Source organism: Helianthus annuus, chromosome 8, assembly GCF_002127325.2.
Source record: "Helianthus annuus cultivar XRQ/B chromosome 8, HanXRQr2.0-SUNRISE, whole genome shotgun sequence".
Classification (NCBI taxonomy): Eukaryota; Viridiplantae; Streptophyta; class Magnoliopsida; order Asterales; family Asteraceae; genus Helianthus; species Helianthus annuus.
Genome location: NC_035440.2, coordinates 7,030,422 through 7,102,510, shown reverse-complemented (window position 1 = coordinate 7,102,510; position 72,089 = coordinate 7,030,422). Strand labels below are relative to the sequence as shown.

General features: G+C 41.3%; 1 long non-coding RNA gene and 1 other non-coding gene across 2 annotated transcripts; one reads left to right on the top strand and one right to left on the bottom strand.

Annotated features, from left to right (window-relative positions):
- The first annotated feature begins 34,673 nt into the window (after positions 1–34,673).
- Positions 34,674–35,158, top strand: LOC110870784. Its single transcript, XR_002553233.2, has 2 exons — positions 34,674–34,732; positions 34,847–35,158. It is a non-coding gene; the product is annotated as an uncharacterized LOC110870784 (long non-coding RNA).
- A 16,598-nt stretch (positions 35,159–51,756) lies between these two features.
- Positions 51,757–51,863, bottom strand: LOC118481544. Its single transcript, XR_004865753.1, has one exon. It is a non-coding gene; the product is annotated as a small nucleolar RNA R71 (small nucleolar RNA).
- Positions 51,864–72,089: the final 20,226 nt, after the last annotated feature.

Genomic DNA, 72,089 nt, shown 5'->3' with positions numbered 1-72,089 from the left:
GATGATTAGGGTGTAAGGGGCACTCCCCTAAGAGGGGAGTCCCTCTCTTACACATAACCAATCAGGAAATAAGCCCAACAGTGGCTTACCTTGCCCACTAAGGCTCTCCCTTTACAAAACGAGCGGGAAACTAGAACCAGAGGGGACATGTCACATTTAATGCTCGATTGAAAAAGGATCTTTGTCTAGAAGTCGTACTTCCCAGCCGGAAACAATTAACGAAGCTGTCATCTTGCCGTTGGGGGTTAGACATGTGTCTGAGCCCCCCGAAGACTCCTAAGATCCGTTGGATTACCTTAAACAAAATATCTCACATGCAGGATAAGGTCATATGCTTATATAAGAAGAAGAAAACGGTAATGAGAGGCATCGGAGGTATCACATTAAAGACTATCTCATTTATTTCTACTTCATTTATTCCAACCAATATTCTATCACATTAAACACACACATATATCTATTGGATTCACACCTTAGAGGAAACATTCCGGTGATCACACTCATCCGAATAGGCTCCTCTCACTCTCGAGCAAGTTTATTTATTCTCACGCCGGAGCTTGGTCACGGATCCCCCTCCCGAGGTCCTCCGTGGCGAGGCTAACGGGTTATTCTTTTGTAGCAACAAGGGCAGGGGTATCTTGACGTCAGCGAAGATCCATTGAACGTCTGCCGAGATTTGGGTATTCAACATTGGCGCCATCCGTGGGACATCAGTCTGACCGGTGTCTCCACACTAAACCCCGACGTTAAAGATAGCCCGTTTCACAATCAGCAGGGGTAGAAGTTATATACGAGCATTGTTTCCTCAGATTTGATAGGGACGTAAGAGATCGGCTTGAGGAAGATTCTATCCCCCTAGTAGGATTCAACAACTGTGTGTCACACCCCTTGGGAAAAATCAGACTCCCATTCACAGTTGGGGTAGGGGATCGCGTTCGAACTATAAACCTAACTTTCACAGTGGTCCGAGCACCCTCAAAATACAATGCAATCCTGGGAAGACCTGGAATTGGGGATTTGCAAGCACAAGCATCCACCCCACACGAAACATTAGTGTTCCAGACGCCAAAGGGCTTGGCTTGGGTAAAATCCGCATATGAAGTAATTTCTTCCGTGTCTGTGGGGGAAGCATCCGAGAAGCCCCGGAAGGAGGGGGTCGAAGAATGGGTCCTTTGTGACAGGTTCCCAGAGCAGACGATTAAAGTAGGGAGTCACCTGTGTGACAAGTGCAAGAGTGCCCTTAAGGAATTTCTCCTTCTCAACATAGATGTATTCGCGTTCCAGCACGGTGATATGACAGGAATCCCAAGGAGCTTAACTGAACATCGGCTTAATACGTACACCTGGGCAAAGCCAGTAAACAGAAAAACGAAGCGTGGGTCCCAGTAAGAGGAGGGCCGCCTGTGAAGAGACCAGGAATCTGCTTAGAGCTGGGATAGTAAGGGAAGTGAAGTACCCATCCTGGGTTGCTAACCCAGTTATGGTCCAGAAGAAAGACGGAGGGTGGAGGATGTGCATTGACTTTCAGGACTTGAACAAAGCATGTCCCAAGGACTGCTACCCCCTCCCAGAGATAAACGTCCAAGTGGACTCTTTATCCCAGTATCCCCTAAAGTGCTTTTTGGATGCCTATAAAGGATACCATCAGATTCAGATGTCAATGGAAGACGAGGAAAATACCGCCTTCATCACAAACGAAGGGACATTTTGCTATACCAAAATGCCCTTCGGACTAAAGAACACTGGTGCAACCTATCAAAGGTTCATGAATGCCCTTTTCAGGGAACAGCGGGGACGAAACCTGGAGGTATATGTGTCACACCCTGTCTTTGCCTCATATTCAACTCCTTCTGGTTGAATATATGCTGTAGGCTCTTGTGATCTGTGAAGATCGTACATTTCGTACCATAAAGGTAGTGCCTCCAGATCTTTAAAGCAAAAACCACTGCGCCAAGCTCCAAATCGTGAGTGGTATAGTTCTTTTCGTGCACTTTTAACTGACGCGATGCGTAAGCAATAACCTTTTGGCGTTGCATCAACACACAACCCAATCCTTGACGCGAAGTGTCGCAGTATACCATAAAATCATCTGTACCTTCCGGTAGGGCTAAGATTGGCGCGTTGCAAAGCTTATCTTTCAATATCTGAAACGCTTCTTCCTGTTTGATTCCCCAATCAAACTTCTTGTCCTTCTGAGTGAGGAGCGTCAATGGTTGAGCGATCTTTGAAAAATTCTCAATGAATCTTCGGTAATAGCCAGCCAAACCCAAGAATTGTCGAATCTCGGTTGGTGTCTTTGGCGTTTCCCAATCCTTGATCGCCTCGATCTTGGTTGGATCCACGTGGATTCCATCTCCATTTACCACGTGCCCAAGGAATTGCACTTCTCGTAGCCAAAACTCGCACTTAGAGAACTTGGCGTACAACTGTTCCTTCTTTAGCAGTTCCAAAATGGCTCTTAGATGCTGTTCGTGCTCGGCCTTCGTCTTTGAATAAATCAAGATATCATCGATGAACACTATCATGAACTTATCCAAGTACGGCTTACAAACTCGATTCATTAGATCCATGAACACTGCAGGTGCGTTTGTCAACCCAAACGGCATAACCAGAAACTCGTAGTGCCCATAACGAGTTCTGAAGGCTGTCTTTGGGATACTCTCCTCCTGTATCCTTAACTGATGGTAACCAGATCGCAAATCGATCTTCGAATAGAAGCTTGAACCTTGAAGTTGGTCGAACAGATCATCAATCCTTGGCAGAGGATACCTATTCTTGATCGTCAGCTTATTCAACTCCCGGTAGTCGATGCACATCCGAAAACTACCGTCCTTCTTCTTGACAAACAAAACTGGAGCTCCCCAAGGCGAGAAGCTCGGTCGGATGAATCCCTTGTCTAACAACTCTTGAAGTTGTGTCGACAGTTCCTGCATCTCAGACGGTGCTAGTCTGTACGGTGCCTTAGCCACAGGCGCGGCGCCTGGAACTAAGTCAATGCGGAACTCCACTTGCCTTTGAGGCGGCAAGCCAGGCAAATCTTCTGGGAAGACTTCTGGGTACTCCCTCACGACAGGGATGTCTTCGATCTTCGGTTCTTCAGCTTTCTTATCCACAATGTGTGCCAGAAAAGCAACACATCCTTTCTGCAAACACTTTCTTGCTTTTAGGCAGCTAATAATCCTTAACGGTGTATCACGCTTCTCTCCGTGAACCACAATGGTCTCACCATCATCGGTTGGGATACGAACAACCTTTTCATGACAAACTATCTCGGCCTTGTTACTCGATAACCAATCCATCCCTACTACCACGTCGAAGCTTCCCAACTGGACTGGTAGTAGATCTAGAGCAAACTCACGCTCTCCCAATTCGATTACGCAGCCTCGAATCACTTCATTAGCTTCTACCAACTTCCCATTCGCCAATTCGATTGAGTACGGAACATCTAATTTACTAGCGGCTAAACCAAGCATATTCTTAAACTCTAATGATACGAAGCTATAATCGGCGCCAGTATCAAATAAAACGGATGCATAGTGTTGGTTTACAGGGAACGTACCAGTGACAACATTGGGATCCTAGCGCGCTTCCCTTGCTTCTATGTTGAAAACCCTTCCGCAGGCTTGGTTTAATTCCGGGCAATTCCTCTTGTAATGCCCAAGATCACCACAGTTGAAACATCCGGGTATTTGCCCATTTCCACCAGCTTGGTTATTCCTCTGATTACGGTTTACAGCGCCCGCTTGGTTAGCATTGTTGACTCGGTTTCCATCACCTCCATTGTTTCCTTGGGGGCGATTTCCATTTCCGCCCCGGTTGGTGCTTCTGTTTCCAAATCCTCTCTGGCCTCCCTGGCCAGCAGTGGCCCAACAAGATTCCTTCAGGTGGCCAGTCTTTCCACATGCTTCACAAACCTTCAACCCACAACGGCCAGAATGATGGCGCTGACAGTTACTACACTTGGGCTGGGTGCCCATGTATCCCTTTCCTTTCTTCCCATTACCAGTTGTAACCTGAGCTGGAATACTTGATTCCCCTTTCTTAACCACCACCCCGGTGCCTTCATTGAAGTTCGAAAACTTCCGCTTGTTTCCTCCTGATGACTCCACATGAGTCTCTTTCTTCTTTGGCTCAGCTTCATCAAACTTGTTCAAACGAATTGCCTCCTCTGTGAGAGCCACGCTCAAATCAATGGCTTCAGTGATAGTCGCAGGTTTGGAGGAGGTCACCATGCTTATGATTTGAGGAGCTAATCCCCAAATGAAACGTTCAATTCTCTTGAACTCAGGAGTGACCATGTAGGGTACCACATGCGACAAGTCGTGGAACCTTTGAACATACTCTGCTATCTTTGGACCTTCCATTTTCAAATGCCAGAACTCGGTCTCCAATCTCTGGATTTCAGCGCGGGAACAGTACTTTTTGCGCATGAGTTCCTTCAGTTCGGTCCAGGTAAGCGCGTAGGCAGCAGCTTCGCCAAGTGTCTGTACTTGCAAATTCCACCAGGATAGGGCTCCATCCAAAAATAGCCCAGATATATAGGTGACTTGCTGATCCAGTGCGCATTTGCTCATGCGAAGAACAGATTCAGTTTTCTCAGCCCAGCGGACAAAAGCGACAGCACCTCCTGTGCCATCAAAGTTTACGGGCTTGCAGTCTAAAAACTGCTTGTAGGTGCACCTTGCACATACATTATAACATATGATTGGCATTAGCATTCTTGCTAAGGAAATCCATTTAGGTCATGGTATGTCTTAATGACTTAGGGTTACCATGAGGTGGATTGTTGTTGTTGCCGGTGTTGCCAGAGTTGCTTCCACTCATTCCTCCTTGAGAGGCAACATATTGAGCAATGGCAGCAACAATGACTTGCTGTAGTTCGGCCTGTGTGGTAGGCATTTGCTGTTGTTGACGTCTTGGCGGCATCTTCTAAAGATGTGTTTACGTCGGTCAGGCCATAGTAAAGTGTATGTATATAGCAATAGTAATAGCACATAACATCTCATGTTATCAATACTTAACAAATACTAATCACGCAACATCCAATGTCACAAATATTATACACACAACATCCCATGTCATAAAAATATAAATAAGCAATCAAGCGAATCAAATATGATGAGAATACTGCGATTGCCATATATCGAGACCACATAGTAAGTGTATCAGTACATCACTGTGTCATACAATCATCAATCAACTAGGGGCTACATCGCCCCTGTCCAAAAACTATATCAAGTTAGTATCAAATACATCAAATATATGTCAACAAAAGTCAGAATCATCATGTAGTCTCCAAAAATGCTGTGCAGTCAAAAGCAATCGCGGTCCTCTCACCAACGTCTACCCAAACAGCACTGATGAGCTCTATACAGATGGCGGTGGAGGAGGGGGAAAGTGAGTGTAAAACAAACGACGTAACTGGAGCCAGTCCTCCTCCATGGCTCTCTGAGTACGGATGAAAGAAGCAACCTGCTGCTCTAAAGCAAAAAGGCGTGCAGCATAATCTGGGGGTACAGGTCGAGAGGGCTGCAAGGGAGAGTGTGTCTGACCGTGACACGAACATGGTGGCAGCTGAGCTCTCTCCAGCTCCTGGATGCGCTGCGTGTGTGACTCGTGCTGAAAAACGAAAGACATCAACACGTCCTCAATAGTGTGCCCCACATGAAAGGGATGGTAGGGGTCAGTCGGTGGCATAACCGGTGGTGACGACCAAAGGAATGGCGCACTGGTGGGATCAAAAGGTGCCACATGAAAAGGAGAAACAGGGGGTACAACAGGTGGAAACTGTGGCATAACAAGAACAGACATCGGCACATGCCCAAAGGGATGGGCCGAAGAACCCTCTCCAGGTCTCGCTGGAGGTACAAACTGAGGAACCTGAAAAGAGAAATCAACATGTCGTGTATCAGTGTGGTGTGGGGGAATAGGTGGAACATCCTCATCAGCAGGAATCCACCCGTGCTGTGCGTGCTCATCTGGTGGATCCATGTGGTCCGCGAAGAGTGCATGCTCGGGCTCTAGTGGAACGGGATCAGGTGGGGGAGCAACAAAAGGGTGAACGGGTGCAATGTGATCGACAGGATGGTCAACAGGTATATCAACAGGTGGGGGAACAACAGGGTCGGCAGCAATGACATGATCACCCTCCAGCAATGGAGCATCCAAAAGGTGATCATCGATAGGTGGGTCAGCTATAACAGGCTCAATAGGGATGCCAACATGTACGGGGTCATGCTCAAACATAGGGTCTAAAGCAGCTGCCTGCTCAGGAGCCAAGGCAGGCTCAGGGTCATCAAAAGCCATCTCGAAATCAAACTCGGGGTCGATAGGATCGACTGGGTCAGCTGGATCCTCCATGGCCTGATCCATCGATATGAACTCTATATCATGATCCGGGTCGAATCCCGAGGGAAAGATAGGATCAGAATCCTCCACGTCATCATGGTCAAACGCAAAACTGGGAATAGGAGCAACAGAGGATGCCTGGTCAGGATCTGAACCATGCGAAAAGTGCTGTGCGCTCAAAGTGTGGGAAGGTGCGGATGCCACAGACTCAAAGGAGTCTGGGACCGGAGAGTGCGCAGGCGAATCCTCGGCGGGAGCATCAGCGATCATCAGAAGATCGCCAGCAGGAAGAAGGGCCTCGCCCTGGATCTCATCCTTAATAGGCTCGTTATCATACAGATCAATATCGCCGTCAGCCTCGGCGTCAAGAAGTAAATCATACGCAGGATAAACGGCTAAGGGTATAGGAGCCGGAATCTCTACTAATGGTAGGTACTCAACGGGAGGGCCATCTGCAAGCTCATCAGCACCATCAGGTAGTGCGAAGGGCTGAAAATCGTCCTCGTCAGTGCTGGTATAGTTAGAAGTGTGCACCTCGTGCTCTGAGGATGTGAGATCATCAGATACTACGGGTATGGGTCCAGTGGTGTCCGAATCGCCTGTATCGGGCGAGTCCATGAGTCTGTAACATAAACACAAATATGCACAAATAATCAGTCATACAATCAAGTAATCACATAAGTCGCCAAGTAAGAAACCACATAATTCTCCTAGTCCCACTAGCCTCCCAGTCTCCTAGACTGACATTCCTAGTCCCACTAGCCAAATTCCTCCCAGTCTCTAAGACTGACATTCCTAGTCCCACTAGCCAAATTCCTCCGAGTCTCTAAGACTGCTCTATCACCCACCTCGACCTCCTAGATCGAGCCTCGGCCTCCATGACCGAGCCTCAGCCTCCAAGACTGAGCCTACTCTTCCTAGTCTCACTAGCCATCTACCTCGATCTCTAAGATCGAGCCTCGGCCTCCAAGACCGAGCCTCAGCCTCCAAGACTGAGCCTAAAATAATAAACATCTACCTCGATCTCTAAGATCGAGCCTCGGCCTCCAAGACCGAGCCTCAGCCTCTAAGACTGAGCCTAATAATAAATAAATAAAATGTGCTCAACATTTGTTTGTAAAAACATTTTGGATCTGGACTTAAGTAGTATGCAGTAAAATGTTTTCGTGAGAGCCTTAGTGATCATAGTCTAGACTCGAGGAAGAATCCTAGTTCGCTATGATCAGAGCTCTGATACCAAGCTGTCACACCCTGGCTTTGCGGAAGCGTGGTTAATTTGGTGTGACTTCTTAATACCATAGCTTAATCATAACAAAGCTATATGAATTTAAAACATGCAAGATCATCCATTAAGTATTAAAAACCGAATACAATACCATTGTCTTAACGGGAAATACCCTAACAACCATAACATTGTTCAACAATACAAACAAAACATAAACATGGTTTAAGGACTGTGACTTGTCCAGGAAAGAGTCACATTCCCTAAACCCCGGATGACCTCGTACTAGTGCAGTGGAAAAACGTGCCATACCGTGCCAGATCTTTTAATTCCCTGAAATACATGTAAGTTGAAAAATCAACAATAATGTTGAGCGAGTTCATGTGTAAGTGAGTAAATAAACCTTTGTAGTTATCAAAATCCTGGTATGTAGCAAATAAGGAAAAAGAGATCACCAATGGTTTGCAAGGCCATTGATATGTGTGAAATGCAAGTAGGAAGGCTCAAACCTAGCAGATTTATGCGTCGGGTACAAAGTCATCCCGAGGTCCGTTATGCTGGGCCTGGGACTGGGCTCGCTACACCCAAATAGATCTATCGCTCCTGCCCCTCGGTCCTACCCTGAGGATTAATGACCTCAAGTTTCCGCCTACCCATTCACATGATCTAAGTAGTAACCCTCCTTACGCTAACCATACCATGTATAAAGTGATCATAATCAAAGTAACATGTATTTCACCCCTCGGTGCGTCTCTACCAAGTACTCCAAATCAGGCAGCTGTGCAACGACCTACATGTGCTAACTCTATTAGACGGGCGGTCGTGCCTTAGCTTTATAGTTTAAGTTTTTGGGAAATAGTTAGACAACTATTTCGGGTTTACTTTTCGTATATACTTGGTAGTTAATCTCCTTCCCAAGGATGGGGGATTTAATACATGTGCGTTCGAATTATATCATTAAGTCTCACTTAATATATATTTATTTCTAATTCCAAAATATAAATATTTTTCTCAAAAATGTTATATTTTCATTTCACATAATTTTTCCCCAAAAATAATACGTTGATAAAATACGCATTCGTAAATATTTCCGTATAATGCGTAAGTTACGTTTTATCATTCGAGTGGTAATAAATATTACCAGTGTAACTTATATAGTTATCGTAGAGGCGTTCGTATTATTTTGGATCTGTTAACGTTCGTAAATATTATTTTTACTCTAAAAATAATATTTGTATATTTTTCACAAAATAATCATAAACAATGTTGTGAAAATATATATTTACCAAATATATATTTATCGCGTTTAATTTTGTGAAAATCCCACCTCCGAATATTTGTAAATAAAGTCGTGGCGAATAATATTTTGAAAACATGTCGAAAAGATATTTCTAACACTTATGGTGAAAATAATTCTAAGTGTTAGGTTTTTAGAAAAATTTCGCCAGAGTTTCCTCTGTAACTGGAGGTGGTCACGCTTTCAAGCGTATCATTTTCTTTTACAAAATCAATTTCAACAACTTCCTTATTCAATCAAACAATTTCCGACACATCAAACTAGTCGACAAGTATGTAAATCGCATAAATCACATGAACTTGTAGTTTTTCCGAAACTATAGTGTAAATCCATTATATTTTGTGGATCTTTATATAAAGTAATTTGATCTCGTAAAAACCTCGTTTTTAGAGTAAATCCATCTTTACAACTTCTCGTCATCTTTTACAAAGATTGTTATTTTGTCAAAACTTTTCATTTCACAAGTGTTTACACACTTGTGGTTTATAAAAATCAGGCTTGTTAGTGTAAGATCTATTTTTAGAAAACGTGATTTCTTTGACGATCGGTCTTTTGAAAATACCACTTGCAGATACGTCGATCTGCTAGTTTTAAACTCTATTCCACAGTTAAAACACTTTTACACAAGTTCATGATTTTAATGTGGTAGAGTTTCACCTTTTAACCCTTGTTCTATTCATAACAACCTTATGCCATGATTCGTGATCATGACCAAACCGGGTTAAACGATGATCCGAGCTACCACAACATAGATCGGGTCTAAATAATCACAAATTTCAATTACTACAACATTTACACAACTAGTGAGCTTTTAACCATCATTTTTCATGTTTTTAGTAGACTTTAATGCACCATTTTGTAAGATTCCGAGTTTTAACCGTTACACCACATATTAACCGCTTTAGATTAGTTCAAGATAGTGTTTTAAGCATCATACCTCTAGCTCGAGGCTAGGGAAGAATCTACGCGCAAAAGAGGCGGATAAAAGCTAGAGAAAGAGGTCCTTCGAGCTCCGAGTGCACCAAGCTTCCTAATACGTGACCGTTGATGTTTGTGTATGCTTGGAATATGAAGATCAATCTCGAAAATGGATGGAGGGCCAAGGGGGTGTTCGGCCGTAAGTTGTAGAGAGGGGAAGAGAGAGTGTTTGGATGGTGAAGTGTGTTGTGAATGATCTTATGTGCACTAACTTGTTCTTATAGACAATGGTGAAATCAAAGACCAATGGATCATGTGTCCTCTTGATATGAGACACAATGAAATATTATAATAAAAAATGGTACAAGACTTGGTCACATAGTGACCGTATTCGGCCCAAGGGGGGGGGGGTCTTGGTTGAATTCTAACCATTAGTTAGGTTACTTAGTTAAGTTAATAGGTTAGTTAAGCACTTAACTCGGTTAGTGGTGTGTTATGTTTTATGGCGGGTGTTAGGGTGTTCAGGGACCCTAACTGGCTCAGAAAAAGATAAATAATGTTATTGTCAATATTTTTATGTTCCGGGTATAGTCCGGTTGTTCGGTTGGATAGTAATCCGTTAAAGCGCTTAACAAAGCTTTTAAGTGTCGTTAATACCATTTTTAGTGACACAACTTATTCCTGACACTTTGGAAAGTGTCTAGTAATATTTTTCTCATGTTTTGGCACTTTATTAGCTAGCTAGAAGCTGAATTGTTCATTAAAGTGTTGTGTTTTGTGCTTAGAGTACGTTTTAGGCACATCCGATCACTGTATCTTATTCCTAGAGACGCAGTTCTACAACCCTTGTATCCCTACACTCACTATGGGTGTAGTAAAATATTTCTGGCTCATACAGGCCTTAGAGGCAATATCTGCCTGATGCTGGCTTTATCAGCATGTTCAATAGGTTATCCGTTCATGGTGCTACTGTGCTTTTGTGCATCATGTTTGTCACTAGGGTTCAACATGTAAATAATGTAGTGACGGTATGTAAAGTATGATGCAGATATGTACGTGTATCAGAAATCAAGTAGCAGTTCATCAGTAATTTCAGTTAAGCACAGTAATCAAGCAGTAATTAATTATTAATTAAATCGTACGGATACCTGGTTTAGTGAGGGTTGTCACAATATGTGGATGACATTATTATCAAAAGCTTGACTGAAATTTCTATGATAGATGACATAGCCGAGACCATCCGAACCATGCAAGATGTGAATATGAAGTTGAACCCTGGGAAGTGTTGATTTGGGGTAGAAGAAGGGAAATTCCTAGGGGTTGTGGTTACCAAAGGCGGAATCAAAGCTAACCCGGAGAAGACCCAAGCCGTGGCCGGAATGAGATCTCCCAAGTCCCTGAAAGACATCCAGCAGCTAAACGGAAGGCTAATCGTGTTAAACCGTTTTTTTTATCAAAATGGCTGACAGGACCCTTCCCTTCATGAAGGTGCTGAAGGACTGCCTTCAAACGGACAGGTTTAAATGGACCTCTGAGGCGGAAGTCGCTTTTCAAGAAATGAAGGCCTACATCTGTAAGCTCCCAACCCTGGCCACCCCAGTACCCGGGGAACATCTGCTCCTGTATCTATCCGCCTCGAAAACAACTATAAGCGCGGTTATGATGGTGGAACACTCAAAGGCCCCGAAGAACGTTACATGCCCCTGGAAAAATTAGCGTTGGCCTTTGTTTTTGCATCCCGAAGACTTAGGAGATATTTCCAGGGACACAAGATCACCTTGATGACAGATCAACCCCTCCAAAAGGTACTCAGGAAGCCGGAGCTGTCGGGACGATTGGCTAAATGGGTCGTGGAACTGGGAGAACACTCCTTGGAGTTCAAACCCAGGACAGCCATGAAAGGACAAATATTGGCCGATTTCTTAGCAGAAGTCCCTGAGGATGAAGAAAGAGAACTTCTAAAATGGGAAGCCTTGGAAAGAGAAGAAAAAGAGAAGGAAGACGAGGCTGTGTGGAAATTACTCACATACAGAGCCTCCAGTGAAGAGGGGAGCGGAGCAGGCGTTACTTTAATAAGCCCTAAAGGAGTTGAGTTAACCTATGCCATAAGACTGGACTTCGAAAACACCAACAACACCGCAGAATACGAAGCCCTTTTAGCAGGAATAAGACTGGCAAGAAAGATGAAAGCAAAGCACGTGGAAGCTAGCACTGACTCACAACTGGTGGTCAAGCAGTATCAAGGAGAGTATGAGGCCAAAGACAACACCATGGCTCAATACGTGGCAAAGGTAAAGGAAGTGGCCAAAATGTTCAAAACTTTCAAGCTGGAATATATCCCCCGCGGGAGAAATAGAAAGTCTGACGCCCTCAGTAAGCTGGCCTCAGTAGCATTTGATCACCTAGCAAGAGAAGTCAAAGTGGAAGTCCTGACCTCTTCCTCCCTCGGCACAGAGGAGGTAGCTACAGTTGAAAACGCACAAGAAACGTAGATGACACCAATTGTAAAGTTCCTCAGAGACGGAACTCTACCCGAGGGAGATTGGGCAGCCAGGAAGGTGAGGGTAAAGGCCTTGCAATATGAGTTGGTTGATGGGGAACTGTATCGAAGATCATACATGGGCCCATCCCTGAAGTGTGTTGACATGGAAGAAGCTGAGTATGTGATCAGAGAGATACATGAGGGGATTTGTAGAATGCATTCGGGGCTAAGGACGGTAGTAGCAAAGGCAATGATGCGGGATTCTATTGGCCTCAAATGTATGAGACAACATCCGAAGAGATTAAGAAATGTGACAATTTCCAGGTACATGCACATATGACTCATCGACACAAACACCCGATGATACCCGTCTCAACGTCCTGGCCTTTCCAAAAATGGGCCATCGACATAATAGGGCCATTCCCGGAAGGCCCAGGAGGGATCAAGTATGTGGTGGTCGCCATCGATTATTTTACCAAGTGGATAGAAGCAAGACCCTTGGCAAATATAACTGGGGAACAGATGAGGCGATTTGTACTAGACAACATCATCTGTAGATACGGGGTTCCAAAGGAGCTGGTAAGTGACAACGACGTCCAATTTGCTAGAAGGCCCTTCAGACCCTGGTGCGAACAGATGCACATACAGTAGGTGTTTACTTCCGTCACTCACGCCCAAAGCAACGGACTGGTGGAAAGAGCTAATCAAAGCGTTATTAAGGGAATGAAAGGGAGACTCGGGAGGAAACAAAAAGGATGGTTGGAAGAGCTACCGTTTTACTGTGGGCATACAGGACCACCCCCGAGGACTGCAACGGGGAAACTCCTTTCAGCTTAACTTACGGGACGGAGGCAGTCATCCCGGTCGAAATAGGATCCCCGACTGCAAGGATGAAGCTCAGGGAGGCGGAAAACGAGCAAGACCTTCGGATGAACCTGAACCTGCTGGAGGAAAGGAGAGAGGTGGCAGCAGTCAGGGAAGCCAAGTACAAGAAACAGCTGGAAAGCTATTACAATGCCAAGATGAAAAAATTAGCCTCATCCCAGGGGATTTAGTCCTAAGAGCAAACGAAGCCAGCCTACAGGAGAACTCTTAGAGCCAGAAAAAGATAGGTTTACTCTTTATTCACTTGAATTCAAATCCCCATCCGAACTCAAACGCGGATTTCTATTTTGTTGGAAAAATCCCACCGGAAAACTAGGTCCCAATTGGGAAGGGCCCTACCGAGTCATATGGGCAAACGGCAAAGGAAGCTGCAAATTGGAAACGCTCCAAGGTAAGGAGGTCCCCAGGACGTGGAACCTCATGCAACTTAGAAAGTACCACACATGAGGGGTGAACCCCCAAGAAAAACGGCCAAGGAGCCACTTTTGTAATATTTAACTGTTAGTCTGGGGTTCGCTCCCAAGGACAGATCTTTTGTAACAACTTATGCTGGGAAGTTTAATCCCCAAGAAATGAATGGCAAATGGACAACTAACTTGTCCTCTTTTGACAAAATAACAGGAATTATATCTAGGCAGACGTGCCCAGAAACACTATAAGCCTAACCAATAAGTAAACACACGTGTACAAGGTATATCAAACATACCAAAAGCCCGGCCGTGGGGCAAAATAGGGTCTGGCTAACCCAAAGAAAGCGGACAAAAGAAACCAAAAACATAATCTCACATTATAAACTTGTCCAACGACTGGCCTCGAACAGACAATCCTGGTTACCAAACAAACCATAAGTACAACACACTTTTGTAAACAAACCACAAAAAGAAATCTTTCTTTATTTATTTGCAAAACAAATGTACAAGGAAAAGCCTTAAAAACTTTAGCAAAAGCAGCTAGCATACAAGGAAACAAACACAACAAGCTTGGCAAACAAGACCAAAGCACAGCTTCCTGAAAAACAACCCCAAAGCCTTCAGAAAAGTGTCAACGTGCTCCTTGGCAAAGGCCCCTGCAACATAAAAAAGCGAAAAAAAAAAAAAAACAAGACAGCAACACACAGTCATAAGCTACATGATTAACTACTTAGGAGAACCCCTACACGAAGGTTCCCCTTACAAACACCAAAAGAGTTTAAAGTATCCTAGGGCAAGTAATTATCCGGATTACAACCATATCGAAAGAGGTTCATGTTTAGAAATCACTGGGGACCACCCCCAGACAAAGACAGTGGAGATGAAGGACCAACAGAGGAAAACAGGGCTTTCAATTCATCTATTGAAATCATGGGATGCTCTAGGATCTTCTTGAAGATGGCTGGGGTCTTACTCCCAAACTCTTCATCCAGCTTGGATAGTGTCTTCTTAGCTTTAGAGTTGTAAAGTGGAGTTTCTTTTCTACCCAGACCCTGAGCAGAGTAAAGATAGCCATCCTTCAACCCAGCCTGATAGCCAACATCCCGGTACGCCCTATACACCTCCTCCAAGCCACTTTTAAACTCCTCTGTCTGAGAAACGGCAGAAAGGAAGGCTCCAAAACCCTCAGTGATCTACCAATGTTTCTCCTTAGCCAACCGCTGGTTATCATCAGAAGATATCCCATAATCTGCATACATAGTATTCAACTGCTCCTGGGAAACGGAGCCAACTTCCTTCAGATGCTTTAACTCAGCGGCCAACTCTTCCTTCTCTTCCACCAGCACCGCCATCTCTCTTTCCCAGGCCCGTTCCTTCCACTCCAACATGGCTCCAGCCCCCTGGGCAGGAAACATCATAAAAAATCCAAAAAAAAAAAAAAAAAACGGTTTGGAAAATAAAAAAGGGGGGGAGAAAGGCTATGTACCTTCTTCTCTTGCAACTTTCTCTCGGCCTCGACCACTTGACATCTAAGGTCGGCAGCAACAAACTGGGAGGTCTTAAGCTCACCCTTGAGTCCTTCATTCGCCCTCCTCAAATCATCAATCCGCTGCAGCATGCCAGCACCCCTGAAAAAACTCTCACAAAGAAACATGCTATACTGATCTTCAAAAAGATCATCTCTCAAAGCAGAATTCACAAATCTATGGGAGGGAGGAACAGCATGACTCAAGAAATCCCTAGCAGCCTCAGGGGTCCCTATCACTGAAGAGTGAGTTATTTTCCATCTAGGGACATAGGAAGAGGGAACAGCGTCAGCAAACAGAGGAGCTAAAGGAGATCGATGAGCAAAACCCCCAAGTTGAGTAGGTTTACTGGTCCCAGTAGCATGATGAGGAGAGAGTTCAAAAGCAGAGGTAAAATGAGCCATGCTTACTTCCGGAGTCTTGTCCCGAACACGGGAAGAGGAGGGGCCAGTAGGGATCTCTGTTGGATCATGAGAACTCCCCTACACAAGAAGAAAAAGGAAAAAAGAACATCAAAAATTTCCTAGAACGTGACAAATACAAGCCAAACAGGTAAAAGGAAAAATGAACTCACCAACAAAGGTGCACTCACAAGGCTAGAAGACCTCAGGTGTTTGGACAAGGAACCCTTAACCCCAACAGGGGGAAGTTCGGAAGCAGCCTTCGATGAAGGAGGGGGCTTCTGTCCATTAGCACTCCGGAGCCTTTGCCGGATATCACGAGGAGAAGGGGTTGGCCTGGGACTTGCAGCTTTCCTCTTACGAACTAAACGGACTTCCAGAGCTTCATCATCACTTTGATCAGAATGCTTAACAGGGACGGGATCAGGGGAACTCTCCTCCCCATCAGTAAAGGTCTCCTCACCCCCTTCCACAGCAACGGAGCCCCCAGCCTGGGCAGACCCCCCGGTGACATGCATCCCTACATTCCGGTTCAAACCCGGATCAACCTCATCACCAACTACAAACTTGACATTCTTAGAATCTCCTTGAAGCAGTCTCCAAAAAGTCAACTCTGCATAATAAAAACACTAAAGATGACTGCGCAAATACCAAGAAACAGGAACAAATGACGGCAAATCTAGGGCAAAAAGATACCTTTTGACGAAAAAAGCATTGGGACGGACTGAGTAGGAAGGGCTCAATCCCCCCATGGCCAAGATTCTCTCAGGAAAAGTAGAAGCCCTCGTCGGGTTCTCATACATGCGTTTCCACTAAACGGTTTCGTTAGCAGACAAGGTAGGAACAGAATCCTCAATGACGGCCTCAACATCTCTTGGCAGTGGGGACTCTGGTATCATGGCAGCAGAAACAAAAATGAACCTACTCTTCCAATCCTTCAGGTAAGTGGAAGTTGGCATGTAGGTGTAACAGGGTTTCGACACGCTGTTCTGTTGCTTGGCGAAAGTAAACCAGTCTCCATCAGAGATCAGTTTATAGAACATACAGAACAAGGGGATAGACGGCTCCCTAGAAACGGCCGCACAAGACAACTCAAAATGCACCACTCTCATAAGCCCTAGGGGATGCAACTGAGAGAAATGAACCCCGAAGTGGCAAAGCAAAGCAATTTTGAAAGGTGAAAGAGGATACCGGACCCCACAAGAAGAAAATGCCAATGTATAAAGGGGAATTCTGTCCGGTGTGCAGTCAGCCGACTCGTCAGGGCCCGACAAGGTAGGAGAAAACCGCTCAGGAATGTTATATGTCTCAACAAAAGACTTTAAATCCTTCGTTGTCAAGACCGGTTTGATTGCAAGGCGACCGGAACGACTCATATTCAGAAAAAGGACGGTGATCGGAATAGTATGATGAAAAGGGGGAGAGAATTAGAAGGGATAAAGTGGGAATCTAAAAGGCAATTGGGGTATTTAAAGAGAGCAACTGACATACAGGAAACCGTCTTGTCATCCGTCCCTTCAAAATTCAAAAAGATGCACGTGTCTCTAGGGGATTAACTCCCGCCGTTACTATTCGGCGAAATGATGGGTTTTGTGAAAAGAAAAAATGATTAATAACTAATCAGAAACGGGCCCACATTCGAAGCCTAAAAAAAGTTAACCTCCTTTTTGAGCAATTATGATTCAGCCCCGGATCATGAGTCTCGGGTCTCAAAACCAGGGACTAAAGATGACTTGACGACGGGCCAATGGGTAATCCCATTTTACCCGCTTTGGGCTACCTTCATGCGGGCCCAACAGGAAATAAGCCCAACAGTGGCTTACCTTGCCCACTAAGGCTCTCCCTTTACAAAACGAGCGAGACATTAGAACCAGAGGGGACAGGCCACATTTAATGCTCGATTGAAAAAGGATCTTTGGCTGGAAGTCGTACTTCCCAGCCGGAAACAATTAATGAAGCTGTCATCTTGCCGTTGGGGGTCAGACACGTGTCTGAGCCCCCCGAAGACTCCTAAGATACGTTGGATTACCTTAAACAAAATATCTCACATGCAGGATAAGGTCATATGCTTATATAAGAAGAAGAAAACGGTAATGAGAGGCATCGGAGGTATCACATTAAAGACTATCTCATTTATTTCTACTTCATTTATTCCGACCAATATTCTATCACATTAAACACACATATATCTATTGGATTCACACCTTAGAGGAAACATTCCGGTGATCACACTCATCGGAATAGGCTCTTCTCACTCTCCGGCAAGTTTACTTATTCTCACGCCGGAGGTTGGTCACAGATCCCCCTCCCGGGGTCCTCCGTGGCGAGGCTAACGGTTTATTCTTTTGTAGCAACAAAAGCTTGGGTATCTTGACGTCAGCGAAGATCCATTGAACGTCTGCCGGGATTTGGGTATTCGACAATATTATTGGCTAGACGATAACTCAAACACCCTAAAGTGATTGAATGATACCCTCCACCCTTATCTATATAAGAATAATATAATGAGCTTAAATACAAGATTAACTCACACTTTCACATCACCCAAGATTAATTTTTGTTTATGATTCCTTAATTCTTTTTGTTTTTTTTTAACCATTTAAGAATATTTTAAATGAAAAATATTTCGCAGCAATTTAGTAAATAAGCTTAAAATTAAAACCATACAACTATTATGTTTCTTGTTTCCTTAAAATCAAAACCATACGACTATTATGTTTCTTGTTTCCATGAAGTTCAAGTTTCAAATAAAAAAAAAAAAAAAAAGTTTCTTGTTTCCTATATTAACTCAAAAGCCAATCTATGTTGAAATAGTTAAATTAGTAAATATTTTAAAAAATAAATAATAAATGAAATTAGTGGTAATTGACAAAGCCAAAAGTTTGTCCAATAAAAACGAAACAAAAAAATCAATAACTCAAGGGCGAATAGTGTTAAATAGTTCTTTGTTTTTGCTAAAATACTTGGGTGTAAGTGTAACACCCATATATTTAAATTATTAGGGATATTTATAAATCATTTAAAACCAATAAAAATCAACTAAACGGAAGTAAATCAGGAAGCTTAAAGCAATATCAGGATATATATTAATAGATATTTATCATTATCTAATCATGTTTCCTATAGTAACTCAGAAACCATTAATAATAATAATAATAATAAGCTTGTTAGGATACATATTAAATTAATAGATAAGTCTCATATCTGCCACCGACTATATGTTATATATATGCTAATCTTACCTATCGATCAATTATAATTCATCGAAACAAACAAACAACCGTACGTACTTCAAATTCTCTTTTGTTGAACTTTGAGGATGAGTGATCAAGTTACCAAATCAGTTGAAGAACTGTCTGTTGAAGAGTGGCCTTTTCTTCATGTTGTAAAAAATAAGCGATCGCGAGTGAGATGGGTTGAAAAGCGGGTGAGTTCTGTTAAAAAACAAGAATATGAGGTGAAAGGTGGTGACACCATTTGTATCAGTAAGCTGGTAACTAGCGGTGAAGACTCGGTTGAGGCAGCAGCACAAGGATACGGGAGAGGAGGACAAGGATACGGGAGAGAACCAGAGACGAGAGACGGAGGAAAAGGATTTGGTAGAGCTTATGTCATACGCCAGCGACAACAACACGGTGGTCCAATAGGCCACCACCATGTTGTTCCAGATGATGTTACAATCTGGACGTACATGGTGGATCGTGCTGTCAAGAAGAATTAGATCGATGATATGGTTGTGGCTAATTAATTAGATCCTACTAAATGAGTCATATCAACACTTTACTTTTTCTCCTTCGTTCTACTAAATGAATTGTTCATATTATCACTTTTTCTTAAACCTTAAGCATGATTTGATTTATATATAATAGTTTCTTTTTAATTATGTCAGCTTGTTCTATGGTGTTATCATTATTTATGCATCATGATTTAAGATGCAAGGGTTGCATGCATCTGAAACCTTGAATGATCAAACCACTGTAATCTTCAAGATGCAAGGCCGGGTGGCCCGGCCGGGTTGTAAGCAACTATCAACTGTACACGTTAAAATGTCTTTATAATGCCGGGAAATCATGAATCATACACTTTCCCATCTCTGCTCCTTATGTACTCGAACAAGATGATCATAGTCTCTGAAGATGCTCCAAGTGGTTTGAAATGGTGCAAATTAATGGGGTGAGGTCTCCACATGTATTGCACCATTTAAACTGCCTTTGTAATTGTTTTTCTCATCATTCATGCAAATATTCTAAATCAACACAATTTAATCACAAGCATAACATTATTAGTTTCGACAACATGTAAAACTAGATATTTTGGGGAGTAGCGTGCTCCAATACTTGGTTTTAAAAAGCGTGATACACTTTGAGGCAACGCGAGGCGAGAGCTTCATGTATGTATGTGAGGCATTCCTCTATGAGTCTATGTACATCCAAAAGTTGTGTTTTTCTGATTGCTTCGCACTAGACCTGGCAAACGGGTCGGGTCGGGTCATGGGTCAAAACGGGTCAATTAAAAAAGGGTTGTTTTGGTTCGGGTCGAAACGGGTTCGGGTCAGAACGGGTTCGGCGGGTTTCGTGTCGGGTCGGGTCGGGATGGTTAAAAAAATGTTTTTTTTAAGTGACTATCCATGTTGAACGCCATGCTCGTTCCTATGGGTTCGTCAATGCAACAATTACTATTAATTACTATGGGTTCGTCAATGCAACAATTACTATTAATTACTATTAATAATAATATGCATTACTAGCAATTACTACGTGCAGAAGTAAAATTGAGAAAACATCTACAGAAATGAAACAATTAAGTCGTTCTGTTGATTTGCGTCATCAACGAACTGATTAACAGAAATCATGATTGTAAGTTACAACTGATTTACAGTTATTACATGCTATCAATTGCTAATTACAATCGAAAATTGAGTAAAATTGAGAAAACAAACGTCTATTGAAATGCAACAATTACTTAAATCTGTTGATTTGCATCGTCAACGAATCAATTAACAGAGTATAATTACTATCGATATGCAGTTATTAGTAGCGGGTTCGTGTCGAAACGGTTCGATTCGAAACGGGACGCGTCGAAACGGTACGTGTTGAAACGGTTCGCGTCAAAACGGTACGCGTTGAAACGGTACGCCTTCGAAACGGTTCGATTCGAAACGGTACGAGTTGAAACGGCACTGGTCGAAACGGCACTGGTCGAAACAGTACGGGTAGAAACGGTACCGGTCGAAACTGTTCGCGTCGAAACGATTCGCGTCGAAACAGTACGGGTCGAATTGGTACGAAACTCCCGACCCGAAACTCGTGTCGGCCTAAAACCCGTCCCGTGTGGAAACTCGTGTCGGCATAAAACCCGTTGCGATCCGAAACCCATTTCTTTAAAGTTGTCGACCCACATCGACCCATTTCTTTAAAGTTGTCGACCCGCTTTGACCCGTAAATAACAAGATGGAATTTCAATTGACCCGTTGTGACCCGTTTAGTTAAAATATCTTACCCAAACTAACCCATATAATTTTAAAAGTAACCCAAAGTAACCCACTTGAAAGCCTTTGGGTCAAGATTGCCACCTCTACTTCGCACCCCAGACGCACTTTTTAAAACGAAGTTTGAACATAGTTATAATTTGTAAACTAGAGGTGGCAAAATGGGAGGTTTGTCCGGTTTTAATACAGGTTGGAAATGTGTTTGAATTGTTAAAAAAACATTTTTGACCACTGATTTCAAACATAACTGAAGAATGTAATGGCTCAATTGCCTTCTCTCATTGATAAGATCAGTATATATACAAGTTACAATCCCTTAATTTAGGGAAGAGATAATAACATAATTAATGACAAGATCCAATTTCTATTTACACAAATATAATCTATTACACCCCCGCAGTCGAAGCAAGAGGTGGGCGAATGTTGAGACTGGAGCGGAAATCATCAAATAGGACCCGTGGTAAGCCTTTGGTAAAGATATCAGCAATCTGAAGACGAGTGGGGGTATGAAGAATTCTGATCGTACCTCGTTGAACATGTTCACGCACGAAATGAATATCAATCTCTATATGTTTGGTGCGTTGATGTTGAACTGGATTGCTGGAGAGATAGATTGCACTGATATTATCACAATATACTAAGGTAGCTGTGGATACGGGGCGACGCAACTCAAGAAGAAGGTAGCGAATCCAACAAATTTCAGCAACGACGTTGGCAACGGCACGATGTTCTGCTTCGGCACTGGAACGAGAGATGGTCGACTGACGCTTGGAGGACCAAGATAATAGATTCTGACCCATGTAAACACTGTATCCTGAGGTTGAGCGACGGGTATCCGGACACCCAGCCCAGTCCGCATCAGTATAAGCCCGAAGAGATATGTTAGAACATGACGAGAGGGTGAGACCATAGCTGGCAGTGCCTCGTATGTAACGAATAATACGTTTTAAAGCGTTCCAGTGATCAGAGCTGGGGTTATGCATGTGAATGCAGATCTGTTGAACTGCACAACTGATGTCAGGCCGAGTAAATGTGAGGTACTGAAGCGCCCCGGCAAGGCTACTGTATAAGGTGGGGTTATCGAAGGGAGCGCTAGAGGTTGCACCGAGCTTTGGTTTGGTGTCCAATGGAGTCGCTACATGGTTGCACGTAGCCATACCTGCGCGATTGACAATGTCAAGTGCATAAGACTGTTGGGAGAGAAACATTTGATTACCAGTGCGAGAAACCGTAATTCCCAAAAAATAGCTGAGAGGTCCAAGATCTTTCATTGCAAATTCAGCCGCGATGTGACACCTGGGTCACTGCGACCATCAAACAAATACCAAACCAATGAGATATTTTATTTCATATTTGGGGTTTGTACAAATATGTGTATCATTTGCACATATCAAGTCTTGTCGATTTCAAACTCTACATCGCTTTCTAGAGAATTATACGCAAACTGGTGCGTAAACGTACTCAGTTTAATGCGACAAATACTCCGGAACACAAACATATGCTCAACATACCTTAAATAACCTTTACATAACTTAGAAATAAGTTTTAAAGGCTTTGGTATGGCAAAAACAAGTTAATTCGCTTACAGGGACTAAACTTGACAAACTGCGAAAGTATGCCAATTTGAACTGTAACAAACATTCCGGAACATGTCCATAAGTTAAACATACCATAAATATCCTTTACATAGCTTAGAAATAGGCTTTGAGGGGTTTGGTATGCTAAAACAAACTTTTGGATCATTCAGGGGCTAAAAGTGTCAAAAAGTGCACAAGTTTGCACTTTCGCGCATAACTTACGTTCTGAATACATCCGGACATCCAAAAATTTATGTAAGCATCCTTATATTATGCCTTAGTGCGTCATTCGCGCTTATGCGCATTCCGTCGTAATTAACCGAACATCGTAACCGTACGGCCAAACGAACCGACATCCGAGATATTTTTGAGCACATTTTAAGTTCCCTATACTTTAACTTCATTTTAGAGCTTTGAAATGGGGTTAACGGGGCTTAAACGTGTCAAAAATGCATCAAATACCAAGTTTTGGGGCTGTAGAGACCAAAACTGTAAATCTGCCAAACTAAGGGCTTACGGACCGTAAGCCATAACCCATACGGTCCGTAAGGCTCCCCCAGAACAGCAGATTCAGTTTTAAATGCAGTTGCCTCTTCATGTAGTGAAAGGCCAAGCTGGCCCTTGTCTCTTCCAGCCAATAAGGGGCAAAACCTGCTGTACCATAACATTGTGACAAGTGTATGGACAAGATCATGGCACGTTATTCAAGAAACGATCCTAACGGCTCTACTTTTCCTATAAATACCCCCCCCCCTTTGGTGTAAAACCCACAAGAATCTGATCTAAAACTCTAAGTTGGAGCCATTGCTTCATACCTGAGTTTCTTGGATCGAGATTAGCATACGGGGACCCTTTGTAAGTATTCCTTCGTTGTTTTATCGCTTTTCGAGTCCGAAAGTCGAACTATGTTGGACTTTCTGCATTGACCAGTTTATGGTCGATGCGAAGTTCGTTGGAACTTCATAACGTGAGCGTGATCACGATAGTTATAGTCCGTAGTGACTATACCTACTGATTACCACGTTACCTAGGCTCAGTGACGAGTCGTAGTTTCGGCCAAAATGCGCATTCTTGCGTATTTTGTAACCAAACTACTCGTGGGTATCAAAACCGTTTGTTTTGATACCAAACCTGTTTTCTAAACTTAGTTAAGCATGTTCTAACATGCTTAGCTCGTCACTTTTAGTTTAGTGCATATATAGGGTCGTAAGGTAAGCGATCTAAACCATCGCTTATACTTTCGAACCCGACCCATTTGGTCGATCATTAGGATCCGACCAAACACATTAGGTGACCATAGCTATAACCTTCCGAGGTTATACCTTGGGGTCACGATGTTAGGCGTTCCAGACGCGTAAGGTAGCATAAGCTACCTAAATGGGTCGTAATGGGTCGCAAGCACTTAGGTTAGGTTTCATTTTAGTATGTAGGCTTTGTTAAACCATATTTCACGAGTCTCTATACTCGTTTGGTTTACGAACCCGCATACTATCCGATCTTTCCGATTTTTGTCCGGTATATTAATATAGCTACCTATTAGGTGCCGTTTGATATCCCGTGATCTCTAGCATTGTGTGATTTTTACACAAGGAATTCAAAGCAATCTCAGGTGAGTACATAGAACCCCGTCTTTTACTGTTTTCCAAACTGTTTTGGGGTGAAACACATGTGCCTATCTGTTACTTTCATGCTTTCCATGTTTTCACATCATATGCCTGCTATGTTGTTAGTACATTATAGTACACGATTTCATTAAATTTCATGCTATGTATGCCCATTGTGTGCGTACTTAGTACATTGATTTACATTACATTTCTGTTGCATATGTTTACTCAGCATATGGACGCATTGATTTACATGAACATTTCTGTTGCATATGTTTACTCAGCATATGGACACATTGATTTACATGAACATTTCTGTTGCATATGTTTACTCAGCATATGGACACATTGATTTACATGAACATTTCTGCTTCGTATGTTTACTTAGCATACTTAGTACAATTGTTTACATCACATGCCTTCATTTTGTTATGACATTTGGTTTGTTTAACATGGGACAATACATTCATTAACATTAGCTACGCCGTTCGTTAGTAGGTAGTGGTACCATAGGAATTGATAACTCCCGTTCCTGAAGTCCTGGGTTTGATAGGATTGTAAGGAATGACCGAATTCGATATACATAACTTAGATAAACCTTTAATTTGTTTAAGGGTTTATCGCCACAGTCTCAAGGCTTGGATGCATGCATATTTCACAATACCGCATAAATGTTAATATCAATAGAGCATGCATTTTTCCACAAAACATAACGTTGATTTAAACCACGTTTTACATCAACGACTTGTTTTGTGCATTTTACATATGGTTTAAGTTGATACATTTCGCTTACCGTACATGATACATTTTGGGATACACATTACATGATTTTCATTGAACAATAAACACGTTGACATTGACATACACATTTGGTGGTTTACACTGAACATAGACATTTCGACATGGTTTACATAATAACACTTGACATTTGGTTTATACACGAACATGTAGGTCCCCCTTGATGTTATGGATCGTCACAGAATCGTCTATCTAACCTAGAGTGCGGAATCCTCTAGATCAGATTGTAGCAGAAAATGTGTAGGAAACAGAAATTCACTTTCAAACCGGGTTTCTATTGATTATCAATCAAGATGAATTACAATCAATCAAACCCTAAACACACTCAAATTTCGTCCAAGCCCTAATCTGCTCTCACGAAATTCTAATGCCTCTCAAACTCTGTTTTGGCTGATTAACTGATTAACTGATCAACCTAAACCCTAAAGCCTAACCTTGTTTATATACCACAAGGTTTACAAGTTAGACTAGGGTTTCCTACATGGGCAAGGCCCAATTCGTTTCCCTACATCCAACTGGGTTTAGTTTAGCCCAAACACTATTAACTCACTAATACAAAGCTAAACCCGCTAACCGTTTATCGTTTAAACTAATTACAAGATATCCAAAGACCAAATCTAAGATGTTGTCACAAACATGCACCAACAAACTCCCCCTTGACAATAGCTTCATAAAAACTTTGTCTTGAGTCAAAACTTTGTCTTCGGTCTTCTTGCAATCTTCAAGTAGTCTTGCACTGTCTTTGGTCTTTGGATAGCTTCAGCTTCAATAGCTTCTGTCAGCAACAGACTCCCCCTAAGCTGATGCATCCAATCACCAAATCTTCAACACGTTAGCGTTTGAGTAAACTCCAGTTCAGCATTTGCACAGCAATCTTCAACTCTTCAATCTTGTCTGCAATATAGAAAGGAGGTTCTACCATGCATCCAATCAAACTCTCATCTTCACAGCAACTATCTTCTCAGCAATTATCGTCTCAGCAACATACTGCTTCAATCTGTATACTATAAAACAAACATCTCGAGAAACCATAAGAATTTTTTAACAAAGTTAAATAAATTATCATTTTTCAAGAGATTAATTAAACTGTATCACAGATTAAGCATTTCCAACTTATCACCAACACGCAAAACACTTTGCTCAACACACAAGAACCTGCAGAAGTTAAAATTTTGAACTCGCTTACTAACACCGTCTCCCCCTATCGGTAACAATTCCTCCAAGAATAACAGTTTTCCGTACGTTAAGAATTTTAAACAGAAAAAAAACACTATTTTTGGATTTTTATAATTTTCTGAAAGCAAGTAAATAACAAAATAGTAAACACTCTATTTTTGTGAGAATCACTGGTAAGAAGATCATATCAGCACAATCAAACTGTTTCACACAATTAGATAATTCTTTATGTAATGTTTTAGTGAAAAGCAGTTCAAGACGATTTCCAGTATGTTTGTCCACTTAAACAAAATGCATGAACATTTCAAGTACCATTACCATATGATACGTTAAGGTAATTTTATTTTCTGAAATACGAGCGTGTCCCACTTCAGGATATACCCCCACGATCAAGGTATGCACAAAGATTCATCGTAGTAGGTGAGTATACTGATATCATCCTTCAAGATATTCTGACTGTGTCTAGTTCTTCATTTAAACTGTTTTATCATGTTTTGATTTCGTAACCATGAACACCCAAATAAATACAAATCAAATCCTGGAAATATAAACAGCACACTCTATCATGCAAGTATCTTCCCTACCACATATTTTCACAAGTCCAATCCTGAGTTCTGAAATCTTAACTGGGAATAGGTTGAGAAGAGAACAGAATAGATCTTTAGTAGAGATGGTATAATATACAAATCAAATGAGATTTTCTCAGTTTGATATAGGTTTATTGGGTTTTTTTGGGCACTAGAGGGCCTCTTTCGGGTGTATTAGATCTATAGCGCGACAACGTACAGCTAGGTCAGCATGTATCTGGATGCAGCAGAAGCTGTCGTTGCCTAGCACCTCCAGGTCAGCATATATCTGGATGCAGCAGAGGAGGTACACGACTTTTTTCAGAGAAGATTTCAGAATCAGATCAAAATTGTGTGTATCGGGAAATATACAGACATTCAAATAGAAATGAGCTAATTCCAAGTGACTATCTTTCCTGGGGTCATGTACAATTTTAGTTCTAACAGACAGACATCCAAGATATCCCTAGTTGAAATAACAGTATAAAGACCCAAAACTTCAGATTTTGGCAATCTATCAACGCAAGAATTAAGGTCATTAAACCATACACCACTGATGTGTTCCCCACTCATATTCAGTTCATTTAAGTTTATATCACATTGGTAAGTTGATTATTTCATGCTTTTGCCTACTGGTACATCATATAATGAAGCTGCTATCACACTTAAGCAATGTAATTTCAAGTTCAGTGTGACAGTCTAACTTACTGATGTACTATCATTTCTTCTTTTCACACAGTGATAACTCATTTTTGATTTTCTATTATTTTTTTTTTATGTTTTTGATTTTTCAATTTTTTGTGTTTTTGATTTTTTAAGAAAAGCAGTAAACTATTTACAAAAATTCTTATGAAAAACCAGTTATTCAGGATTCCTCATCCCGTTGAGTTCGACTAAACGTTCAAAGCGAGCCCTGTCAAATGCTTTAGTATAAAGATCTGCCAGGTTATCCTCTGTGTCGACTAAGCACTTTGAACTTCAATTTAAATCATTTAAAAAATATATATCAACAATCTCACACCCCCCGCCATGTGCCTAGAGCAGCCGCTATCAACATAAGTTGATAATCCTCCTTAGCAGCTCCTACACACACTAACTTAGAAATTAGTTAGATTGGGGGACCCAAGCCTTAATGGTCTTGGGTCGTCCAAATTCACCATCCACCGGAACATCCATCCAATATCCATTACTCCTAACTGGAGTCTTGGATCGTAGACCTGTTGGAATTTGATTTTGATTTCCACTAGGCCTTTGGTCCTGAGGGTTCCTATATACATTTGGACAATTTGACCTTTGGAAATTTTGATTTTGATTCCAAGAAGCATTATAGTTATAATTTCTAAAGCCATTGTTATAAAAATTTCGACCACCATTATTCTGGTATCGATTTTGATATTGACTTTGACCTCTGAAATTATTTGAATTAAAATTGTTCATTTTAGGTGAACTGCTTCTAGGTCTCTGATATCTGCTTGATGGAGATCTAGGCTGAAATCTTTGTTGATTTCTTTGAAAACGAGGAACTTGAGGAGTTCCTTTTTCAGCCTTATCTACACCAACAGCAACATTCTGTGGTTGCTTGGGAGCAGATTTCTTTGGAGAATTTGAACCTTTCTCCTCACTCACCTGTGCTTCATTCTTTTTGTTAGGACAGCAGCTAGCTACATGTCCCTTGGTGTGACATTTGAAGCACGATCTCTTTTTCGAAAACTTCTTATTGGAAGTTTTTGAACTAGATTCAGATTTCACATTATTGCTTGACCCAACCTGGTTCCCGTCCATAACTTCGTCAACTTTTTGCTTACCTTTCTTTAAAGGACAACAACTCGCCACGTGCCCTTTGTTGTGACATTTAAAACAGGATATTTTCTCTTTGGTTGATCCCTTTTTAAATGTGTTGGTCTTGTTGTCTTCAGTATCCTCATCCAATTTATGAGGTGTACTGTTAGACCCAACAGATTCTTTCAAAGAAACTGGACTACTTGGCAAGTCCACAGCTATCGGATCCACTACATGTGCAGTGGTTACAAAATCAGTTAGCTCATCTTCAGTTGGTAAAAATGAGTAGTCAGAAGATGAAGCTTTAGTAAACCCCACCCCTGTTTTATCATTACTTCTTTTTAAACCTTTTTGAATTTGAGTTCTGACTAACGAAGAATTCCCAAAATTATGTAACTTCCCCTGAAGTTCTACAATTTTGGCTTGTGCATCAGCCAATTCTGTGCACTTTTCTGAAAGCTCGTTATTCGTTTCTTTCACAGTTTCACGAGCCAAATCAATGACCTGTAACAGTTCATTGACTTTGCTTGTTAAACTGCTAATTTCCTGTTCATTTGATTTGAGTTTTTCCAAACAGTTTGACTCTCGTTTAATCAAAAGAACATTTAACTCTTTTCGGTTTTCCAAATCAGCCAACAAAATTTTGTTTTGTTCCGATAGTCTGTCAACTTCACCCTGTAGTTCAGTGCAATTATGACACGTATGACTTACAGGTTCTGGTGTTACCTTCACCTCTGTTGTAAGTTCATTCACACCATCCATGCACTTTGAAACTTCTGCAGCCTTCTTCTCAACCTTCTGTTCAAGAGCTTTCTTCGTCTCTTCTTTCACAGCAACTGCTTCTTCATCTAACGCACGATCTCCTACACTCTGTCTTGATGAATTCTGATAACGTTTTCGTAAAGCTTCCCACAGATCATAAGAAGTCCCATAGTGCTTGATGGTATGTTTAATTCCCTCAGGCAGGGACATCTTTATCACTGCTAAAGCTTTCTTCTCAGCATCAACCATCAGTTTTTCAGATTCATCCATCTTGTCATAAGAAATCACTTTTGTCCTTCCTTCAACACGACGTGTAGGAGCAATGTATCCATCTATAATACAATACCACATTCCGGTATCTTCGCTCTTCACAACCAATTCAAACTCCTCCTTCCAGACAGCATATTCGTTAACATTTGTAAGCTTTGGCCACTTCTCGACATTCTCCACTTTAATCATCTTTAAACACGTTTAACCGTAACCGTACTGATAAAACCGTACAAAAGTCGTCCGAAAACAGAGGTTACCAAATTATACCTTTAGAATCGTCTCGAAAAGACGAGTCCAACGATATATAATGTCAAAAACCGATTTCGGGATTTTCCAGAGTCTTTTTTTTTGTCCTAAAAATCACACGAGTTCAACGGTGCAAACGGTTCTGTCCAACGAGCTACGGATCAATTTCTATTTGCAAAACACCGAAAAAATTCCAACGCTTGCCAACTGAAATTCCACCCCTTAATTTCTCTCCTAAATTCGCTGGTAATTTCGCTTAATTTCGCTGGTATTGAGTTAAATTCGCTGGTCAGTTTAAGTTTGCTGGTTATTTCGCTGAAACGGCTAATTTCGCTGGTTCACTTAATTTCGCTGAAACCGTGGTAATTTCGCTGTGGAAACTAACACGATTACCAAAGTCGCCTTTGGATTTAAGTTCGCCGATGACCGAGTTATTTAGTCCCAAATTCGCTGGTAAATATGATGGATCAGCTAAATTCGCTGGTCAGTCAGCAAATTTAATCAAATTCGCCAACTCAGTATGGAAATCCAATCTTTCCGAAATTTTGAAGATCTTATCTCCTCTCCAACACAAATCTGCAAAATCAAAACAGCAAAATATAAGTGATTTCTTGAAAATCAACAAGAAACAGAACGAAGAACGCGAAGAACACGAAGAACAATCTTCGAATCTTCAAGCTTTTTCAGCCAAAATCCTTCAAACAGTCAATCAGAAACTATCCTGAAACCTGCAAATCAGCAAACAAACAAACCAAAAGATCAAAATAGCCAAAATTTTCGAAAATTTTATCAAACCCACAAGAATTTCGAAAATTTTTAAAAACCCTAATTTTTCAGGTTTAACAAAAATTTTGAAATCACTCCCTGTTTCTGCAGCAAACAATTCTGAACCGAGCAATCAAGAGCCTAGTGCTCTGATACCAATTGTAGGTCCCCCTTGATGTTATGGATCGTCACAGAATCGTCTATCTAACCTAGAGTGCGGAATCCTCTAGATCAGATTGTAGCAGAAAATGTGTAGGAAACAGAAATTCACTTTCAAACCGGGTTTCTATTGATTATCAATCAAGATGAATTACAATCAATCAAACCCTAAACACACTCAAATTTCGTCCAAGCCCTAATCTGCTCTCACGAAATTCTAATGCCTCTCAAACTCTGTTTTGGCTGATTAACTGATTAACTGATCAACCTAAACCCTAAAGCCTAACCTTGTTTATATACCACAAGGTTTACAAGTTAGACTAGGGTTTCCTACATGGGCAAGGCCCAATTCGTTTCCCTACATCCAACTGGGTTTAGTTTAGCCCAAACACTATTAACTCACTAATACAAAGCTAAACCCGCTAACCGTTTATCGTTTAAACTAATTACAAGATATCCAAAGACCAAATCTAAGCTGTTGTCACAAACATGCACCAACAGAACAATTTACATGGTGGATGGTTTGGGTAAATGGTTGGTGTAACGTGGCGTATGTAATATGATACAAACATGGTGGATATGCCGCTGGTACTTCCTATATATAAATGCTTGTATAGTATTACATATCGTAGCATTATCCAAGTCATTTCAGTTTAGATACATTACATTTTACACAAATAACATATTCTTCACAAGACATTGTTTTACAAACAACTTACCTTATACAAACTCGTTTTACATGGTTATCCATTTAACCATACAGTGTTCTCTTATTATACATATCATCTGATCTTATCGTTTTTCAAATGATTTACAAAACAAAGCAAATTACAAGGTTCATGACTAATCATTTTCTCAAACATAAGTCATGAATTCCGTTTTCACAAAACCAATGTACCTCACAGGCATTTTTATGCTGACGTACCTATTTTCACATGTATTTTCAGGAGATGATGCATAGGATTTATCAACATATACTTAGGCGGACCTGTGCCTTAGTGACTTAAAACGAGACAAGAACTAGTTAATTTATGTTATGTACTCTTTGGTTCTTGTTTAAACAATGTAAACTTTCATGTTTGATCAATAAAACGAAACTTCAATTGCCATGGATTTGAAACAATTAATTCTGTTACAACACTCCCTGACATTTCCGCCACGTTTGGTATGTTCTACGTGGTCGGGGTGTGACACGCGAGGCTGCCCATGAGTTTCATTCGTAGAGAATCAGAAGAGGTAGTGAGAATAATGTCATCGACATAAATCAACAAATATGCAATGTCACCCCCGTGATGATATGTAAAACGAGAATTATCGCAGCGACTCTGTATGAATCCCATAGAAGTAACAAAATCGGTGAAGCGTTGGTACCATGCCCTCGGAGCTTGTTTAAGACCATAAAGCGATTTCTTTAGACGACAAACATGATTAGGATAGTCTCTATGCCGAAATCCCATAGGTTGGTACATATACACAGTCTCTGTAAGATTACCATGCAAAAATGCATTCGTGACATCTAACTGGTGAATGGACCATGACTGTGATAACGCCAATGTCAGAACTGTCCGAATGGTAGCCGGTTTAACAACCGGGCTAAAAGTCTCTCCACAATCGATACCTATCTCCTGATTTCTCCCATCGCACACAAGACGAGCCTTGTACCTTTCTAACGAACCATCGGATTTGTATTTGTGGCGAAAAAGCCACATGTTGCGAATAATATGCATGTCAGGTTGTCTCGGGACAAGTTCCCAAGTCTTGTTTTTAATTAAGGCATTAAATTCGGTTTGCATGGCGTTATACCATTCCGGATTAGACAAGGCAGCTTTGGGGTTGGTAGGAATGGGGACGATGGAAATGGTAGAAAGGTTAAAAATGTGTTTCGGTTTTGAGATTCCGGACATTGCACGAGTGTGTATTGTGCGAGATGGGGGGATTGGGGGTGGGTTCGGTATTGGGCTGGTAACAGTGGGTTCGGGTGAGAGGGATTGGGCTGGTAAGGGTATCGGGTTGGATGGGTGTGTCGAGGGGCTGGTTTGGGCCGAGGAGAGGTGTTGGGTGGCCGGGCTGCGATGTATGGATGAGGGTGTGGGTATAGGGGATGAAGGTGTTGGGTGAGGTGAAGTGTGGGCCAAAGGGGAGGGAGTGGTCTGTTGGGAGGTATGGGCCGATGAAGTGGGAGAGTTGGGCTGGGAAGGATTGGGTTGGAATGTAGGAAATATGTGGAGATATGGATTAACAGTGTTATCGAGAAATTGATAGGTGTTAGGGGATTGTTTGTGAGACTTGGAAAAAGGAAAAATGGACTCATCGAAAATGACATGGCGGTTAATGGTGATAGTCCGGGTTTTTAGGTCAAGACATTTATATCCCCGGTGATTCGAAGGATAACCGAGGAAGACACATGGGTATGAACGGTAGGCAAGTTTGTGAATGGTTGTGTTTGGAATGAGGGGGTAGCAAATGCAACCGAACACGCAAAGGTGCTCGTAAGATGGCATGCAATGGTATAAACGTTGGGTGGGTGTTTGAGAGTGGTGTAATTTGGATGGGATAATGTTTAAGAGGTAGGTAGCGGTCTCAAGGGCATGGTGCCAGTATATGTTCGGGGTTGAAGAGTGGGCCATAATGGTGCGTATAAGATTGTTAATGGTGCGGATTTTTCGTTCGGCTTTCCCATTTTGGGACGAGGTGTGAGGGCAAGAAAACCGAAAATGCATGCCATGCATGTTGCAAAAATTATGAAACTGGTTATTGGAATATTCACGTCCGTTATCACATTGGAATTGCTTTATTTTTGTGCGAAATTGGGTTTGAATAAAGGTGTTGAATTTGGTGAACATAGAAAAAACGTCAGATTTGTGAGCTATACGGTAGGTCCATAGAAAATTGGTATAATCATCTAAAAACAAGACATAATAACGATGTCCCCGTTCGAAATAATGGGAGATGTCCAAACGTCACTATGTACAAGGTCAAAAGGCATAAAAGTACGTGTATTAGAAGCAACAAAAGGAAGTCTAGTATGTTTCCCAAAAATACAAGCAGTGCAAACTTTATTATTTTTAGAACCACACGAAATGGAATGAGAATTTTTCAAATTTTGTAAAATAGCTGGGCCTGGGTGACCGAGCCGTTGATGCCATATGTCTTGAGAAATAGCAGCAAAAGTGGAAGCAGTGTTGAGATTGGTGATGTTGGATGGGCTAAGAGTGTAAATATCCCCCGAACTATTGCACCGTAGGATAGGTTTCTTGGTCTGGAGGTCCTTCACAATAAAACCATATGGGTCAAATTCAACAGATAAATGATTATCAGTGGTAAAACGACGAACATAAATAAGGTTTTTAACAAGATTAGGGGCATATAGGACATTGTTAAGTTTAAAAGGTGGGAATGGAGGTGGGAGGGTAATGTTGCCTTGTCCAAGAACTGGAATGGTTTTGCCATTGCCAACAATAATGTTACGAATAATGCCAGAATTAAAAATAGACGGAAACTTATCAGATTGAGGAGACATTTTACCTGAGGCGCCCGTGTCCATGGTCCATGATGAATCATTATTCTGTAGAGCCAAGTTGTATAGGGCCTGAGCGATATCTGTCGGGGAGTAGCCAGTGGAGTATGTCTGAGCCGTGGCATGGCTGTTGGGTTTTGGGCCTAATATGCCTTGGGCCGTGGAGTTAGGTTGGGTCGTGTTAGAAGAAGAGGGGTTTGAGGGGTATGGGCATGGGGCGGTGACCAGTGGGCCCAATTAGGGGGCTGTGGCGATGGGGGTTACTAGCCTAAGGAGGTGGGTAATAATATGGTGGGTAATAATGTGGCTCTGATACCATGAAGAATGTAATGGCTCAATTGCCTTCTCTCATTGATAAGATCAATATATATACAAGTTACAATCCCTTAATTTAGGGAAGAGATAATAACATAATTAATGACAAGATCCTATTTCTATTTACACAAATATAATCTATTAATAACCTCATTCAAATTATCCAACTGCAGCTCAAGGAGTATATTGATGACACTGAAGATCTGATCAACATTAAACTTGTAAGCAACGTGTTCCTTCTTTCTTGCAAATGTTCGATAATCGATATCAACTTCAACCGTCGGAACCATTTTTTAGTATTTGACTAATGATTTTGTATGATGGTTGGTAACAAGGGTAATGTCCAGAATAAGCTGATTAAGTTCGAGCTGCTCTTGACGGCGGCTACTTTTTTTGGCAACCGTATTCGCAGTAGTGACAGTTGTATTCGGAATGAACTTTGAAGATGAAGTTTTCGATGAACCGAACAGATTCCATTGGGTCGTTTCTACGAGTGCCGTGTTATGTGGAGTTTTGTTTATCTGTTTCTTGCTTTATTTTAAACATAAGAAAGTTTTTCCTCTCTAGATTTCATCATAAAAAGTTGCAGCTGATGTATGTATTTCTTTCTTATTGCTTCTTCTATACAGTTAAATTATCTTTTACTATGGGCATTGTGCTTCTATGATTGTACTTGACGGTTAAATTGGGTCAATGGGTTAGTCTGTAATTTTTAGTAGTTAAAAGGGTCTTTGTGTAGTTAAAAGTGTCACATCACCACCATTTACCACAATCTTTAACCTATATTATACTCATCATTCACCATTCAAACTTTTGATGCAAATATTATTGTTACTTTTGGAAATATACTAACTAGGGGTGTAAATAAGCCCAAAGTCTCGAGAGCTACTCATGATCGAATCGGTTAAAAGCTCGAATAAGCCGAGCTTTAACGAGCCCGAGCCCAAGATCAAGCCTGAAATAGAGCTCGTTTAGTTATCGAGCCTTGGCTTGAGCTTGAAATACAAAGCTCGTTTAGACTCGCAATCATAAACGAACCACAAGAAAATTTTAGTTTTTGTACATATAACATAATTAATGATAATGATGATTCTTTATAATCAACCCACTTCTAAAAAATCCAAGTGGGTTTCAATTTAGGCCTATAAAACGAGCTCGAGCCGAGCTTTGGCTCGTTTAAGCGATATTGAAGTGAGTTTGAGTCGAGCTTTTAGGTCATTTGAGGTTCTAAAAAACGGGAAGGAGTCTTACAAATACATAGTCAACTATTGTTACGTAATACATAATCATCTAACGTTACACGTGTTCCATGGATAAAATACATATTACGTAATTACGTACTAAATCATAATCATGCAACGTTACAAGATCACGTAACGTTATAGCTTGTAAAATTAAAAAAATTAAAAATTAAGAAAACTACAGCAATAGTCTACTCAAATTAAAGAGAATGAAATGCTCGCTAATATGATGTATTGTGTTTTAAATATTATCGTATGATAAAGTTATTGACATTTGAAAATCGTGAGGAAATGGGTTTATGAGTCACCAATATTAGATCTTCCTATTTTCCTCACTTGTTTCACTTGTTTTCTCTTGACGTGATTTATAGATTTGGGGATCACTCAATTTCAACCATTAGATTTGCTTGATCAAATGCCAAAACTTTCTACCGCACTTCATACGAATTATGCCTCATTCTTTAGGGCGGATGGTATGATGTCGGGGGACCCCTTCGGGGAGTTGTTTTCACCGATCGGTGAATGACCCCCACTTGTTTGAGTCACCGATTGTTTGAATGTTTTCGGTGTATAGTCACCGATGCGGGAAGAGGAGGGAGGGGGGGGGGGGTTTAATGATGGGTACCAACCCCTTTAAAGCAATCATTTTTTTAATTCTTTACCTTTCTCTAGGTGTTTGAATCATACCCTCTGATTGAGTGCAAAATGGGGAGTGGAATGGGGAGTTAACGTGAGATGATATTTGACGACGGGCCAATGGGTAATCCCATTTTACCCGCTTTGGGCTACCTTCATGCGGGCCCAATAGGAAATAAGCCTAACAGTGGCTTACCTTGCCCACTAAGGATCTCCCTTTACAAAATGAGCGGGAAACTAGAACCAGAGGGGACATGCCACATTTAATGCTCGATTGAAAAAGGATCTTTGGCTAGAAGTCGTACTTCCCAGCCGGAAACAATTAATGAAGCTGTCATCTTGCCGTTGGGGGTTAGACACGTGTCTGAGCCCCCCCGAAGACTCCTAAGATCCGTTGGATTACCTTAAACAAAATATCTCACATGCAGGATAAGGTCATATGCTTATATAAGAAGAAGAAACGGTAATGAGAGGCATCAGAGGTATCACATTAAAGACTATCTCATTTATTTCTACTTCATTTATTCCGACCAATATTCTATCACATTAAACACACACATATATCTATTGGATTCACACCTTAGAGGAAACATTCCGGTGATCACACTCATCGGAATAGGCTCCTCTCACTCTCCGGCAAGTTTACTTATTCTCACGCCGGAGCTTGGTCACGGATCTCCCTCCCGGGGTCCTCCGTGGCGAGGCTAACGGGTTATTCTTTTGTAGCAACAAAGGCAGGGGTATCTTGACGTCAGCGAAGATCCATTGAACGTCTGCCGGGATTTGGGTATTCAACATTGGCGCCATCCGTGGGACATCAGTCTGACCGGTGTCTCCACACTAAACTCCGACGTTAAAGATAGCCCGTTTCACAAACAACAGCATGACAACTCTACCCAACTCACGTACCATCCAGACGGTACAGAACGATCATTGATAAGGTCACGGTGGAAGATATAACTCATGAAGAAGAGAACGAGAATCAAGTGGAAAATCCAGAAAGAGAGGAACCTATCACTCTAGATTTCGTAGCCATGCACAGGGAAAAGTTAAAAAAGTGCCTTGAGGATTTAGAGAGGCAAAAAAAGCTTAACAGCCTTAGGGCTAGACTGTCCTTCGACACACCTTCCAACCAGGAGGGGACAGACCCTCAAAACAAGGGCAGTGGTAGTGACCCACTGGAAACGTTCATGACAGCCCTTAGACAGATGTCTTCGGAAGAGAGGGAAGATCTCATCACGAGAAAGAAACCGAAAGGAAAAGAAAAAGAAAAGGAAAACCAAAACGATGATGGCCTAGATCAACCCTACCTTCCACGGGACTTAGCTAAAGTCTCAAAAATTCACCCGGAGGATTGTAGAAGCACCAATGCCCCCAAAAACGAAACTACCTCCAAACTTTGACTGATACGACGGAACGAGAGACCCTGAAGACCATCTTCATGCCTTCAGGAGTGCGGGACAACTAGGGCGGTGGCCCATGCCAGTTTGGTGCCACATGTTTGTACAAACCTTGACGGAGGGAGCCCGACTCTGGTTTGACAGCCTCCCTCCAGGAGGGATTGACAGCTATGAAGAGCTAAGTGAAAAATTCCTGAGAAAATTGGTCAGCAGAGAAAAGTGGTCAAAAATCCAAACGAAATTCTGCACATAAGGCAGAGGGACAACGAGCGGATAGACCAATACGTGGAGAGATTTGTCAAGGAAAGTGTCACGGCCCTCGGCCCCGGTTTGACCCGGTTCAAGAGCCGCGGAACAGGAATCCCGTGGTATTAATTTAGGCGACAGCGGAAGTCCTTTTAACACAGGATCTTTTAAAACTAAAAATGCCCGTTTAATATATTATATAAAGTTTTAGGGATAAAATCCCATAATTTACAATAAGATGATTTCGCAAGGAAATCTTTATTTCTCAAAACATGTTTCTTTATTTATTGACACTGAGCCCACTTCTCTGAGCTTGTAGTGCTTCACGGCACTTTCCTTAGATCACAACAGATCACCTGAAACATGTTTGGAAATGTTTTGTCAGCGGGGAAATACTGAGTGAATCATTCATTTTACTGAAAACATTACGGTTGTTATAATTTACAGTATTAAGAGCGATTACAATGTTTCTGATATCAAACCATCTACCCACAGTATTTGTCACTCGACCATCCATTGGCTAGCCCATTTGTCCAATGGTGTCTGTGACTGTGGTCAGATCACCCCTTGGCCACCCGTTTGTCCAAGTGTGACGGGAAACAAGTAATGTATACAAAACCCCACATACCGGCTGTAATTGGGTGATTACAAAGACTTAATCCCTGTAATTATAACTTTGAAAAATAACTTGGAGTTTTGTAAACAGTTGATAAAAAGAGAATGACTCACATTGCAGATTTAACGAGCAAAGTATAAGCCTACTGATTTGCCTTGATTAACCTAATTTAACAATAATGCACACACAAACGGGTTAGTAACTAATACAACAGTTATGACAATTCACGAGATTATACCCTCACAATGATTTACAAGTGCAATACTTAATAATTCAACGGATTCACGACGAATAACAGAGCATAGTCCGAATTCGAACAGCACTCAAATATTCAAGTCGAAATCACGACGAATAATCAAAGTACAAGCTCAATTTGAGCAGCACTCGGACAATCGTTGGATAGTTATAATCGATCGGACGTTGTATCGTAATGGCGATCGAGTTATTACCCTGATTGCGGCAGCACTTCGTGAATTGTGTGTGGTGTGGACTGTTATTGCTATAACTCGACGTACACAGAGAATTTGGACGTCGTTTCAATCACAGAAAGCAAGTGCCAATGTCTGCTATTTATACTGATTTTTGGGACACGCTTACGGACCGTAAGCCATATCCCTTACGATCCGTAAGGGAAGCAGTCTAATTATATAGACTTGCTGGGTTCGGGACTAGGCTTGCTGAATTGGACACTTTTCTCAACGAAACTTAGACAGCAAATTATATAACCCTACAAAAAGTAACTTGGGTTGCCTCTTAAGAATGAAAAGTTGTGACTTTTAAAAACCATATATACATACCCTTTGCTTATTATAATACAATACCACAAAAATTACCAACATACACCACCGTGTTACGGAACCGTCATGGCTACACAAACCACCCCCATCTCACACCGTTCTATCTATTTATTGCAAAAGGCTATATAATGTATTTCAATAAATTTTATATACAATCCAAAAAGCGCGTATATAACCGTCTGTAGTCCAAAAAGCAGCGTATATAACCGTCATACCTTTTTCTTTAGACGACGTCCCGTTTTCTTTTCTTAAGGGCATTATAACCGTCGGCGCCTCCTCAATCACCGCCAACGCCGTCAACTTCACCAGAGAACAACGCTAGCGTTTGAATCGGTGAATGCATGCCCATTTTTAGGATAGATCAGAGGTTTGGAGAGACAGAGAGGAGAGATAGCGAGATGTGGTGATGGTCTGAATAGATACGCACGGGCTGCAGCTGGTTAGATGATATGGACAATGGTGGGTGGTTGCACGTGCTGGACGACAGTGGTGGCCGCCGTGGTGCGAGCGGTGAACGTTGTAACAGCATTTTCCTCATATTTCTTTGTAGGATTTTTGTGGATTTGAAGAAGGAACAAAACTACATGCGGAGGAAATGGTTTTGTATGAGACAAGTAATACATTTTACCTTTTTAATTATTTTTTGTTGCTTACTTTTTGAAAAGAAATGTGACATTGATTTACCATGTTTATATGATTATAATAGGTATTTTGTGTTTTGAAAATAAAATAAAATAAGTTTGTTTGTTTTTTTTACTTTGTGCTTTTTAATAAAAACAAACTTGATATTATTTTCACAGACTTAAAGCTTAGTATCATTCATACCCAAACTAATATCGATCGAGCTTTCCGTGTTTTCGCAAGAATATACAAATTTGTTGATTTGTGTAAATAGCAAATCTCCCTTGCATCACAAGGTGAATTCCAATAAGGATTTGAATAAACCTAGCAATCTTAATTTTCATCTATTTATACATAACATCCATATGTAACGCGCGAATTTACGTAAAATGAAAAGATTGCATTATTTAAATGCTAAGAACAATAAAGTTGTTATTATTATTATTATTATTATTATTATTATTATTATTATTATTGTTGTTGTTGTTGTTGTTGTTAATACATGATAATAATATTATGGTTAAAAACTATTAAATGAATAATTAATTGAGTATCTTCGATTCGATTAAATAACCAAAATAAATGTGTTCACATATGTTTCTTTGATTTCAGATGAGAGTCACAGACACTTTGTATTGTATATTTACATTCATACTATTATCTTTAAGATGAGGCAGTGAGAGACCCTTTATATTACATATTTACATTCAACCATTATTTTTTTAAATTTCTAATATTTAAAAATGAATGGTTAATTGGGCATTTCAATACCAATTTCATATCTACGTAGATTTTCTTATAGTTTGTTTCTGTATATATCAATTGTTTCTAGAGCAGTTGTTTGGTATTGAAGTTTATCATTATATTTCAGAAATTTATGAAAGTGATTTTATTAAATTATGTATGGTGTCGCTTGATTCCAAATTTGGTACCACCGTACCATGAGAAGGCCTTAAAAGAGTACATTCGTTGGCACATGACTCACAACTGAAGAAAGGGAACGCGTCAAAACGCAACATTAATGATTATTTAGTTAATATATTGGTTATTTAGTTAATAGTAAGGAAATGATACTTCATGAAATAGTCTTTTTATCAACCAAATTTAAAGGTTTCCTTAAAATAACATTTTTTAATAACGAAAATAGCACATATTATAATAACTTTTCCTAAACTAAAGAATTTTGCATCACATACGAAATGGCTTCATACATCATGCTCCCCGCAGCAACGCGCGGGTAATATCAACTTGTTATAGATAATCGTCAACTAGGGTTACCCCCTTAAGTTTTAGGGGCCGCTGATCCTGATTCCGATTGTTCTGAATATTTTTGGGTTAATGCAGAATCACTTGGGTGTCTCAATTAGGGTTTCCCTTTTGATTAATTATCATCCTAAGTATTACTTTTAGTGAGAGTTGTTACAGAAAGCAATGAACATTAAGGATGTCCCGGAGGTCCTGAAGATCAGCAGTTTCATAAACGGATTAAAGCATGCACAACTATGTGAGAAACTGGGGGAAGAGTTCCCACACTCGTTCGACAATCTCATGGACAGGGTCAGAGCCTTTGTCAGGGGTAAAGACACAGTCAGCAAAGCTAAGGAGACGGACACCCCACCCCGAAAGGTCTCCCCGGCTACAAAGCCTCTCGATAAAGGTACACCTTACTCCAAAAACCTGCTTTTGAAAGAATGTTGCATGATAGAACAAGGCCCTTGTACTCCCCATATAGGCCTCGGGAGAGAGGCCCACCCCCTACTCTGACAGTTTCACCCCTCTCACCAAAACCCCAAGCGAAATACATCATGTACTCCAGCTAGTTCTTCTGGTAGTTGTAAGCGATAAGCAACTGGTCCTATTCGTTGTATTACTGGGAATGGTCCGACATACCTTGGACTCAGTTTTCCTTTCTTACCAAATCGTACTACTCCTTTCCAAGGGGAAACTTTCAATAGTACTTTGTCTCCGACTTGAAATTCTAATGGTTTGCGACGATTGTCTGCATAGCTCTTCTGACTATCTCGAGCCGTTTTCAGTCTTTCCTTGATCTGAGTTATCTTGTCAGTAGTTTCTTGTACGATTTCTGGACCTGATAGTTGATTTTCTCCTATTTCCGCCCAACATACTGGAGTTCTGCACTTGCGTCCATACAGTGCCTCGAATGGAGCAGTTTCAATTCTTGAATGATAACTATTGTTATAGGAGAATTCAATTAAAGGTAAATGGTTATCCCAATTACCACCAAAATCTATTACACATGCTCGGAGCATGTCTTCCAAAGTTTGTATCGTCCTTTCACTTTGTCCGTCGGTTTGTGGATGATATGCAGTACTCAGATTTAGTCGGGTTCCCATTGCTTTCTGGAAACTAGTCCAGAAATGGGAAGTGAAACGACTATCCCTATCTGATACAATGGAGAGCGGAACTCCATGTAAATATACGACTTCGTCTACATACAACCTTGCTAACCTTTCCATGCTAAAGGTTTCTTTCATTGGTAGAAAGTGAGCTGATTTGGTTAATCGATCTACAATTACCCAAATCGCATCATTACCTTTTCTGGTTCTGGGTAACTTAGTAACAAAATCCATTGTTATGAGTTCCCATTTCCATACAGGCATTTCCAATTGTTGTAGTAGTCCTGAAGGTTTCTGATGTTCGGCTTTAACTTGGGAACATGTTAAACACTTAGATACGTATTCGGCTATATCCTTTTTCATACCTATCCACCAGAAATTCTTCCTTAAATCTTGGTACATCTTATTATTTCCTGGATGTATAGTATACCTAGATTTATGAGCTTCTTCTAAAATCTTATTTCTTAATTCTCCTTGCTTAGGTACCCAAATTCGTTTCTTGTGTAATTTCCAAATTCCATCATTTCCTTGTTCTAGTTCTTTAATGTAACCTTTCATTCCTTCAGCTTCGTCCTTGATTGCTGTTTCCTGAATTTCCTTTAATTGATCCATTAAATCTATTTGTAGATTTAATCTAAGAGCACGGACTCGCTTTTGCTTCTCATGATACTTACGACTTAAGGCATCTGCGACTACGTTAGCCTTTCCTTCGTGATATTGAATATCACAGTCGTAATCACTTAGGATTTCCATCCATCTTCTTTGTCTCATATTTAACTCTTTTTGCCCAAATATGTACCTTAAGCTTTTATGATCTGTATAAACAGTAAACTTACTTCCATACAGATAATGTCTCCAGATCTTAAGGGCAAAAATTATGGCTCCTAATTCTAAGTCATGAGTCGTATAATTCTCTTCATGCTTTTTCAATTGCCTTGAGGCATACGCAATTACCTTCTTGCGTTGCATCAACACACATCCAAATCCTAACCTTGAGGCATCACAATATACTTCGAAATCTTCTATTCCTTCGGGTAAGGCTAAAATTGGAGCATTTGTCAATCTGTGCTTTAAAACTTAAAAGCTTCTTCTTGTCTAGATCCCCATTCAAACTTAACGGTTTTACAGGTCAGCTTAGTTAAGGGTACAGCTATCTTAGAAAAATCCTTAATAAATCTTCTGTAGTATCCAGCTAAGCCTAGAAAACTTCTAATTTCCATAGCTGATTGTGGAACCTTCCATTTAGTGATTGCTTCTATTTTAGCAGGATCTACCTGAATTCCTTCGTGATTTACCATATGACCTAAGAATTGCACTTCTTGCAGCCAAAATTCACACTTCAAGAATTTGGCATAGAGCTTTTCTTTTCTTAACAAGGTTAAGAGTACATGTAGGTGCTCACAATGTTCCTTTTGGCTTTTGGAGTAAATAAGTATATCGTCGATGAAAACGATCAAAAATTTATCCAAGTATGATTTACAGATCCTATTCATCATGTCCATGAATGCTGCGGGTGCATTTGTTAATCCAAAGGGCATGACTATAAACTCATAATGACCATACCTAGTTCTGAAAGCAGTTTTAGGTATGTCCTCTTCTTGTACCTTCAGTTGGTGATATCCAGATCTTAAGTCTATTTTGGAAAAATATCTAGCTCCTTGAAGTTGATCAAAAAGATCATCAATCCTAGGTAATGGGTATCGATTCTTAATTGTAACCTTATTTAATTCTCTATAATCGATACACATTCTCATCGATCCATCCTTCTTTTTCACAAACAACACTGGTGCTCCCCAAGGGATGAACTAGGTTGTATAAATCATTTGCTTAGTAATTCGTCTAATTTCTTTTCAATTCTAGCATTTCGGTGGGTGCTAATCGATAAGGTGCATTGGCTATTGGTGTAGTACCCGGAATTAAATGAATTCTAAATTCTACTTCTCTATCGGGTGGCAACCCAGGTAATTCTTCTGGAAAACATCTGGGTATTCTGAGACTACAGGGATGTCCTGCAGTTCCTTATTTTTAGTGTTAATGATTACAGAAATCATATACACCATTCTTGTTTTCTCGAATAACTAGCCAATTTCATTACTGAGATGAATTTCAGTGGCTTTCGAGGTCTATCTCCTGTAATCAAAATCACCTCTCCTGTGGGGGTACGAATTTCTACGGAATTCTTATCACAGAGGATTCGAGCATGGTTGGCTACTAACCAATCCATTCCTAATACCACATCGAATCCGGCTAATTTCATAGGTAACAGATTTGCAGAAAACTTATGGCCTAATAGTTCTATTTTTCCTTCTTGCAAAACTTTATCTATGTTAACAGAATTCCCTTCTGCGGTTTCGACCGTAAAAAATGCCTAAGGGTAGTTAATGGTAAATTAAGAGCTTGGCAGTATGAAGTATTAATAAAACTTTGGTTTGCACCAGAGTCAAATAATACTTTCGCAAATACGTCGTGAACTAAGAACGTACCAGCTATCACATCTGGGATGAGTTCGGCTTCTTGAGTGGTCAACTGGAATGCTCATGCATTCTTCTTAGTAGTTCCGTTGGCCGTTTTAGCTTTATTGTCTGCTGGTTTGGCTAACTTAGGGCATTCAGATTGGAAATGTCCCGTTTCTCTGCAGTTATAACAGATTCTTGTTTTTCTTCTGCAGTCTTCTTCCGATGTCCTCTTGCCTTGCAAAAGTTGCAGATTATATTGCATTGTCCATAGTGTTTCTTCTTGCAATTTCTGCAGAAAGGAGGTGATGAGGATTGCCCTGTTCCTCTTTTCTTAGTAACCCACACGAAATCCTTGGGTAATCTTCTGAGCCAATTCCTTCTTTCGATCTTCTTCTGTGCGTACCAGTTCATCGGTTAAGGTATTAGCTAACTCCACAGCATCGTCATAGTGCGTGGTCTCGCAGCCTTAACGATGTTACGGATTTCTCCGATTAATCCCCAAATATAACGGGAAATGATACTGGTTCTTGCGAAGCCAGGGTAGGTACCACTCTCGCATATTCGAAGAATGTCGAAGTATATTTCCGACAATCTACGCCTATCATACGATGATTTAGGAATTGTTGGCCATTTGTTCCTTCTCGTATTCGGGACAGAATTTTCTTTCTACAAGACTCTTAAATTCTTCTCAGTTCATTGCATAGGCCACCCTTCTTCCTTTTGCTTGCAATACAGTGTTCCACCACTCTAACGCCCCTTCTTTGAACAAATTTGACGCATACATAACTTGATCTTCTTCGACACATTTACTTATGCAATTACTGCTTCGGTTTCTCTAACCAACGCAGTACTGCAGTTGCTCCTTCGTTACCTGCAAATTCAGCAGGTTTGCAAGCAAGAAATTCCTTGTTAGTGCACCAGGCGTTGCAGCTTTCATTTTCTTAGGAGGTGAGCCTGTCGTGGATTATTATTGTCATGATTGCCGCTCCATTTACACTATGACTAAAATTACTTCTTGGGTACGTTACTAGGAATGATTGTTGCGGTTCAACAGGTTTCTGAGCAGACACCATGATTGCAGGAATAGCATTAGCTATCCCTTGAGTGATATATTTAATATCTCGTCTAGTCATGTATTGGTTTTCCTGATTGCTCAGAGATTCTCTCATTAACTGGTTCATTACTAGCTTTCCACTGATAATTGGTATAAGTGTAATTTATTAGTGTCAAATAATTGCTAGTTAAATATAACAAGCAATTACACATAAACACATAAAACCTTACAACACATATCTATAACCAAAATTGTCGATTTTCTCGACTTCTACTTTGTTATAGATTATATAGGCTCAATACACACTATCTTTCTTACAATGTTTTATTTCCCATTTTACAGAGTTAGATTTCACTATTACTATTATTATACAAACAGACTTTCCAACCCCACTATTCTTTGATCAATGGCAGTTCAGTAGTGAGCTCCCTCCGTCATAACTTCCAAGAGATTTGTTCCCTATTTCCCGGATCCTATTCCCTGTACCTATCAGTTCTTCACCAAACTGATGAAGTTCGGCCAGGTTTCAATAGCTCATTGCGGGTTGGTAGGATTCTGGATCAAATTGAGGAAGTAAAGTATAGGGACTATTGATCATATTTTGGAATTGCCAGTCATTTGTCCACACTCTTCCATTTGTCCTAAAGGTCGGGTGTGGATTAGTGGGTCTGGAATAACTGGTTCTGTTAGTTATTGGGAATTGGCTGTGGCAGGGTAAGAGTAGAGATTATTGTAATAGGTCTATGACATCATTCGCTAGTAGACGGTCTATTTCGTCTTGGAATGTGATCTCCTCAGGTGTTTAGAGCTCTCTCCGATCTTTATTCCCTTTTGCTTAATATCTTCCTTATTTCTATTTCTGCTTGTTTGGAACTCTCTCCAGTTTCTATTTCTTTTCCTTTGCTCACAGGGTTTTCTATTTAGGAAGTCTCCTAGTGGCTGGCTTCCTCCTGCGCACTTTTCTCCATCCTACATATCTTCTCTTTTTAGGTTTGGCTTTTTCCAGCGGTGGAGCTTGGAATTCCAGGGGTTCCTCATGTCAGCAATGTAACCAGTAAAGTCGTGGGAGACTTCAATTGGTACTGGGTAGAGGTTGAGATTCTGGAATGCTTCCGATATCTCATTCATGCTGGATAGCATAATGCAAAACACAAAAATGTTAAGTTAAAACTTTGGAACAAAGTTAACAAATAAACATTGAAGTTTTATTGCATACTAATTTGTACAAAGACAACAGGAAAGAGAACACACTAGGATTGATTTATTTATTTACGGAGTAGCAGTTTCCCTACTAGTTCAGGTGTATTGGTAATTTAAAGGTTTGCGTTTCTGCTACGGTAGCTAACATGTAAAGATTTGCCCATTTTTCATCTAATTCGTCCTCCAATGTGACTAGTAACAAATTCCTAGATTTCTGGATTAAACCTCACTTTCTTGGCTTGGGGTATCTTTATTTCTCCTGACCTTCCTAAGAATTGAATTTCTTTCTCTGGGTAAGAAGATTTTCATAATTTGCTTTACGAACAAAAATTCCTTCTTTTAGATCTGCTGGGGTTTGGAGGGAAGAGGTTCCTTTTTCTGTGGGGTAGTGTCTAATTGTGGTAAATAGCAAAAGCTTCGTTTACTCATACTGTAGCTAACAAATAACCAGTTAATAAAACACATAATCACAGAATGGCAATTAATAAAATAAGTATTTTTAAATACTTTACTTTAAATTAGTAATAGGCTTAAATCAGTGGCTCGATCAGTGGCTCTGATACCACCTTTTCCTGTCACGGCCCTCGCCCCGGTTGACCCGGTTCAAGAGCCGCGGAACAGGAATCCCATGGTACTTAATTTAGGCGGCAGCGGAAGTCTTTTAACACAGGGTCTTTAATACTAAAAAGCCCGTTTAATAATTATATAAAGTTTAGGGATAAAATCCCATAATTTACAATAAGATGATTTCGCAAGGAAATCTTTATTTCTCAAAAATGTTTCTTTATTTGACACTGAGCCACTTCTCTGAGCTTGTCGTGCTTCACGGCACTTTCCTTAGATCACAACAGATCACCTGAAACATGTTTGGAAAAGGTTTTGTCAGCGGGGAAATACTGAGTGAATCATTCATTTTACTGAAAACATTACGGTTGTTATAATTTACAGTATTAAGAGCGATTACAATGTTCTGATATCAAACCATCTACCCACAGTATTTGTCACTCGACCATCCATTGCTAGCCCATTTGTCCAATGGTGTCTGTGACTGTGGTCAGATCACCCCTTGGCCACCCGTTTGTCCAAGTGTGACGGGAAACAAGTAATGTATACAAAACCCCACATACCGGCTGTAATTGGGTGATTACAAAGACTTAATCCCTGTAATTATAACTTTGAAAATAACTTGGAGTTTTGTAAAACAGTTGATAAAAAGAGAATGACTCACATTGCATATTTAACGAGCAAAGTATAAGCCTACTAATTTGCCTTGATTAACCTAATTTAACAATAATGCAACACAAACAAACGGTTAGTAACTAATACAGCAGTTACGACAATTCACGAGATTAAACCCTCACAATGATTTACAAGTGCAATACTTAATAATTTCAACGGATTCACGACGAATAACAGAGCATAGTCAGAATTCGAACAGCACTCAAATATTCAAGTCGAAATCACGACGAATAATCAAAGTACAAGCTCAATTTGAGCAGCACTCGGACAATCGTTGGATAGTTATAATCAATCGGACGTTGTATCGTAATAGCGATCGAGTTATTACCCTGATTGCGGCAGCACTTCGTGAATTGTGTGTGGTGTGGACTGTTATTGCTATAACTCGACGTACACAGAGAATTTGGACGTCGTTTCAATCACAGAAAGCAAGTGCCAATGTCTGCTATTTATACTGATTTTTGGACACGCTTACGGACCGTAAGCCATATCCCTTACGGTCCGTAAGGGAAGCTGTCTAATTATATAGACTAGCTGGGTTCGGGACTAGGCTTGCTGAATTGACACTTTTCTCAAACAAAACTAGACAGCAAATATTATAGATAATCGTCAACTAGGGTTTACCCCCCTTGAGTTTTAGGGGCCCTGATCCTGATTCCGATTGTTCTGAAAATTTTTGGGTTAATGCAGAATCACTTGGGTGTCTCAATTAGGGTTTCCTTTTTGATTAATTATCATCCTAAGTATTACTTTTAGTGAGAGTTGTTACAGAAAGCATGAACATTAAGGATGTTAATGTGTGTAAAATGCAACATATAAATCACATCAATTAAGGCATAAAACTAACCCTTTTTAAGTACTAATGTTGGAAAAAGAGTGTTTTTGTCTTCCTTTTGTATTTTCAGGATGAAATGAGCTCAAAATCACAAAAGAAGCAAAAAGACAGCTAATTCTACCATAAATACAAGAAAAGGAACAGAAGTGGACTGCCCGGACCCTCAACGGCACCTCCCAAGGCAAAGGAGAAGAAACAGAGTCTGAACACGCCCCGTGTCCAGCGAACACGGGGGCGTGCCCAGAAGCAGCAGAAAAGACAAACCAGTAGAAGCTTCCATTGCCCACCACGGGGCCGTGTCCAGCGAGCACGGGGCGTGGTGAAAGTACAGCAGGCGCATTAATTGTAATTCGCAATTACAATTAATGAGGAGAGAGAGTGTCAGGCGGGCACGGGCCGTGTCCAGCGGACACGGGGCCGTGTCCAGCCTTCTGTTCAGCCTATAAATAGAGGAGCTTGGCTTCATTCTCTCTCATCCCTTGGCACACCACCTCTCTCACACCTCATCCACCACCCACCACCACCATAACACCATCATCCACCACCATCATCCATTGTCCATCGTAGAGTGTGTGAGTCGTCTCGGGATCCAAGATTGATCGTAAGAGTTCTTGACAATCAAGGCCATGTTTGCCTAAGTCTCTTACATCACTTGGTGAAGACAAAGTGTTTAGTATAATACTTTTTATTTTTAATCTTTTGCACTTTTTATTTGGTTTTGTATTAATGACTTTAATAACTAGTTACTTATGTTGAAGGTGATCTTTTCCTTATCGTTTGTCCGTGGTGTCTTGGCATTATTTTACTGTCTATATAAAATAAAAGATTTTCACCATTCATATCTCTACGGTCTATATGGAGGTATGTTGGCTACCTGGTCGGGGGTTAAGGGAACGGTTTGGTAAGGGTCTTGCCCTTGTTCAGCGTTTAGAGGTCCTGCTTGGGACCTGGGTCAAATTTAGTAGGATCTCCTTCAATGCCCATAGGTATTGGATGGCGGGGATCCAAACTCTTTGACCCCCTCATAAGTTAACTACTATTAATACTATAACCCGGCTATTTAGGACTGTATCCCTGCTGACTCAGACTACTTAGCCGAGGGTAACGTCGCCGCCAAAGCGGGGCCTACCATAATTTGCATTAATAACTTAATTCATTATCTTTCAATAATCCGACCCTTTAGGATTGTATCCTTGCTGACTCAAACTACTGGGTTGAGGGTAACGTCGCCTTCAAAAGAGGGGCCTACTACAATAACTAAGATAATCTCTTAAACAAGTGCAAAAGTGCGAAAATAATCAAAGGTTATACTAATACACGTGTCGGATCCAAGTGATTCATCTTGTCTATCTGTTTTTATTTTATTTTTATTTTCAGCATTTAGTTAGTTTTTATTTTTCTTAGTTTAAAACATTTTTCTAACCTTTTTGATTTGATTAGACGTTGAGGATAAACCGGTATTAAAAGCTCGTGTGTCCTTGGACGACCTCGGTATCTTACCAACACTATACTACGTCCACGATGGGTGCACTTGCCCATATGTGTGTTTAGTGTTAGTGAATATCGTGTTTTATAAATTTAAAACTTGGCTAAAAGTGTAAAAAGGGCTTAAATATATATCTAAAAATATATTACACTACACACACATCAAGTTTTTGGCGCCGTTGCCGGGGACACAAGGATTTAAGAAAAGTTAGGAATCAACGGCCTAATCATATTTTTATTTTTCTTTAATTTTTTTTTAGGATTTTCTTAGATTTTTAGCTTCTGCAGAGCTCAGCACGGGGCCGTGCCTGGTCGGACACGGGCCGTGCTCAGCAACGTTACTGGCAGTTTTTTTGTTTTTCAAGTTACAGAAGGCTGACCACGGGGCCGTGCCGGTGCAACACGGGGCCGTGTCCAACTTCCAGTAACTGGGATCTGAAAAACAATCACTGTAATTCCGACCACGGGGCCGTGTTCGCTCAATACGGGGCCGTGGTGAACCTTTCTGACCAACGTTCTTTTCTGTTTTTATTGCAGGACTTGGAACCCGACGCCGTCCTCACGTAGTGTATGAGCTCCAGTTCCAATAAAGACATAAAGGAACCGCTAGAAGAACCCGAACGCTTTCTCAGAAAAAGGTTAAAAGCCAAAAACCAAGAGAAGGTTTCGGGTGATCCACCCCCAATGGCGGACCAACGTACCCTTATGGATTATCTACGGCCCACCGTAGGTAATCTAGGCGCCGCTATCAATGCTCCGAATGTCGAAGCCAATAACTTCGAACTTCGACCGCATTTGATACAAATGCTCCAAAACTCCGCAACCTTCCACGGGCTTGCGGACGAGGATCCTCATCTACATATAACTAATTTCTTAGAAATATGTGATACCTTTCGGATCAATGGAGCATCAAACGACGCCATCCGCCTCCGTATGTTTCCATTCTCACTAAAAGACCGAGCGAAAGCTTGGCTCAACACCCTCCCAGCTGGATCGGTAAACACCTGGGATGAACTAGCCCAAAAGTTTCTATATAAGTATTTCCCTCCTTCTAAAACTGCTAAATTAATGGCTGAAATTAATACATACTCGCAAGAGGACGGGGAATCCTTATATGAAACATGGGAAAGGTTCAAGGAGCTATTACGCAAGTGTCCCCATCACGGCCTCGCAATATGGCAACAAGTATCCACTTTCTACAATGGATTGTTGCCACACACTAGGCAGACACTTGATTCTAGCTCCGGGGGACTTTTAGGTAATCGACGCCCACACGAAATATATAATCAGATTGAGGAAATTGCTCAAACCAATTTTCAATGGCACACTCCCCGGGGAAATAAATCTATCGCCCCGGGCGCCCATAAGGTCGACGAAAGCACCTCTTTACAAGCCCAAATCGAGGCCCTTTCTTCAAAAATAAAAAAATTAGAAATGACAAAAACAGTCTCGGTTATGGCTTGTGAAGGGTGTGGTGGGTCACATGAAAATTGGAGTTGCATGAAAGAAACGGACGATCAACAAGAAATGGTAAACTACATTGATAATAGACCTAGGCCGTCGGGTCCTCCAACGGGAACTTACAACCAAGGATGGCGAAACCACCCAAACCTTGGTTGGAGGGAAACCGGCAATAGTAGTAACCAACAAACCCAACGAACAAACTTTCAGCAATCAAGAAATGAGTCACAAAATTTCACTCAACAACAAGGTGGACGAGAAAGGCTCGAAGATACTATATCTCGCCTCGTCTCCGACACTGATAAGAAAAACTCGGAAAGATTTCTACAATTAGAATCTAATTTTAGGAATCAACAAGCTAGCATTCAAACATAGAAAAACAAATAAATCAACTAGCACAAAATTTTTCCGAGAGACCGCAAGGCGCATTACCTAGCAATACCGAAACAAACCCAAAGGCGCAAGTTCACCTCATCACACTACGAAACCGCACCGTGGGGCCTGCAGAAGTACCTCCACCAACGGAAGAAACAATGCCAACACATCTGCAGGAAAAGAACTCTCCCCCATCACCAGAGCCTACCAAGGCTCCTCGAGTTCCGTACCCCGGTAGGTTAATTCGTCAGAAGACCAATGAGCAATTCGCAAAATTCGAAAGTCTGTTAAAACAATTGCATGTCAATATTCCTTTTATCGAAGTCCTAACCCAAATGCCCAAATACTCTAAATTTATGAGGGACTTCCTTACACATAAAAAGAAAATTGAAAATTTGCAATTAGTTAATTTAGGCGAAGAATGCTCTGCCCTTGTACTCAATAAACTACCCCAAAAGAAAATCGATCCCGGGAGTTTCACGATTCCATGCTCAATAGGGGAATCACCCGTTCGCAATGCCTTGGCCGACTTAGGGGCTAGCATTAACCTCATGCCCTCATCGATGTTCAAAAGGCTTGGCTTGGGAACCACGAGCCCTACAAAAATAAGCATACAACTAGCTGATCGATCAGTCAAGTTCCCACAAGGTGTCATCGAGAATGTCTTGGTTAGGGTAAGCAGATTCGTTTATCCAGTTGACTTTGTCATACTCGACATGGAGGAAGACACCGAGGTCCCCCTTATCCTAGGGAGACCCTTCCTTGCCACAGCACAAGCAGTGGTAGACATGAATGACGGGACACTGACTTTGAGATATGGGGACGATGAGGTGAAATTCGGAGTTGGGAAGAAAATAGAGGACGACGACCCAGTCAATTACATGAAGGTTATTGATTCAAGCTTGGATGCCGCTCTCCGACGGTGTAACTTGGGAAGCAAAGCACTCCACTCAGAAGATATATAACCAGGAATCGGGTCTAGCCAAAGACCCTTATAAACGTGGCGCACCACGGAGGCATTCCGCGGATCTATCCTTAGTTTAGTTTAGTTTAATCTTTTAGTTTTTGCAGAATAAAACACACTCATGGTGGTAATGGATGAAAAAGGGAACGAGAGAAATGGAACCATGCACGAAGAACAGAGCAACCCGACAAAAATCTCCATCACAGAAGGCTCAACACGGGCCGTGCCCAACCAACACGGCCCCGTGCTGAGCCCCCTGCAGAAAATCACCCAGTTCAGGTAACTGGACACGGGCCGTGTTCAACGGACACGCCCCCGTGTCCAGGCTTCTGTTTCAATTCTGTAATTTTTGTTACTGGCACTTGGCCACGGGGCCGTGCCCGGTGAACACGGGGCCGTGTCCAGGATGCCAGTAACATAAATCTTTGCTTTTTAACCCACTTTTATACATTCTAATCAACCAAAAACATTATTTTTGGGCACATTGAGGACATGTGTAATTTAAGTGTGGGGGGAATGATAAAACCCTTGAAATTTTGCAAAATCCTAAACACAAGCCTTACACAAAACTCTATTGGAACCGCTAAACACCCCAAATTTTTTCAAAAACTTTTTTCATTTTTTTATTTACTTGTCTTAGTTTAAGTTGGGAATAACAAGTTCTAAAAAGGTTATATTTTTACAAGTTTACAACCGATAGCGTCGTGATAAAAAAAGAACCAACATAAGAAAATTATGAAACGGTATAACAAGTCTAGTTTAAAATTCGATTATATATGCTTGGTCACATTAAAAACCCATTCCCACAAAAGTGAGTTTTGAGCCTTTATTGAGCATAAAAATACACATATTTAGATTAAATGCTCATTTTTCGTTTCTTGTGTGAATAGCCGCTCGGTCCTTACAAATCTAGAACTTGCCACGACGATACATTCCCGGTCCTTACCAACTTAAACCCAAGTAAGTAAATGATGGAGGCATTAGGACTAACCATTTTTTCTTTCAAAACCATTATTTTTCATTTTTTTACCTACCCAAAATCCCCCTAGATAGCCCCTTTGAGCCTAAACCTTTCATTTCATTACCCCAAAACCCTTTTTACCCACCAAAAACCTTTTTATTTTTTTTTAGTAACAAGTTCGCTTTTTCGTAAACTCACCTTTTTATGTGACGATGAAAAAAAAAATATGATGATGAAGTCAAAAACAAACAAAAGCTATAAAAGCTTGTTTGGAGAAATACTTCAAAATAAAAGTCACTAAAAACAAGGTACTTCACGAAAACCGACGCTTGTTACGATTTTCGCCCTTTTTACTAACCACTAACCAACCACCCACCTTTAAACCCAAGCCTTCACCCAAAAAGTCCTCTTGATATTTACAAAGGTAAAAAGTTAAAAAGGAGGAGGATTGATTGCTTGGCAAGCCTATGGAAGACGTAAGTTCCGTGCCGCTCTCGAGTGATTCACTAAAATATACACCCTCGGCCGAGTGTTGAGTGATCTCCCGTAAGGTATGTGAACTTGTATATAAATGGAATTTTAATAAGGCATGCTATGCCCAAATAAGTAATTCATCTTATGAAACGTTCAAAATAAATCATAACGAATAGGATTGTAAATAAATAAAAATAAAACCTATAAAAACCTTGGATTCCCGACACTCTAGGACAAGCTAAAAAACTTCTCTTCTACCTATTCCATTTGGGAGTGTAAGCCACATTTAAAGAGTTTTGCTTGAGGACAAGCAAAAGTTCAAGTGTGGGGGTATTTGATGTGTGTAAAATGCAACATATAAATCACATCAATTAAGGCATAAAACTAACCCTTTTTAAGTACTAATGTTGGAAAAAGAGTGTTTTTGTCTTCCTTTTGTATTTTCAGGATGAAATGAGCTCAAAATCACAAAAGAAGCAAAAAGACAGCTAATTCTACCATAAATACAAGAAAAGGAACAGAAGTGGACTGCACGGACCCTCAACGGCACCTCCCAAGGCAAAGGAGAAGAAACAGAGTCTGAACACGCCCCGTGTCCAGCGAACACGGGGGCGTGCCCAGGAAGCAGCAGAAAAGACAAACCAGTAGAAGCTTCCATTGCCCACCACGGGGCCGTGTCCAGCGAGCACGGGGGCGTGGTGAAAGTACAGCAGGCGCATTAATTGTAATTGCGAATTACAATTAATGAAGAGAGAGAATGTCAGCCTTCTGTTCAGCCTATAAATAGAGGAGCTTGGCTTCATTCTCTCTCATCCCTTGGCACACCACCTCTCTCACACCTCATCCACCACCCACCACCACCATAACACCATCATCCACCACCATCATCCATTGTCCATCGTAGAGTGTGTGAGTCGTCTCGGGATCCAAGATTGATCGTAAGAGTTCTTGACAATCAAGGCCATGTTTGCCTAAGTCTCTTACATCACTTGGTGAAGACAAGTGTTTAGTATAATACTTTTTATTTTTAATCTTTTGCACTTTTTATTTGGTTTTGTATTAATGACTTTAATAACTAGTTACTTATGTTGAAGGTGATCTTTCCTTATCGTTTGTCCGTGGTGTCTTGGCATTATTTTACTGTCTATATAAAATAAAAGATTTTCACCATTCATATCTCCACGGTCTATATGGAGGTATGTTGGCTACCTGGTCGGGGGTTAAGGGAACGGTTTGGTAAGGGTCTTGCCCTTGTTCAGCGTTTAGAGGTCCTGCTTGGGACCTGGGTCAAATTTAGTAGGATCTCCTTCAATGCCCATAGGTATTGGATGGCGGGGATCCAAACTCTTTGACCCCCTCATAAGTTAACTACTATTAATACTATAACCCGGCTATTTAGGACTGTATCCCTGCTGACTCAGACTACTTAGCCGAGGGTAACGTCGCCGCCAAAAGCGGGGCCTACCATAATTTGCATTAATAACTTAATTCATTATCTTTCAATAATCCGACCCTTTAGGATTGTATCCTTGCTGACTCAAACTACTGGGTTGAGGGTAACGTCGCCTTCAAAAGAGGGGCCTACTACAATAACTAAGATAATCTCTTAAACAAGTGCAAAAGTGCGAAAATAATCAAAGGTTATACTAATACACGTGTCGGATCCAAGTGATTCATCTTGTCTATCTGTTTTTATTTTATTTTTATTTTCAGCATTTAGTTAGTTTTTATTTTTCTTAGTTTAAAACATTTTTCTAACCTTTTTGATTTGATTAGACGTTGAGGATAAACCGGTATTAAAAGCTCTTGTGTCCTTGGACGACCTCGGTATCTTACCAACACTATACTCCGTCCACGATGGGTGCACTTGCCCATATGTGTGTTTAGTGTTAGTGAATATCGTGTTTTATAAATTTAACTTGGCTAAAAGTGTAAAAAGGGCTTAAATATATATCTAAAAATATATTACACTACACACACATCAATGTCCCGGAGGTCCTGAAGATCAGCAGTTTCATAAACGGATTAAAGCATGCACAACTATGTGAGAAACTGGGGGAAGAGTTCCCACACTCGTTCGACAATCTCATGGACAGGGTCAGAGCCGTTGTCAGGGGCAAAGACACAGTCAGCAAAGCTAAGGAGACGGACACCCCACCCCGAAGGGTCTCCCCGGCTGCAAAGCCTCTCGATAAAGGTACACCTTACTCCAGAAAACCTGCCTTTGATAGAATGTTGCATGATAGAACAAGACCCTCGTACTCCCCATATAGGCCTCGGGAGAGAGGCCCACCCCCTACTCTGACAGTTTCACCCCTCTCACCAAAACCCCAAGCGAAATATTGGCCACTGAGAGGGTGAAGAACTCCTTCCCAAGGCCACCACCCATAAAACCTGGGCCAAAGGCACAACCAAGTGAGTATTGTGACTTTCACAAAGGGTTTGGCCATAAAACTGATGATTGCATGTATCTAAAGAGAGAAATAGAGGTCGCAGTGAAAACGGGAAGACTGGCCCATTTGGTTAAGGAAATTAAGGAAGGAGGGGGGACCGCAAAGGGAAAGATGCAAGGGAGCCTGGGAGGGCAGATGTAGACAGGATTAGAAGGAGGAACGAATTTGATACCACCAGGAGTGTAAAGGCCAGAATCCTGGGCTCCCCAGACTGCATGAAAGCTCCCATCCTTATGCCATACTTGGAGGAAAACGAGGTACAACGGCTCCCACTGAACATCTCCGCCATAATAGCCAGCCACAAGGTGGCCAGAATACACGCGGACGGGGGATCAAGGGTAGAAGTTATATACGAGCATTGTTTCCATAGATTTGATAGGGACGTAAGAGATCGGCTTGAGGAAGATTCTATCCCCCTAGTAGGATTCAACGACAGTGTGTCACACCCCTTGGGAAAAATCAGACTCCCATTCACAGTTGGGGTAGGGGATCGCGTTCGAACTATAAACCTAACTTTCACAGTGGTCCGAGCACCCTCAAAATACAAACGCAATCCTGGGAAGACCTGAAATTGGGGATTTGCAAGCACAAGCATCCACCCCACACGGAGCATTAGTGTTCCAGACGCCAAAGGGCTTGGCTTGGGTAAAATCCGCATATGAAGTAATTTCTTCCGTGTCTGAGGGGGAAGCATACGAGAAGCCCCGGAAGGAGGGGGTCGAAGAATGGGTCCTTTGTGACAGGTTCCCAGAGTAGACGATTAAAGTAGGGAGTCACCTGTGTGACAAGTGCAAGAGTGCCCTTAAGGAATTTCTCCTTCTCAACATAGATGTATTCGCGTTCCAGCACGGGGATATGACAGGAATCCCAAGGAGCTTAACTGAACATCGGCTCAATATGTACACCTGGGCAAAGACAGTAAAACAGAAAAAAAGAAGCATGGGTCCCAGTAAGAGGAGGGCCGCCTGTGAAGAGACCAGGAAGCTGCTTAGAGCTAGGATAGTAAGGGAAGTGAAGTACCCATCCTAGGTTGCTAACCCAGTTATGGTCCAGAAGAAAGACGGAGGGTGGAGGATGTGCATTGACTTTCAGGACTTGAACAAAGCATGTCCCAAGGACTGCTACCCCCTCCCAGAGATAGACGTCCAAGTGGACTCTTTATCCCAGTATCCCCTAAAGTGCTTTTTGGATGCCTATAAAGGATACCATCAGATTCAGATGTCAATGGAAGACGAGGAAAAGACCGCCTTCATCACAGACGAAGGGACATTTTGCTATACCAAAATGCCCTTCGGACTCAAGAACACTGGTGCAACCTATCAAAGGTTCATGAATGCCCTTTTCAGGGAACAACGGGGACGAAACCTGGAGGTATATGTGGATGACATTATTATCAAAAGCTTGACTGAAATGGCTATGATAGATGACATAGCCGAGACCATCCGAACCATGCAAGATGTGAATATGAAGTTGAACCCTGGGAAGTGCTGATATGGGGTAGAAGAAGGGAAATTCCTGGGGGTTGTGGTTACCAAAGGCGGAATCAAAGCTAACCCGGAGAAGACCCAAGCCATGGACGAAATGAGATCTCCCAAGTCCTTGAAAGACATCCAGCAGCTAAACGGAAGGCTAATCGCGTTAAACCGTTTTTTATCAAAATGGCTGACAGGACCCTTCCCTTCATGAAGGTGCTGAAGGACTGCCTTCAAACGGACAGGTTTAAACGGACCTCTGAGGCGGAAGTCACTTTTCAAGAAATGAAGGCCTACATCTGTAAGCTCCCAACCCTGGCCACCCCATTACCCAGGGAACATCTGCTCCTGTATCTATCCGCCTCGAAAACAACTATAAGCGCGGTTATGATGGTGGAACGGGAGGGAAAGCAGATACCAATATACTTCATCAGTAGAACACTCAAAGGCCCCGAAGAACGTTACATGCCCCTGGAAAAATTAGCGTTGGCCCTTGTTTTTGCATCCCGAAGACTCAGGAGGTATTTCCAGGGACACAAGATCACCTTGATGACAGATCAACCCCTCCAAAAGGTACTCAGGAGGCCGGAGCTGTCGGGACGATTGGCTAAATGGGCCGTGGAACTGGGAGAACACTCCTTAGAGTTCAAACCCAGGACAGCCATGAAAGGACAAATATTGGCCGATTTCTTAGCAGAAGTCCCTGAGGATGAAGAAAGAGAACTTCTAAAATGGGAAGCCTTGGAAAGAGAAGAAAAAGAGAAGGAAGACGAGGCTATGTGGAAATTACTCACAGACGGAGCCTCCAGCGAAGAGGGGAGCGGAGCAGGCGTTACTTTAATAAGCCCTAAAGGAGTTGAGTTAACCTATGCCATAAGACTGGACTTCGAAAACACCAACAACACCGCAGAATACGAAGCCCTTTTAGCAGGAATAAGACTGGCAAGAAAGATGAAAGCAAAGCACGTGGAAGCTAGCACTGACTCACAACTAGTGGTCAAGCAGTAATAAGGAGAGTATGAGGCCAAAGACAACACCATGGCTTAATACGTGGCAAAGGTAAAGGAAGTGGCCAAAATGTTCAAAACTTTCAAGCTGGAATATATCCCCCGCGGGAGAAATAGAAAGTCTGACGCCCTCAGTAAGTTGGCCTCAGTAGCATTTGATCACCTAGCAAGAGAAGTCACAAGTGGAAGTCCTGACCTCCCCCTCCCTCGGCACAAAGGAGGTAGCTATAGTTGAAAACGCACAAGAAACGTAGATGACACCAATTGTAAAGTTCCTCAGAGACGGAACTCTACCCGAGGGAGATTGGGCAGCCAGGAAGGTGAGGGTAAAGGCCTTGCAATATGAGTTTGTTGATGGGGAACTGTATCGAAGATCATACATGGGCCCATCCCTGAAGTGTGTTGACATGGAAGAAGCTGAGTATGTGATCAGAGAGATACATGAGGGGATTTGTGGAATGCATTCGGGGCTAAGGACGGTAGAATGTAACACCCCAAATTTCGGTAACGTCTGGTTATATATATTGCAAACTACGCAAGTATATAAAAAAAGCGATATGCCAAACAACTTTGGAAGCACTTGTAATGAATCATAACATGACATATCCTTTATTTTGAATAAAATCACATTATGTATTTCCGGCTATACGGTAGAATCGTTGGATTATAACACTGGTATGAAATAACATATTTTCATGACACTGATTGCATATATTTGAAACATGGAGGGCCTTTATATGGATTGTCACAAAGCTAAATTGGGATCAGGTCATATTAGTGAGGAACTTTAGGGGCCTTGTTGTAACTTAAGGTTTATTCAACTCTATGAAAACCCTACCATCCTTTGACTGCCGCCTATCTTCATCACTCCCCTACTCGACGCCATCAACAAAGCAGAGAAGGATTTCAATCGCTTGCTTCATTGGCCCCCATGGTTTACGTGTTTCCAAACCGTCGCCTAGGAGGATGCCGGTTGGATTCGTGACCTTCATCGGTTCCGGGTTAGTTCGTGCATCGTTCTCATGTTTGGTAATTTTAGCTAGGATTCTCGAAGCTCCTTTGTGATCATCTTTCTCGAGTAGACTTGTGATCCAAATATTTGGTGGGGCTGAAACCGCGTATAGCTCGGAATGAGTCACGGGTTGTTTGGGTTTCATGTATGCAAAGTCTTGCATGGAAGTTTTTGCATGGTGAGGTTGTCTGTTCGGCTCCATGTGTTCCGGCGAATCGGTGTCATGACTGTGAACGTGGTCCAAGTTTATGTAGGGTGCGATGATGATCATCTTGAAGAGGATGATCGTCTCGCTTTGTAAAAAAAATAAATGAGATCAGAATCTAGAGACAAATTAATTCATTTATGATTGGGATGGATTAATGTTTCGAACGTTGTATGTACAGTTTGTTAGGAGTGTAGTCGGGTCATTCGCTTCATTCTCAGGACTTGAACTCGGCTTTTCTATCACGCAAATCAGGTAATCTTTCTCCCGTCTATGTGTTTGTTATTAGAAGCGATTTATGGATGGGTCTTGGTTGTTTGATGAACTCATGGTTTGGTTTAACAGTGATGACAACTTGTTGCGAGAAAATGATGATGCTGTTGTTGTATTGGGTTTAGGTAAAGATGTTGGAGTTTACCTTAGGTTTACTACACAAAAATATATGCATGGGATTTGGTTATAAATGATGATGATGTTGTCGTTGGGATTATGCTAACATGGGGAAAATCAAATGGAATGCCTTTTATCACATTCCCATGCATGCAAAAAAAAAAAAAAAAAAAAAAAAAAAAAAAAAAAACCGATGGGAGCTTGGTCTTTAGGCCAAAGTTTGATGATGATGAGTATGTGGGCCGTGTATTGGGATTCCTAGTAATATTATGTTGCTAAACTATAAAGAAATAGCATATAGGCTTAAGTAACCGGGTTGTAGGATTCTTAATAATATATGTCTATTTTAGCAGGTCTGTGGTTACTTACTCCGTCATAGAATCCTCTAGCTTTTGTGATGCGAACGCTACATTAAGGTGAGTTCTTGAGCCCACTCTTTCAAATGCTTTTAAATTTTTCGGGCTAATGTGCATGCTAAACTCATATGATTATTTCCATGAAGGAAGTTGGGAAGCTCTTTTTACATATTTATAAAATTCATTTTTTTTCTTCAATGCTTTTTAAACATGAATTGTGAGTGGGGTTATATGTTTTTATATACCTATTCGTGTGAAGGCAATTATTGATGAGAATAATATATATACTCATATTTATATATGTTTACATATATATAAGAATAAATTTATGTAGATATATTGTTATATAAATACTCTAGTTTATGAGGGATATACATATTTATGAGGTGTGTAGGTACGAAAGTACATGTATGATGGTTGAAGTATATATATATACGCACGTATGTATTTAAGTGTAAGTTTATGATGCCTTTTATTTAATATCTTAAATTTTAAGGGCTTATAGGCATGCTGGATGTATTAAATTGTTGATAAACTTCTAAGATGTTTGTATAGTTACTTTCAATCTACATTTTAAATATATATGAGGATTAATTGCTTGCCCTTTTATGTGCTTGACTGTGATGTGTTGGGTCATGCCACAACCAGGTCGAACAGAGGAAGTCCCCTAACAGTTTATCTGTCCTTTGGGCAAGAGGAAATCCCCTAGCAGTTTATTTGCCCTTGGGGAAAGAGGAGAAGAAAAAATTCCTTTATCCCCTACTATGTGTTTGGGATTTAAGGTGAGGAGATCTGTGTTGTGTTCTCGACTCATTAAAAGAGGAATTTTAACTATGAGTATAAAATAAATACATTTATTTATTTATGATCATGATGTAAATTTAAAAGATGAATTTTAATTATGAGGATAAAATAAATACATTTATTTATTTATGATCATGATGTAAATTATTATATTGTATTAATATGTATGTGAATATGAATTTGAGTGTGTAGGTTTTTGGGTATTACCATGACTGGGTCGAAAAGTCCCCTAACTGTTTAGTTGATTTATGTGGGCAGAAGTAGTCCTCGCAGCTTAACAGTCCTTGGGGCAGAGGAAGTCCCCTAACCGTATCTATCTGTCTTGGTGGGAAGACCCCTCACAGTTTAGAGGTCCTTGGGGCAAAAAGGGTCCTTTTTCCTTACTTTGTGTTTGGCTTTAAAGGTCGAGGAGACCCATTGTTATGTACTTGACCCATTTGAACGGATGTTTAAAGTTATCTTAAAGAATGTTTTAAGGAAGTTGATGTTTATTTAAGACGATGTGATGAAAATGTTTTACATCTTCCTTTTTTATTGTGTTACAATATTAAAAACTTGAATTCACTCAGCCTAGCTGACTTTTGCATGCATGTTAGATTGATTTCAGGTTAAATGGACGAATGATGACCTCTTGGATGTTGTGACACCTGTGTCACCGCGACCATCAAACAAATACCAAGCCGATGAAATATTGTATTTCATACTTGGGATCTTGTATAAATATGTGTATGTTTTGCACATATCAGTTATTGTTCAATTTCAAACTCTACATTGCTTTCTAGAGCATTATACGCAAACTGGTGCGTAAACGTACTCAATTTAATGCGACAAATACTCCGGAACATCGACATATACTCAACATACCTTAAATAACCTTTACATAACTTAGAAATAAGTTTTGAAGGCTTGGGTATAGCAAAAACAAGTTAATTCGCTTACAGGGACTAAACTTGACAAACTGCGAAAGTATGCCAATTTGAACTGTAACGAACATTCCGGAACATGTTCATAAGTTAAACATACCCTAAATATCCTCTACATAGCTTAGAAATAGGCTTTGAGGTGTTTGGTATGCTAAAACAAACTTTTGGATCATTCAGGGACTAAAAGTGTCAAAAAGTGCACAAGTTTGCACTTTCGCGCATAACTTACGTTCTGAATACATCCGGACATCCAAAAATTTATGTAAGCATCCTTATATTATGCCTTAGTGTTGGGCATGAGAAAAATCCGTTCGTCGCGTCATTTGGATCGTCTTTCGCGCTTATGCGCATTCCGTCGTAATTAAGCGAACATCGCGATCGTACGGCCAAACGAACCGACATCCGACATATTTTTGGGCATGTTTCATGTCCACAATGTTTAGGCATCATTTTAGGGCCTTAAAGATGGCTTTACAGGTCTTAGAAGGTCTGGAAATAGCTTAAACACGCAACAGGGACCAAAAGTGTAAATTCTGCAAGTGGTGCAGATCAGAGAGGGCCAGGCGGCCCGCGTGAGTTTTGCCCAAATGTGAGGCGGGCCGCGTGAGGATGTCTGACAGAAGATTTTGCATTTAATGCAGAATCTGGCCTTTCGTTCGATCAAAGGGCGATGCCTTTTCACCCAAATGAAGGGCCAAGGGTCAAGTTCACTGAATTTAACCCCTGGACACATGTACGCACGAGATCAAGGCACGATATTCGATAAAACGATCCTAACGGTTCCACCTTTCCTATAAATACCCCCCCCCCTTTAGTGTAAAAATCACAAAATCAGGTCTTGAAGCTCTAAGTTGAAACCATTGTTTCATACCTGAGCTATTTGATCTTGATTTGCACTCGGGGACCCTCCGTAAGTCTTCTTTCGCTCTTTTATTCGCTTTTCGAGTCCGAAAGTCAACGTTTTGTTGACTTTCTGCATTGACCAGCTTATGGTCGATGCGAAGTTCATGGAACTTCATAACGTGAGCGTGATCACGATGGTTATGGTCCGTAGTGACCATACCTACTGATTACCCCGTTATCTAGGCTCAGTGACGAGTAGTAGTTTCGGCAAGAATGTGCATTCTTGCATATTTTGTAACCAAACTACTCGTGAGCATCAAAGCCGTTTGTTTTGATGCCAAACCTGTTCTCTAAACTAAGTTAAGCATGTTCTAACATGCTTAGCTCGTCACGTTTAGTATAGTGCTTATATAGGGTCGTAAGGTAAGCGATCTAAACCATCGCTTATACTTTCGAACCCGACCCATTTGGTCGATCTTTAGGATCCGACCAAACATATTAGGTGACCATAGCTATAACCTTCCGAGGTTATACCTTGTGGTCGCAATGTTAGGCGTTCCGAACGCGTTCTACGCGAACGACGCGTAAGGTGGCATAAGCTACCTAAACGGGTCGTGCTGGACCGTAAGCACTTAGGTTAAGTTTCATTTTAGTATGTAGGCTTTGTTGAACCATATTACACGAGTCTCCATACTCGTTTGGTTTACGAACCCGCGTACTATCTGATCTTCCGATTTGGTCCGGTATATTAACATAGCTACCTATTAGGTGCCGTTGATATTCCGTGACCTCTTGCATTATCTGGTTATTATACAAGGAACTCAAAGCAATCTCAGGTGAGTACATTGAACCCCTCTTTTACTGTTTTCTAAACTGTTTTGGGGTGAAACACATGTGCCTATCTGTTACTTTCATGCTTTCCTGTTTTCACATCATATACTTGCTATGTTCAATAGTACATATATAGTACATGATTTCATTGTGTTTATGCTATGTATGTCCATCGTGTGCATACTTAGCACAACACTTTACATTACATTTTCATGCTATGTATGCCCATTGTGTGCGTACTTAGTACATCGTTTTACATCACATACTATGTATGCCCATTGTGTGCGTACTTAGTACATTGTTTTACATTACATGCTATGTATGCCCATTGTGTGCATACTTAGTACATTGTTGCACATTGCATTACTGTTGCATATGCTCATCCAGCATATGAACACATCACACTACATTTTGAACCGTTGTACTCTACAATACATTTCATGCTACGTACGCCCATTGTGTGCATACGTAGTACATTGTTTCACATTGCATTACTGTTGCATATGCTCATCCAGCATATGAACACATCACACTACATTTTGAACCGTTGTACTCTACAATACATTTCATGCTACGTACGCCCATTGTGTGCATACGTAGTACATTGTTTCACATTGCATTACTGTTGCATATGCTCATCCAGCATATGAACACATTACACTACATTTTGAACCGTTGTAACCATTTGACTATGTGAACCGTCTTAACCCTTCAATTTCATGAACCGTCTGTAACCATTGAACCGTGTAAACCAGTTGTATCCGTTGACATGGATTACATTTGACAATAGACATTTGACTATACATGAACATTTCTACCGTTGTTGAACATTTCATCTTGATGGTTTGGTTTGAGTAAGTGATTTAAGTAACGAGGCATGTGTAATATGATACAAGCATGGTGGATACGCCGCTGGTACTTCCTATATATAAGTGTTTGTATGGTATTACATATCGTAGCGTTATTTGAATCATTTCAATTTGAAACATAGAACATTTTATACAAATAACACGCTTTTCACAAGACATTGATTTACAAACAACAAATCTTATACAAACTCTTTTTACATGGTTATTCAGTTAACCATGCATTGTTCTCTTATTTATACATATCATTTGATCTTACCGTTTTTCAAATGATTTACAAGACAAAGCAAAATACGAGGTTCATGACTAAACATTTTCTCAAACTCAAGTCATGAATTCCGTTTTCACAAAACCAATGTATCTCACAGGCATTTTTATGCTGACGTACCTATTTTCACATGTGTTTTCAGGAGATGATGCATAGGACTTATCAAGACATACTTAGGCGGACCTGTGCCTTAGTGACTTAAAACGAGACAAGAACTAGTTAATTTATGTTATGTACACTTTGATTCTTGTTTAGACAATGTAAACCTTCAAGTTTGATTTATAAAACGAAACTTCATTCGCCATGGATTTGAAACAATTGATTCTGTTACAACACTCCCCGACGTTTCCGCCACGTTTTGTATGTTCTACGTGGTCGGGGTGTGACAGATGTTGCATGAAGCTACCCGACATTGAAGTTGGCATTTCTAGTTGAAGACGATGTTTTAAATAAATAAATTTCAAACATTTAAATTGTGTATTTTAGTTTGGATACTTCCCATGATTGGGAATTCGACTTAAAAGTTTTCCGCTGCGTATTCTTCAAATTAAGATGATAATTATAATAATAGTTAAATTTTTCAAGTGTTTGAACTTTTTATGCAACGATGTCCCAACTGTGAGACATCCGGATTTTGGGGTCTTACATAGAAGCAAAGGCAATGAATGCGGGATTCTATTGGCCTCGAATGTATGAGACAGCATCCGAAGAGATTAAGAAATGTGACAATTTCCAGGTACATGCACATATGACTCATCGACACAAACACCCGATGATACCCGTCTCAACGTCCTGGCCTTTCCAAAAATGGGCCATCGACATAATAGGGCCATTCCCGGAAGGCCCAGGAGGGATCAAGTATGTGGTGGTCGCCATCGATTATTTTACCAAGTGGATAGAAGCAAGACCCTTGGCAAATATAACTGGGGAACAGATGAGGCGATTTGTACTAGACAACATCATCTGTAGATACTGGGTTCCAAAGGAGCTGGTAAGTGACAACGGCGTCCAATTTGCTGGAAGGCCCTTCAGACCCTGGTGCGAACAGATGCACATACAGCAGGTGTTTACTTCCGTCACTCACGACCAAAGCAACGGACTGGTGGAAAGAGCCAATCAAAGCGTTATTAAGGGAATGAAAGGGAGACTTGGGAGGAAACAAAAAGGATGGTTGGAAGAGCTACCGTTTGTACTGTGGGCATACAGGACCACCCCCAAGGACTGCAACGGGGAAACTCCTTTCAGCTTAACTTATGGGACAGAGGCAGTCATCCCAGCCGAAATAGGATCCCCGACTGCAAGGATGAAGCTTAGGGAGGCGGAAAACGAGCAAGACCTTCGGATGAACCTGAACCTGCTGGAGGAAAGGAGAGAGGTGGCAGCAGTCAGGGAAGCCAAGTACAAGAAACAGCTGGAAAGCTATTACAATGCCAAGATGAAAAAACTTAGCCTCGTCCCGGGGGATTTAGTCCTAAGAGCAAACGAAGCCAGCCTACAGCATAACACCAGAAAACTAGGTCCCAATTGGGAAGGGCCCTACCGAGTCATATGGGCAAACGGCAAAGGAAGCTGCAAATTGGAAACGCTCCAAGGTAAGGAGGTCCCCAGGACGTGGAACCTCATGCAACTTAGAAAGTACCACACATGAGGGGTGAACCCCCAAGAAAAACGGCCAAGCAGCCACTTTTGTAATATTTAACTGTTAGTCTGGGGTTCGCTCCCAAGGACAGATCTTTTGTAACAACTTATGCTGGGAAGTTTAATCCCCAAGAAATGAATGACAAATGGACAACTAACTTGTCCTCTTTTGACAAAATAACAGGAATTATATCTAGGCAGACGTGCCCAGAAACACTATAAGCCTAACCAATAAGTAAACACACGTGTACAAGGTATATCAATATACCAAAAGCCCGGCCGTGGGGCAAAATAGGGTCTAGCTAACCCAAAGAAAGCGGACAAAACAAACCAAAAACATAATCTCACATTATAAACTTGTCCAACGATTGGCGTCGAACAGACAATTCTGGTTTACCAAACAAACCATAAGTACAACACACTTCTGTAAACAAACCACAAAAAGAAATCTTTCTTTATTTATTTGCAAAACAAATGTACAAGGAAAAGCCTTAATAACTTTGGCAAAAGCAGCTAGCATACAAGGAAACAAACACAACAAGCTTGGCAAACAAGACCAAAGCACAGCTTCCTGAAAAACAACCACAAAGCCTTCAGAAAAGTGTCAATGTGCTCCTTGGCAAAGGCCCCTGCAACATTAAAAAGCGTAACAAAAAAAAAAAAAAAACAAGACAGCAACACACAGTCATAAGCTACATGATTAAGTACTTAGGAGAACCCCTACACGAAGGTTCCCCTTACAAACACCAATAGAGTTTAAAGTATCCTAGGGCAAGTAATTATCCGGATTACAACCATATCGAAAGAGGTTAATGTTTAGAAATCACTGGGGACCACGCCCAGACAAAGACGGGGGAGATGAAGGACCAGCAGAGGAAAACAGGGCTTTCAATTCATCTATTGAAATCATGGGATGCTCCAGGATCTTCTTGAAGATGGCCGGGGTCTTACTCCCAAACTCTTCATCCAGCTTGGATAGTCTCTTCTTAGCTTTAGAGTTATAAAGTGGAGTTTCTTTTCTACCCAGACCCTGAGCAGAGTAAAGATAGCCATCCTTCAACCCAGCCTGATAGCCAACATCCCGGTACGCCCTATACACCTCCTCCAAGCCACTTTTAAACTCCTCTGTCTGAGAAACGACAGAAAGGAAGGCTCCAAAACCCTCAGTGATCAACCAATGTTTCTCCTTAGCCAACCGCTGGTTATCATCAGAAGTTATCCCATAATCTGCATACATAGTATTCAACTGCTCCTGGGAAACGGAGCCAACTTCCTTCAGATGCTTTAACTCAGCGGCCAACTCTTCCTTCTCTTCCACCAGCACCGCCATCTCTCTTTCCCAGGCCCGTTCCTTCCGCTCCAACATGGCTCCAGCCCCCTGGGTAGGAAACATCATAAAAAAATCCAAAAAAGCGGTTTGGAAAATAAAGGGGGGGGGGGGAGAAAGGCTATGTACCTTCTCCTCTTGCAACTTTCTCTCGGCCTCGACCATTTGACATCTAAGGTTGGCAGCAACAAACTGGGAGGTCTTAAGCTCACCCTTGAGTCCTTCATTCGCCCTCCTCAAATCATCAATCCGCTGCAGCATGCCAGCACCAAAAAACTCTCACAAAGAAACATGCTATACTGATCCTCAAAAAGATCATCTCTCAAAGCAGAATTCACAAATCTATGGGAGGGAGGAACAACATGACTCAAGAAATCCCTAGCAGCCTCAGGGGTCCCTATCACTGAAGAGTGAGTTATTTTCCATCTAGGGACATAGGAAGAGGGAATAGCGTCAGCAAACAGAGGAGCCAAAGGAGATCGATGAGCAAAACCCTCAAGCTGAGTAGGTTTACTAGTCCCAGTAGCATGATGAGGAGAGAGTTCAAAAGCTGAGGTAAAATGAGCCATGCTTACTTCCGGAGTCTTGTCCCGAACACGGGAAGAGGAGGGGCCAGTAGGGATCTCTATTGGATCATGAGAACTCCCCTACACAAGAAGAAAAAGGAAAAAAGAACATCAAAAATTTCCTAGAACGAGACAAATACAAGCCAAACAGGTAAAAGGAAAAAGGAACTCACCAACAAAGGTGCACTCACAAGGCTAGAAGACTTCAGGTGTTTGGACAAGGAACCCTTAACCCCAACAGGGGGAAGTTCGGAAGCAGCCTTCGATGAAGGAGGGGGCTTCTGTCCACTAGCACTACGGAGCCTTTGCCGGATATCACGAGGAGCAGGGGTTGGCCTGGGACTTGCGGCTTTCCTCTTACGAACTAAACGGACTTCCAGAGCTTCATCATCACTTTGATCAGCATGCTTAACAGGGGCGGGATCAGGGGAACTCTCCTCCCCATCAGAAAAGGTCTCCTCACCCCCTTCCACAGCAACGGAGCCTCCATCCTGTGCAGACCCCCCCCCCCGGTGACATGCATCCCTACATTCCGGTTCAAACACGGATCAACCTCATCACCAACTACAAACTTGACATCCTTAGAATCTCCTTGAAGCAGTCTCCACAAAGTCAACTCTGCATAAGAAAAACACTAAAGATGACTGCGCAAATACCAAGAAATAGGGACAAATGACAGCAAATCTAGGGCAAAAAGATACCTTTTTTTGCTGAAAAAAGCCTTGGGACGGACTGAGTAGGAAGGGCTCAATCCCCCCATGGCCAAGATTCCCTCAGGAAAAGTAAAAGCCCTCGTCGGGTTCTCATACATGCGTTTCCACTGAACGGTTTCGTTAGCAGACAAGGTAGGAACAGAATCCTCAATGATGGCCTCAACATCTCTTGGCAGTGGGGACTCTGGTATCATGGTAGCAGAAACAAAAATGAACCTACTCTTCCAATCCTTCGGGTAAGTGGAAGTTGGCATGTAGGTGTAACAGGGTTTCGACACGCTGTTCTGTTGCTTGGCGAAAGTTTATAGAACATACAGAACAAGGGGACAGACGGCTCCCTAGAAACGGCCGCACAAGACAACTCAAAATGCACCACTCTCATAAGCCCTAGGGGAGGAAACTGAGAGAAATGAACCCCGAAGTGGCAAAGCAAAGCAATTTTGATTGGTGAAAGAGGATACCGGACCCCACAAGAAGAAAATGCCAATGTATAAAGGGGAATTCTGTCCGGTGTGCACTCAGCCGACTCGTCAGGGCCCGACAAGGTAGGAGAAAACCGCTCGGGAATGTTATATGTCTCAACAAAAGACTTTAAATCCTTCGTTTTCAAGACCGATTTGATTGCAAGGCGACCGGAACGACTCATATTCATAAAAGGGACGGTGATCAGAATAGTATGATGAAAAGGGGGAGAGAATTAGAAGGGATAAAGTGGGAATCTAAAAGGCAATGGGGTATTTAAAGAGAGCAACTGACATACAGGAAACCGTCTTGTCATCCGTCCCTTCAAAATTCAAAAAGATGCACGTGACTCTAGGGGATTAACTCCCGCCGTTAGTATTCGGCGAAATGATGGGTTTTGTGAAAAGAAAAAATGATTAATAACTAATGAGAAACGGGCCCACATTCGAAGCCTAAAAAATGTTAACCTCCTTTTTGAGCAATTATGATTCAGCCCCGGATCATGAGTCTCGGGTCTCAGAACCAGGGACTAAAGATGACTTGACGACGGGCCAATGGGTAATCCCATTTTACCCGCTTTGGGCTACCTTCATGCGGGCCCAACAGGAAATAAGCCCAACAGTGGCTTACCTTGCCCACTAAGGCTCTCCCTTTACAAAACGAGCGGGAAACTAGAACCAGAGGGGACAGGCCACATTTAATGCTCGATTGAAAAAGGATCTTTGGCTGGAAGTCGTACTTCCCAGCCGGAAACAATTAATGAAGCTGTCATCTTGCCGTTGGGGGTCAGACACGTGTCTGAGCCCCCCGAAGACTCCTAAGATACGCTGGATTACCTTAAACAAAATATCTCACATGTAGGATAAGGTCATATGCTTATATAAGAAGAAGAAAACGGTAATGAGAGGCATCGGAGGTATCACATTAAAGACTATCTCATTTATTTCTACTTCATTTATTCCGACCAATATTCTATCACATTAAACACACACATATATCTATTGGATTCACACCTTAGAGGAAA